General features: G+C 36.8%; 4 protein-coding genes and 2 non-coding genes across 6 annotated transcripts in view; 1 reads left to right on the top strand and 5 right to left on the bottom strand.

Moving 5' to 3' along the window:
- c11h8orf37 (chromosome 11 C8orf37 homolog) overlaps positions 1-2,569 on the bottom strand; it is a 5,150-nt gene extending 2,581 nt beyond the window's left edge. Inside the window, exons 1-2 of the mRNA XM_037783713.1 lie at positions 2,305-2,569; positions 431-533 (exon numbers count right to left, since the gene is read on the bottom strand). Of these exons, the coding sequence (XP_037639641.1) occupies positions 431-533; positions 2,305-2,453 (252 nt within the window). The 5' untranslated portion in view covers positions 2,454-2,569. The remainder of the gene's footprint in view (positions 1-430; positions 534-2,304) is intronic.
- Positions 2,570-4,371: 1,802 nt separating this feature from the next.
- Positions 4,372-4,453, bottom strand: trnas-aga. The gene has a single exon. It is a non-coding gene; the product is annotated as a tRNA-Ser (tRNA).
- A 2,289-nt stretch (positions 4,454-6,742) lies between these two features.
- cd83 (CD83 molecule) lies at positions 6,743-11,051 on the bottom strand. The gene is made up of 5 exons (XM_037783704.1): positions 10,911-11,051; positions 10,407-10,543; positions 9,219-9,447; positions 8,347-8,453; positions 6,743-7,469 (listed from the first exon to the last, which is right to left on the bottom strand). Exons 1-5 carry the CDS (start codon positions 10,954-10,956, stop codon positions 7,308-7,310), a joined length of 681 nt encoding a protein of 226 aa, XP_037639632.1. The 5' UTR covers positions 10,957-11,051; the 3' UTR covers positions 6,743-7,307.
- Positions 11,052-23,273: 12,222 nt separating this feature from the next.
- zgc:113232 (uncharacterized protein LOC541546 homolog) lies at positions 23,274-52,604 on the bottom strand. The gene is made up of 26 exons (XM_037783568.1): positions 51,783-52,604; positions 48,624-48,708; positions 47,383-47,448; positions 46,963-47,135; positions 46,044-46,187; positions 45,183-45,236; positions 45,003-45,056; positions 43,937-43,990; positions 43,638-43,691; positions 43,388-43,441; positions 42,054-42,107; positions 41,445-41,498; positions 40,294-40,347; positions 39,497-39,541; positions 33,309-33,362; positions 33,158-33,211; positions 31,450-31,503; positions 28,184-28,255; positions 28,008-28,043; positions 27,267-27,311; positions 27,108-27,140; positions 26,431-26,577; positions 25,872-26,048; positions 25,058-25,148; positions 24,308-24,385; positions 23,274-23,583 (listed from the first exon to the last, which is right to left on the bottom strand). The coding sequence occupies exons 1-26, from the start codon at positions 51,801-51,803 to the stop codon at positions 23,378-23,380; spliced, it is 2,013 nt and encodes a 670-aa protein (XP_037639496.1). The 5' UTR covers positions 51,804-52,604; the 3' UTR covers positions 23,274-23,377.
- Positions 47,531-47,602, top strand: trnap-cgg. Its single transcript has one exon. It is a non-coding gene; the product is annotated as a tRNA-Pro (tRNA).
- Positions 52,605-53,960: 1,356 nt separating the features above from the next.
- snrnp48 (small nuclear ribonucleoprotein 48 (U11/U12)) lies at positions 53,961-59,393 on the bottom strand. The gene is made up of 9 exons (XM_037783645.1): positions 59,132-59,393; positions 58,089-58,202; positions 57,914-57,974; positions 56,810-56,890; positions 55,620-55,802; positions 55,240-55,361; positions 54,744-54,847; positions 54,491-54,613; positions 53,961-54,198 (listed from the first exon to the last, which is right to left on the bottom strand). Exons 1-9 carry the CDS (start codon positions 59,276-59,278, stop codon positions 54,114-54,116), a joined length of 1,020 nt encoding a protein of 339 aa, XP_037639573.1. The 5' UTR covers positions 59,279-59,393; the 3' UTR covers positions 53,961-54,113.
- Between the last annotated feature and the right edge of the window lie 972 nt (positions 59,394-60,365).

Genomic DNA, 60,365 nt, shown 5'->3' with positions numbered 1-60,365 from the left:
ATGTAAACCTAAATAGATGTATTACCACCTGTGTTGATGCTGCATGATGATAATGCTTGGTAGTAATTTGCTTGTGTGCTGCGCAAAAGTACAACTTAACACTGAATGTAAACATGTCATACCATATTCAGCATTAAAATACTTAGTACAGGTCAGGGTTTCTTTTATATCTAAAGACAAATGTTTTAATTATTATACGTGCAAGCTTTGTACCAAGTGTTTCCCTTATTTTTTGAATACTTTAACTTCACTAAAAAAGTTTTTGCTTTAAAGTACAGCTTTCTTTTAATTAACTATTTTCTTCCCAGCACTCAGGGAACGTATACTGTATGTCACAGGGACACTTAAATACACAGGTACTGTTTAACTGAGAAAGACCATTTTTGTGGTTGAAAACTTGTCCGTCTTTTTGTATAAAGTACATGTTGACCTTTAGTTGAGGGGAATCTGTGTCGTCTTCCTCGAATAATTCTTCCAGAAGGTCGTCGATATCGTCAGAGACGCTGCTTATCGGCTGTTCAGGTTTAGTGGCACTAAAGAGGAAACAAAATGATGAATTAGTATCAAACATCAAATAAACCTCTACGATTCATCTATTTAAACCTTACTGGGTATTTTACAGGTTGATTCCAGTATTATTTTCTTTTAGTTTAATACATGAATTAAGGAGTCAGTGTTTCTCCAGTATTTTAGTCCTGGTAGATTGGAGAACGCAACATTTAGAGCAGCATGTAGGGAATTAAATATAAAAAATCTGAATAAAAAGAAAACATCTATCGACAACTTTTTTTGCTGTTTAGTAAAATTGGATTTACATTTTGACATTTTAATTAGACAATGCATTTAACAAAAAAAAAAGATAATTAAACATAACCAGACGTGACAATAATAATAATAATAATAATAATAATAATAATAATAATAATAAGACATAAAAACCAGGAGAAATGGATCATTCATTCATAAATTCTAGAAAATAATTAATGTCAGTGATAGCATTAAATATATAAAGTTATAAAACATAATTATAGAGGTGTTATTATTATGGACATGTACAACTGATCCTATAATAAGAAGACATAAGAAGGTATTTGAACAAGTGCAAAGATGATGTGGGTCGAATATCTTGGTAGACTAAATATTCGATCCATATCATATTTACAATTACACTAAATGAGGCTCCTACAGGTAGATTGTTCCAGTCAGAGGGAGCTTTAAACAGAAAAGCTTTCTTAGTTATTGACTTAGATTCTGCAGCAACAGAACAAATGCTGTATAGAGTCTCAAAAACTGTTTCAAAGGTTATTGAAATGTATTAAAAACAAACTGCAGCCAATGTCGCTGCATTCTTATGATGGGAGAGGGCACATTAAGTAGTATTATGGTGTGAGATTATGAGTTATGAAAGGACAGCCGAGAAAAAAATCTGTTATTATATATATCTGTTATGATGATGCAACAGAACTTTTAAATATTTTAGGTGTTTAATTTGGGTGTGAAATATAAAGTCTTCTTATGGACTTCACCTCTTTGGTTAGATTCTTCCTAATGTATAGGAGCTTTTCCAGTAAATGGATCCACATTTTAGGACAACAATCCGTCTTGGTGTTAATGTAAAATTTTTCCAAACACAATTTTATCATGACCTTTTCTATAATCTTTTTTTTGGGAATCCATTCCAGGCCATAACATTTCAAATTAGGCAATTTTCTTGATTTAAATGATTAGTACTACAATTTTTCGGCTCAATACACAATATTTATGAGCCATGCGATTCTGTATTTCAGAGGTATAAGCTGGTGAAATGGTTATTGTCCTGTATTTCTGAATATGTGTTTGTTTGTTTTTTTAACTATAATTATGATTGAAGCTCAGGACCAGGAAGTGAATAGTGTCAAATGAATCACATGTGATCCTGATGTTGTGGTCAGGGTCAACATAGAATCATTGAATCCTTTCTTTCAAGAGATGCACAGTAGATATTACAGTAGTCTCTTATATTTGCAAGATCTGGCCCAAGTTGTGATCCCATATACTCCTATATTGAGAGGAAGACGATTCGTGTTGGATCCTGATAAACAAAATCAGCAAATGACAGGTGTGATTCTCATGAGCTATTCTGAACACAAGCTAACTCTACTGACTTTATTCTGCATCTTTACTGAGCTTGAAGCGTGATTAGCTCAAGTTTAAACCCGTTACAGCTCGTTAACCTTATCAACACAGAGAAACGAGCAGCCACACAGCACACCTCCCTCTGTTAGCTTCTAGCTGACACTAGCTAGCCATGTTAGCATCGTTCACCTGTGTTGTCTCCGTCCTTCGTTGTCTTTCCCGCGTTTTCCAGCCTCGCTCGGGTCCTCGCGAGCCGAAGATGCGACAGAAACGTTGCGACAGAACTTTTGTTCCACTTCATCCAGCAGCTCGTCCAGGTCCAGGTCGTCCTCATCCATGTCTAGAGCTAACCGAGCTAGCTAACCGAGCTAACCCCAGCTAGCCTAGCAACACAAGCCAGCTGGCTCAGAGCGTCCGCTGTTGCTAAGAAACAGGAGCACAGAGCGGAAATAGAGCCACACCGCCCTTCAAAATAAGTGTCACAAGATGAGTGTACAGTAGTTTCCTCCGACTTTGTCATACATTTGACTTCAACTGTTACAAAATGAAACTGTTTCGTTGGTTTAAACTTTAGGATAAGGTTTTATTAATTACCAGGGGAATACATTCAGATGTTAAAGCAGCACAATGTAAGATAAGATAAGATCAGATATTCCTTTATTAGTTCCGCAGTGGGTAAATGTGCAGTGTACAGCAGCAAAGGGGATAATGCAAAAAACAAGATGCATCAGATAACACAGTAAAAAAAAGAGCTAAACAAAGTGTCACAAAATATGAACCATTTAAATAGAAGGAAGTATAAAAATAGGAGCAGTATATACAGTATTGACAATAAACAGACTATTAACAAAATTGCACAAGTGGAAAATGATATTGCACAGTGAGAATGACATGAATGAATGAATGAAATTCCACCTGAAAATATCAGGTTATTGTCAGTTTTTGGTGTGTAAGTGTAAGTGGTACTGGGAGCAGTGCTGGCTACTGGGAGCAGTGCTGGCTACTGGGAGCAGGGCTGGTTGTGGAGTCTGACAGCTGCAGGAAGTAAGGACCTGCGATAGCGCTCCTTCACACACTTTGGGTGGAGCAGCCTGTCGCTGAAGGAGCTCTCCAGTGCTGAGATGGTGTCCTGCATGGGATGGGAGTCATTCTCCATCATGGATGACAGCTTAGCCATCATCCTCCTCTCTCCCACCACCTCCACGGTGTCGAGGGGGCATCCCAGGACAGAGCTGGCCTTCCTGTACAGCCTAGAGGTAGGGAAACATAATTACATAAAAAAACATAAACATAAATTAAATTAAATAATACATTTACAATCAGAATCAAGTTTATTTCGCCAAGTATATACATACATACAAAGAATTAGACTCCAGTTTGTATGCAGCTCTCTCAGTGTACTTACACAGAATCGCAATAACAGAATAAAAGAATGCAATAATCAAAATAAAATAAAAATAAAATGTCAAGTGTTAGTGAGATGTTAACAATACAAATAGTGCAAAGAAATAAATACTGGATGTATATACGTGGACTAGATGGTTATGTACAGCATGTACATGTAGAAATTTCTATATACTATATGTACACTGAGTAGGATTTATATTTACATTGACAGGTGTGTACATATTACAATATGTAAATAAAGTGACAGATGATATGTAGATATTATAGAAAGATGCGCATTAAGGACTGTAAATCAAAATTTAAAAATGCATTAAAAACTGTAAAATATAATCTAAATTGTGCATTAAAGACTGTAAAATATAACCAAAGAATGTACAAAAATATGCATTAAAGACTGTAAATTATATTCTAAAAATGTGCAGAGACTGTAAGAATTATGGTCTATAAGAGCAGAAGTGGATATTTGATGTTAGAGGGTTATTGACAGTGATGACTGATTAGGTGTTCATCAGAGTGATGGCCTGTGGAAAGAAACTGCTATATCACAATAACTTACTGCATTTAATGTAGTGAACTGTGCAAATATTACTGTTAAATGTTATTAATAATGACCATTAATTCTGGCTTCTCTGCTGTTTATATTTTATATCTTTGGCATATAAATTATGACATTTTATTTTGAAAATGTGAAAGGAAGTGCTGTTATTTCTTAATGCCGTTGGGATTCGGGTTAGCCACAACGCCGCTGTTAGGCCAAATGTTAGCATAATGAATGTGTAATGTGTTTAGTTGGATAACGGTGAAAGTGAACTAAAGTATTTTTGATATGAGAACAGAAAACAAAGATCACGTTGTCGGCAGGATTCGAACCTGCGCGGGGAGACCCCAATGGATTTCTAGTCCATCGCCTTAACCACTCGGCCACGACAACAGATGATGCAATGTACGTCATGAAAGACCAACTTATTAGCGAGAGATGTATATCTGAAGTGGATTTTATAATTTTTTCAAAAGGTATATATGAGTATTAAAGTCTTAAAGGAAACCTATGCATTACATTTACATACATACATACATACATATTAATGAACACACAATATTACAAATTCAATTTTAAATAAATTAAATGAACTCCCATTACATGTTTATTGAGTTTTCAACATTTTATAAATAGATAAACATTACGTAGCCTTGTAGCCTATGTATACTTACAAATATCCAGTATTTTAATAATAAAAACATTTACAGTACATGATATATACATAGATACAGATATATTAATGAACAAACAATATTCAAAATTGAAATTAAATTTAAGATTAATTAAATTAACTCCCATTACATAAATGCTGGGGGGGGGGGGGGGAGGGTTTCAACAGTATATTTATTGAGTTTTCAACATTTTATGAATATATAAATCAAAATTAAATTAAAACCAAATAAATAAAAAACTCCTATTACATATCTGTTGAAATAATAATAATATGAATAATATGAATATGAATGATAATATGAATATCCTGTCCCTTTTGACAAAAGCAGAGTTCTTTTTGTCACACAAATTTCCCCACTTGTGCATTTCCTCACCTTTAATTTTTGCAGAACAGAAACTCATAGCAACACTTCAGACGGAGTTCCCCTATATTAAAACAATCCTAGAAATCATGCATACATGATTTCTTTTCATAAGAACCAGAAACCAAAAAAACCCCACACTGATTAAAATAATGTTTTAACCATCATAACTTTATCATGAACTTAATCCAAATCCAATGTGAGTTACATAAATGCTAGTAAGCATTTGTCACAGGTCTGAAGAGGGAACCAGAACTTTTCCACCTCTAAAAAACCCTCAAAAACATATGTTATATATGTTTATTAAAGGGAAACAAACTTGAAATTATGATAGAGGGCTGCCAAGCTCTGCAGCATTGTTGGAAAAGATAGTATTTTATCTAACGTCTGCAAGCGTTAACAAACTAAACACCAGGACCCAAAAGCTTTCCTTATGACGGACAAATTAATCATTTTTCAAATGTGAAACAGGCAGCCCTGTAAACAAAACAAACGACAAAAACAAAACTTACATACGAGCCTCATAGACACAAGTTCAATATCAGTATCTTTCATTCAATTTCCCGATTCAAACGTAATCTCAGAATCATGAGAGAGATTCTTTCATTGGCTCTAAACTAAAAACACTAAAACAAGAACCAATTACAAATTTTCATGCTTCATACTAAATTTTCAGTCGTTCTATTTGGAGGTGAAAAGCAAACTCTGTCCTCCTCCGTTCGTTCATTCTTTAATTTCAAATTATTCATATTTTTTATTGCTAAAATAGAGTCTCAATCTGAACCAAACACTGGAAGGCCAACAGTATTTGACAATGCAGATATAAAACATACATCTCTGTATTATTCTCTGTATTTTTATCTCAAAGGAGAAGTGCTACATTATTTTTTTTTTAAAGCCCAGACAGTGACGGCGTCGCTGTTTGTCTCTCGGGTTTTCCCCACAGTGTCATCGTGAAAGTTCCACTCAGATAAAATGTAAATAGCTCAGAGCAGAGGTGTAATTCTTCTCAGTTCCTGTTTTTTAAAGGGCACTAAGGCTTCTCACTGCTGCTAAATTTGGAAAAGAGTTTTCCACCGTCACATGACGAAGAAGATATATGCCTTTATTACACGGTGTTGTTGAATACTCGATTGTGATCACGGCGTTCTGCGGTCGGTTATTTCTTTATAACAGACCGTTGCTATGTATAGCAGACCGTTGCTATGGGATGAAAAAGAAAAAAGTAATGTGTCAGGAGAGGTCAAGAAGCTACAGGCTTATACAAATGACCCCCCCCCCCCCCACCTCAGGAGAAGAAAAAGGAAGAAAGAACTAAACTAAGATCATTTAAAAAAATACTTATATTTATGTCCCATATTTTAACTGCACTATTTTATGCCTTAGATTATGATTTTGCTTTTACATGTACTTGTGTGATCTCCCCTTTCATATATTTACATATTTTATAAGCATTGTTGAAGGAACAGGAGACCAAAGATTAATTTGCATTGCCAATGACGGCTTCACTGGAACTGCCAAATGACAAATAAAGAACCTTGAACCTATTTTTTTTCTTTGGTAAGTACAGTACACAACTCAATAAAATATATAACAAAGCTCTAGTCATTTTAGAAATTTTAATGTCAAAAATATTTCTTTTTTTTACAATTTCACATGTATCACATGATATCAGTGAACTACCATGGTCGCCTGACCATTGGGAGCAATTTGGGGTTCAGTGTCTTGCTCAGGGACACTTCCACACGTGGACAGGAGGAGCCGGGTATCGAACCACCATCCTGTCGGTACCCGTTCTAGCTCCTGAGCCACAGCAGCCCCGACGACCACCAGTTTCCGTCTCGGTGGGAGATCCCGCTCTGTGTCCACATTTTTTTTAGCTTCTGAAGAGTTTTCTAGAGTTGGTCCTCAGCTGGAGTCGGGGGGCATCAAGTCTGTTAGTGTTTAAACTCGCTCATTATTAGGATTTTCAGTGTTCCAGTGACGAGGCTGCAGCTGATTTTATAGATTAAGTTGATGGTGACGGTCATGCTGCTCATGCTGTCCACTGGATTTTTTCTTATTTCATTCGAATAGATCAATTGAGGACAAGTAATGGAGATATTAACGTGAGGACATGTGGATCCTCACATTAAAAAGAAGCTGTTTTGTGGAGTCTCCCCGGCCGGCGGGTCGTCTTTCTCTTTCAGTATCCAACACCGTCTTTGTCTTTAAACACAGACATGCTTCATCGTGGGTGTTTTAGACACTTTAGGACCCAACGTATAGATCAACTGTAAGTCCTTTTTTTCAAGCGGTCTGAGCGGTGCGTCCAATAAAGTTTCTTTTCTTGTTATCTGGTTTCTGTCTTTGAGGATGCTCTTCAAACTGCCCTGTGGTGGAGAGACAAAATACGTTTAGATGAGGAATGAAAAAGAGCAGAGTAGCTTTGTGTTGTGTCTCAATTGTAAAGCTGTGTTCACACCAAGAGCGAAGTTGGACCAACAACTTTTCTTTCCTCCATCAACCATGGAAGAAATAACCACAGTTGCTGCTTTGTACATGTTGTGAAAGTCCCAGACATGTGAGAAAACGAAACGCTGCCGTGTCTGGGTTCATAACATCACCCGGCGGCGAGCTGTATTCACATACAGTACCATTACACTGACTGTATCCAGCAGCCACACGTCACTACTGCGGTATGAACCCAAAATAAACAGATTGTGCTGTGATTTAATATCAATAAACAGATCAAAATGATGCTGAAATAACTACATAGTGGTGCTGATTTGTAAAAAGTCTGAATTCATGCTCTGTCAGGTCTGTTACCAGGACGACAAGCAAACATCTTTTAAAAGGCTTGTTTTCTGAATGGAGTTTGGATGGATCAGTGCCAGCCTTGCAGCTGCTCCATCAACACTCAACATAAAGTCATCTAAGCATAAATACGGCAGCGACGTTGTTGTTTCTACCATAGACAGTCTGTGGTTTCTACACAGAGTTTGGTCCGGTCTCTACAGATATGATGTACTATCATAGCTCTGGGTGACCACAGACACATACAAGATTTATTAAATCTTAATATTCCAACTCCCGTGAATACATGAATGACGCCTCTTTGCATTGACTTTGTATGTAATCGCACCGTGCGAAAAGTCCACTTTGCTCTTGGTGTGAACGCTCCGTAAAAATCTGAGAAGTGAAACTGTGTTACATTAAACCATTTAAATTCTGTTTTAGTGTGTTTGTGTGTATTAGCAGATGACTTACGTAGCTTATGAAGAAAATTCCAAGTCCGAGCATCAGCACTATTGCAGCCACAATAAGCACGTAAGTGTCTGTCATCGGATCTTCGGAGGGACCGTCTGTGGGACAATCTGAAAATCAAAACAGAAATTAAAGTTACTCGAGTTGGAACCTGCATGAACTGCATCGCTCACTGAGCTGCACAGAATAACATCAGATAAGAGAAGAACTTAACTGATCCCACACCGGGGAAATTCACAAAAACACAAAAATACATAAACACTAAACTATATACTATATACACCTCTCCCTTTAAAGATACGTCCATGTTTTTATTGTTACTGTTTTAATTTGCTTCTTTATGCATGAGATTGGTTTTCTGACATATCTGGGACTTCCACAACATGTACAAAGCAGCGACAGAGGTTATTTCTTCCATGGTTGATGGAGGAAAGAAAAGTTGTTGGCATCTATGGAGCTCCTCCTCCTTTCCAGCGCATCTAGCTCTTGGCCTGAACACACCGTACGACCTTTAACCTTGTGATTATTAGCATGATAACATTAGCATTTAGCTCTCAGAGCTGCTGGCTGCAGACTTTTTTCTTACAAGAGGCTCAAAACTTAATTCTACTTCTAAAGTGGGCTTTGGTGCGAATTTTAAAAAATCAATGATCCATTTAGAGGTTCTTAATGTTTTAAATAGCAGGTGCTTCACCCGGTCACACCCAGGCTCCATCCCTGGAGCCACACATCCATGTTTGTCTACAGTAGATGTAAATGTGATGGTCGAGTCTGGAAAGATTCAAATTTAAAAGATGCCTCAGGTGTTCAAATGTTTTTTTCCGATCAGAGAACTGGGAAAGTTTGTAATCTGAATGCGAACATGTGACGTTTACCTGTCAGAGTGAGGAGCACCAGGCCCTCCCGGTTCTGCTCCCCCACTGGCGCCGCCAGGTGACACTGGTACAAGCCGCCGTCGTCACACGTCACGTTGGGCAGCAGGACGTTGCGGGAGTCGCGAAGCAGCTCCACCTCTCGCTCCAGGCCGGTGTACCTGCGCATAGGGCCGTCGGGGAGGTCTCTGGTCAAAAGGCCCGAGAGACGAGGCAACGGAGGCTCTCCGACCTGTGACATCATCAGTTACATTAAATACAAATATGAGGTACTTGTACTTTACGTGAGTATTTTCATTTTATGTTTCTTTATACTTCTACTCCACTACATTTCAGAGGGAAATATTGTACTTTGGACTTCACTACATATATTATACTTACTTTTTACATAAAAAGCACATGATACTTAGTATACTTATATAATATGATGCAGTACTATACAGTACTACTAATCTACCCAGTAGTATACAAAGTATCTTTAAATGTAGTGGAGTAGAAGTATAAACTATCATAAAATGGAAATACTCAAGTATGTTAAAACAGTACTATGTACATTCACAGGGTTCATTTCTCTACTTTAACTTTCAATATTTTAAGTACATTTTCCTGATAATACTTTAGTACTCTGACTTAAGAAACATTTCAAATGTAGGACTTGTACTTGAAACAGAGTAAAGTATAAAAAGTGAAAGTACTCATTCATGAGTACTTTCACTTTTCATACTTTAAGTACATTTTGCTGATATGTACTTTTACAACATTTTGAATTCTTACCTGTAATGGAGTATTTTTAGATTATAGTATTTCTACTTTACTTACTAAAGTAATACCTCTGTACTGCGACTGCTTTTACTTGAACAAGTACTACAAAGAGTGAAACTATTTTTATATATTATATTATATCATATTACATTATATTATATTATATTACATTATATTATATCATATCATACTACATTTTATTATATTATACTATATTATATTATATTATATTATATTACATTATATTATATTATACAGTGTATGACTGTACTTTTGGAGGGAGAGTGAAACAGAAAGTAATTTGAATAATTTGAATGCAGGCCAACCAATGAGATGTGGACATGTATCCTTCCTGTTGCTTTGTATACTTTTACAAGTAAAATATACAAAACGATGAAGTATTTTAGCATGAAATAAGCGCAGTATTACCTTGTACCACCTCACTGCTATGTACTGGACACCAGGTTTGGGTTCTGCGGTGCATTCAAGAGTTGAATCCTCACCGAAAACTGCTTCAACTTCCAGCAGGTTTCCTGTGATGGCCAAGCCTGCAGCGAGGCACGACCCTGAGGAACACAATAATACATAAATCACCTTTATTATGTGTGTAAAACCTTCAATATGCGCATTACTGAGTAGATCCAACTGTCTTGCATGCTCTTTATAGCTGGTCAATCCTTATTTAAATGTTTGAACACAGAATCCCTGTGCAGCCTCTTTATACCAGAATATACATCATTATTTAATTGGCAATAAATCACATCTGCTCTTGTTTTTAAGAATGTAATTATCATGCAATAGATGGAATGCAATAAGTTTGAGGAAAAGTGCATAATGGTTCAATACGGATGTTTTAAAATAAATAAATAAATAAATAAATAAATAAATAAATAAATAAATAAATAAATAAATAAATAAATAATAAATACTTACACAGTGACAGCAGCAGAGCAACCCTCATAATATCTGTAGACATCATGATGATGATGTGTGGCAGGAGAGGACAGTGGACTGACTTTTAAGAGCGGGGCTTTTATAAAGAGTTTCCTCCCGCAATTCCAGGAAACGAAACTGTTCAGGTTTAACCCTTAACCGAAATGAGGAAGGCTTTGTCAGTGATGTAAAACCCCCTCAGCACAGTGTCATCATTGTGCGCCTCAGTCACAATCAGATTAACTATTGTTCTGCAACATTAGAAGGATGATGACACCACATCTGTCCCACTCACCACTCATCATTTTAGGTGAGTATGCATGCTATTAATCAGTGATTTATTATTATTATTATTATTATTATTATTATTATTATTATTATTATTATTATTATTATTATGTTGTAAATTAACTAGTAGGCTATACAGTAACTTGTTACAGACGCACACCAAACTGCATTAACAAAATTGCCAATTTAAATATCCACGTGCTTTTAATTGCATACACTTAGCTCAAAGAGCAGACATGCATGTGTGTTAACATCTGATGTTTAGTGGTTAACCAGCATGACTTAGCTAGCCCCATGCTTTAACCCTACTCACATTACACAAGCAGCAATGATACACCTCCCTATTACTTACACCAGATATCAGTGTTAATAACAACAATTGCAACATGGAAGTCAGTTTAATGTGCGCCGAATTGAAGGTGGGATCATGTAGATTTAGATAATATGTTAAAGTCTTGTGTTACCTGCTTAAAAACATGGACTACACGTTAGAATATATTAAATGTAATGCTTTTTGAATGAAGTTTGGCGTTACTATGTGGGAGAGAGCGGATTAACATGTTAGAGAGTTAATTAGAGAATAAATAGTAGATTGTCGCTCTTGAAAGATGTTTTATTGTTATTTAGTTATGTATATATATATCATTTGTGACCACTAAAGCTAATGTTAGCATTGAAACTGCTGCATCATCATGGCGTCCCGCCGGCTGCAGAAGCTGCACCAACATTTCACTAACTATTTAAAACCTTACTGCTACAGTAACATTTACTATTTGCTACGTTTCAAGTTAATTTTTACTATTCAACCATGTAATAACATGTTATTCGGGTATCATAGTGTGTTCCGTTAACATACTTGTTAACGGTGAAAGAGAAAGCAGCCTGTGGGTTTTCCCCGTGCTTTCTCTGCACGCTGCTGGTAGTTTCCATGAAATATCTCAAAGGAAATTCCCGCTGTTGGTGATGCAATTGGTATGTTTAAGTGCTTAATTAGTTTGCTATTAATGAACACACACTACGTAATGCTTGCCAGACCTCAGGAGAAAAATAATAAAACCAAAACAAGACAAGTTCTGAAAGTCTCAATTAAGTTTTGCTTATTTTATGTGCACTGGATGGATTTGAGGTACAAATCATGTCAAATTAAAAGTAGATTTTGAACCACAGGGATTTAAGTTTGATATTTTGAGAGGAAAAAAGCAAGGTAGAAAATGATGGTTTAACATGAACAATAACTTATTTCTTCCTTGTATTGACAGTATGCCTATCAGCTGCTGTGGTGTCTGTGAGAGGCGACTCAGCTGTGATGGAGATCAAGACTTCTTTTTCCTGCTGTAACCAGACTATTACATTTGAGCCAAACTGTGAGAACATTTGGAACATCAACAACAAGGTAAAGTCAGCCTGCATGCATCATGACAATGCAGCAGGTGTATTAGGTGAGGGTTGGGTGGGAGGGGGCTTTGGGGGAAAAATACCAAAATATGGAGGCTGAATCATTTACATTTGTGCTCTATTTGTATGTTTTGTACACCTGATGTTACTTCCAGTAAATTATTATGGGGGAAAAAACAAAACAAAACAAAAAAATCCAACCTGCTGTACCTTTAAAGGGGACCTATTATGCTTTTCCCCTTTACTTTAGTGTGTTATATAGTTTTTTGTGCATATTAAAGGTCTGCAAAGTTACAAAGCCCTAAGTCCTCGGGAGCTGCTCTCTCCTACAGAAACTCTGCTCCTGAACTGCCTTGATAGAAGCCCCGCCTTTTCTTCTGTAACGTGATGATGTCACTAAGTAACACACTTTGCCTAAAGCATGTAAACATGTTCTAGTAAAAACCCCAAATACAAGTATGAACCTGAAAATAATCATTATAGCCCTCTTTTCTGTTAGTAACCATGATGAGGTTAAATGGCTGGTGGCCAACAGCAGGGACCCACTCATAGAAAAAACAGCTCCATAGCGCTACTAGAGGTCTCCAACTCCACAGGGAACCTTTAAATCAGCTGCTATTTGGATCAGTGCAACCAAAATTAATCCATTAAAATTCAAAAATACTTCTAGACTTATTTTTTTGTTAATTATTTGCTGTTCATGAAGTGATTTATGTTCGTGGTGTTTTGTTCTTGCAGCCCTTTGCCTACACCAACGGTGCCTCTAACGGTTCATCCAACTGGTGCATCTCTCCGTGCTTGAAGATTGAAGATGGACGAATGACGCTGGATCGATGCGCCGAAGTAAACGCTACCGTGGTGTGCTCAGATGTAGGTGACACCAACTTTTTAATACTTAAATGAAATTCTTAATTTTTTAACCTTAGTTACTGTTGCTACGCCTGTCAATCATTCCGCTCTAACACGGCAAATTATGCAGTTGTTTACAAAGATCTTTGAAACAATATATTCTTCATTTCAGACCGAGGTAGACAAAAATAGGCTTCTTATTTCACATTTCAGATGCAGATGTTATAGTTGGCTAATCGAGCTAACATTAGCTAACTAAAAAACATCACAAACTCATCATGCCAACTTCAGAATAATCACATTTTATATTATTGTATTATAATTATTGATGCATTCATTAATCTGAATCTGTAGAGTAACTAAAGCTGTCAGATAAATGTAGTGGAGTAAAAAGTACAATATTTCCCTCTGAGATGTAGCTAGCGGAGTAGAAGTATAAAGTAGCAGAAAATGGAAATACTCAAGTAGAAGTACCTCAAAATTGTATTCAAACAGGGCTTTTTTAAAACCTGCAACCCAAAAAACTAAAGTTACTACAAGGAACTTCACCTCGCTGCTCATGGAAACCACACCACAAAATGAAAGTTCCTTTCAGTAGCTTAATCATATTAGCTGGACATGCGAACGGTTGCAGCTTAGCCAATAACACACTGTTTAATCCATTTATTGAACTCATGTTGTGTTTTTGGTGTTTATTACTTTGACATTAACTACTTAACATGAAATATTGATTATTATCATTATGTTTTTAGCAATAGCTGTCCTAAAAACATTGTTTGATTGACAGCAGTGTGATGTGATTGAAACAGGAGGATTTACCAACATTTTTTTATTGATATTTAATTGTATGTTTTAATTACTGAATGGTTAGAGTTAAGGAAATGTGGTTAGTGTCGGCTGAACCTTCAAAAACAAAAGTATATTTCAATTTAATTTAACACAACTTTCACTCATGTATTTACAGGAGACGAATATGGCTGCGGAGAAAAGGGTTTGTTACTACGGACAACCGTGCTCTGGTTCTGTTTCAAAAGCTGGAAATCAGGGTGAGTCTCATTTTATAAATAAATGGGTATAAATAACAGGTTTCAGAGCGCAGTGGTGGCGTTGTGTCTGAAAGGACCTTCAGCGAGTGAGAGATAGAGAGGGAAACGGAGTGACTGATACAAACTGATGAATATTAGTTTATACCAGATATTCACACAAATTCACACCAGAGGGACCAATTATTCAGTTTGAGAATTACATTTTTTTTTTGTTATTTTCATTCTTTAAAAGTCACCAGAATGCAGGAAACAACCTCATACAACTGCACTTAAAAACACCAGAGCTATCCCTCTAACATGTTAATGTGTGGTATTTCATGTTTAGAGTGTTAGCATTCAAATATGGACTCAGTTTAGATGGTAACATACCAACATTTGTCAAGCGTAACATGTACAGACGTAGGCAAAGTTGTTGGTAACGTTCCGTTAAAGAAAGAAAAACCCACAATGGTCACTGAAATAACTTGAAACTGACAAAAGTAATAATAAATAAAAATTCACTGAAAATTAACTAATGAAAATCAGATATTGTTTTTGAATTATGGTTCAGCAGAATCATTTAAAAAAACAAACTAATGAAACTGGCCTAGACAAAAATGATGGTAACATTAACTTAATATTTTGTTGCACAACCTTTTGAGGCAATCACTGCAATCAAGTGATTTCTGTAACTCTCAATGAGACTTCTGCACCTGTCGACAGGTATGTTGGCCCACTCCTCGTGAGCAAACTGCTCCAGCTGTCTCAGGTTTGAAGGGTGCCTTCTCCAGACTGCATGTTTCAGCTCCTTCCACAGATGTTCAATAGGATTTAGATCAGGGCTCATAGAAGGCCACTTCAGAATAGTCCAATGTTTTGTTCTTAGCCATTCTTGGGTGTTTTTAGCTGTGTTTTGGGTCATTATCCTGTTTGAGGACCCATGACCTGCAACTGAGACCAAGCTTTCTGACACTGGGCAGCACATTTCGCTCCAGAATGCCTTGATAGTCTTGAGATTTCATTGCACCCTGCACAGATTCAAGACACCCTGTGCCAGATGCAGCAAAGCAGCCCCATAACATAACCGAGCCTCCTCCATGTTTCACATTAGGTACAGTGTTCTTTTCTTTGGATGCTTCATCTCTTCGTCTGTGAACATAGAGCTGATGTGACTTGCCAAAAAGCTCCAGTTTTGTCTCATCTGTCCAAAGGACATTCTCCCAGAAGCTTTGTGGCTTGTCAATATGCATTTTGGAAAATTCCAGTCTCGCTTTTTTATGATTTGGTGTCCTCCTCGGTTGTCTTCCATTAAGTCCACTTTGGCTCAAACAGTGACGGATGGTGCGATCTGACACTGATGTACCTTGACCTTGGAGTTCACCTCTAATCTCTTTGGAAGTTGTTCTGGGCTCTTTGGTAACCATTCGTATTATCCGTCTCTTCAATATGTCATCAATTTTCCTCTTGCGGCCACGTCCAGGGAGGTTGGCTACAGTCCCATGGACCTTAAACTTCTGAATAATATGTGCAGCTGTAGTCACAGGAACGTCAAGCTGCTTGGAGATGGTCTTATAGCCTTTACCTTTAACATGAAGGTCTATAATGTTCTTTCTGATCTCCTGAGACAACTCTCTCCTTAGCTTTCTGTGGTCCATGTTCAGTGTGGTACACACCATGATACCAAACAGCACAGTGACTACTTTTCACCCTTTAGATAGGCAGACTGACTGATTACAAGTTTGAAGACACCTGTGATGCTAATTACAGGACACACCTTAGTTTAATATGTCCCTATGGTCACATTATTTTACATCTTTTCTAGGGGTACCATCATTTTTGTCTAGGCCAGTTTCATCAGTTTGTTTTTTAAAATGATTCTGTTGAACCACAATTCAAAAACAATATCTGATTTTCATTAGTTAATTTTCAGTAAATTTTTATTTATTATTACTTTTGTCAGTTTCAAGTTATTTCAGTGACCATTGTGGGTTTTTCTCTCTTTAACGGAACGTTACCAACAACTTTGCCTACGTCTGTACTTTGAGATTAATGCTATGTTAGCATTAGGGCTGTCAAAATTCGTTTTACCGCCACTAGTTTCTTTAAGGCATTAGCGCAACATGCAATTTTCAGGTTGTAGCGGTTCAATTTTAAAGCTAGAGTGAAGATACTGGTATCATATGAAACTAGAAAACCTAATGAATCCATTAGTACCAACCATGTCATATCGTAAGTAATATTCCGAGAAAAAACTCAGAACTTCCGAGATTAAAGTGTTTAATTTAAAAAGAATCTTACATTTATGAGGAAAAACTTGGATATTCTTTCAGATCATAAAGTCATAAATTCGCGTGAAGAAAAATCTGAAATTCGAAGAGATTAAAAGCACATATTGACGATATTTTTTGGTCAAGGAACCACATCGCATCCCTTTGCAAGGTTAGATCAATATGTGAGTTTTTGTCTCGTAAATTTACAACTTTTACCTTTTCTCTGGATATTACCTCCCTCCCCTCGCTCAGTATTTTATTTAATTTGTTACCTACAATGGCCCTAGTATTTAATTTATGAGAAAAAAATCTCACATTTACGAGAAAAAAAACTTTTATTCTTTGAGATTATAAAATCATAAATTTGCGTGAAAAAAATGTCGTCACTTTGCAAGGTTAGATCAATTTGTGAATTTTTTCCTGTAAATATACAAGTTTAACCTTTTCTCGGAATATTCCCCCACTTCCCCCAGCTCCCATGTCATACTAGCTTGTCGCGAAAAAGGCTAAATAACGCTCCAAATTTACGATAAAGTTAACTTTCTTATTTTTTCTTTTGGCTGCAGGGTTGGTTGGTGTGTTGCTGCTGGCGGTGATCATCACTGGATCGATTGTGACCGGCTAAGTCATCAAAGTTCGTACGATCAAAAAATCAGAAACGAACTGGTGTCTTAATCTAATGCTGCTATTCATTTCAGGTGTTCTTTCAGAGTATATTTATGTGCTTTCGCTTGCTATCATCTGCACTTTATTAGTAGGTAGCTATTTTTAGAAGTAGTAGTAATATATTTTCAAATAGATATAAAAGAACCATGAAGTGACCTTCACTGCCTCGCCATGCAATGCCTTGCAGACAGTGTTAATAATCATGAAATGTTTTTGTACTTTTATATTTATTTTATAAGAAGTGTGAAGAGAATATATTTATCCAATGTTTTCCACTGCAAAAGCTTGAATCGTGCACATCAGTTTTAGTCTCTTGTTGTTAACCCTTTTCATGCAATGCTTACTGAAAGGCTTCTTTATGGTATTTAGGGAGACATATCATGCAAATGATATATTAACATAATTTCACTGGTGCATCTCTCAGGGCTGTATTTACTAAGAAACTGTAGCATATTCCAGTTTAGCAACATCTTTATTAAGATTTCTTCTGCAATCTTGATTGTCATGATTGTTCAAGTATAATTAAGTAAAAGTAGTAAAAAGTAAATACACTTACAAGTTAGACTAGACACTAAAGTTTACCCCAGTACTGTAGCATCCAAACTCTTAGTAAATACAGCCCCGATACCACATTCGCCTTACATCAACCCACCAAAGATTAAGTTATAGCTGACCAGCCAAGAAACTTTACCTACAAGAAGAAGAAGGGATTTTAGTGTCATAGGACAGAAGGTAGCAATAAGAAAAAGGGATATTTAATAGGACCCTAAGTGTTGATATGCAGCTGATCGACACCTAAAACTTTGCATTATGATGTTAGGTATCCAGGTATTATGGTTAGCTGGCTAACCAACATGGCCTCATGGGAAGGTGTATAAATAGCACGCCACTTTTAAGGACATTTCGCATGTCATTTCACGCATTTTAAGCTTTTTGTGTGTCATTTAACACCCCGTTCTTATTACCAACTCGTCACATACGGACGCACAGTAGCAGATTTAAACACGTGGTACATTTCTCAACCCATTTCAATGAGTCGTTATTTTATTCAAGGGTTTATGATCTACGAGGAGTAGAAGAAGAAAGTTTTGTCTCCAGTTACTTAAAATTACTTAATTTAATATACTTAAAGTTACTTAAAAAAGTTAGCTTAGCTTAACGTTACATGAACTGAATTACTTACGTGGTGGAAATTAATTCATTTTGCTGAAAGTTGACGTTACCGTTTTACTACGTCAGCATATCATATTACTGCGCCGTTAAATGACACGCAAAAAGCAAAAAATGCGTAGTGAAAACATGCAAAACTATTTAAGAAACTGTCGCGTTATTCATACGCCATTTGGTGAGACCAGACTAATAAAGTGAATGTAAAGCCGAATTAGTTAATTAATTTCTTCCAGTCAGTAAAAGCTCTAGAATGTCCGCACACATTCCACTCTGTTGAGACGCCAACTCAAACAAACGGTTTACAGATTCAGTCTCATCTCTCCATATTTCATTGTGATGTCACTATTGTTTAATTTAAATGATGGTTATCAACAAATTAATATCCAGTATCGGTCCAGTTGTCGTCTAAATGAACCTGAAGGAAAGTCATAGCAGGAAAGAGCATCTGATGACTACTAACCAGACTAAGCACAAATGAATGCAGCTTTAAGGCCAGTAAAAGCGTGTAATGAGGGACTGGCAGTTTCTGACAATCCTGAAACAAATCACTCAAAAGCCAGACGGAGAAACTCTAGCAGAGACCAAGTGTTATAAGTATGGCTGTCAAAGTTAACGTGATAATAGAGCGTTAACGCAAATTCGTTTTAACGCCACTAATTTCTTTAACGCATTAACGCAGCTTGTGATATTTAATTAACCTCTTAAAAATCCAATGGGCCGCCGATCTTTCGGAGGTTGTAGCAGCTCAGTTTTAAAGCTAGAGTGAAGATACTGGCATCAAATAAAACTAAAAAACCTAAAGAATCCATTGGTACCAACCATGTCATGCAGGAGGTTAAATAACGCTCCAAACTTGCGCTAAAGTTTATTGAGGAAAAACTGGCATGGCCATTTTCAAAGGGGGCCTTGACCTCTGACCTCCAGATATGTGAATGAAAATGGGTTCCAATTATAGATATATACATACATTTGGATAAAGCAGCATATTTGCCCACTCCCATGTTGATAAGAGTATTAAATACTTGACAAATCTCCCTTTAAGGGACATTTTGAACAGATAAAAAAATGTGCGATTAATTGCAATTAACTATTTGAATCGATTGACAGCCCTACTTATAAGATTATAATCAACATTGCTTCTGCACTGTTGGTTAAGTTTCTAACTAACTTCCATTTATCTTTATCTCAGCTGGAAACACAAGTAGTAGTAGTACAAACTTTACCTGAACTGCTAAGAGAAGAAGAAACAACTTATTATTATGTATATTATATATATAAAAAACACTGTTTATGCACTTTCAGGAAGCCCAAAATGCGAATAAGCTATTCCCCTCTTCCCCCGCTAAAGCTTTACCTGCACTTTCACAACACTATATTTTCTACTTTCAACGACGTTATTACGATCTCCATCTCCATCTTTGTTTCTGGTCAGCATCTCTTTGTCATCACTTTAAAATAGTTATATACGTAGAAAGAAACACATTGATTTAATCATTTGAATTAATTTGATGTTGTTTGTATCTCAAAACAAGCGACGTCCACATTTTTACACTTCTAATTGAACTCCTTCATATACTGTATAGCCGCACAATAACCAACATTATGAATCACGTTCTGACCTAAATTTACTCATATCGTGTCTAAATCCCGTCTAATTGAGTAGATTAATGAAAACAGAAGTTCAGACAAATGTGTCAGAAGTGAGAAAAGACAAAAAGTAGATTAAAATGTTATTGTTACATGAATATTTTGTGTCCTTTTTGAGCCCTCTGAGTGACAAATCAAATGAAAATTATACATTTTAGTCACTGATAATGTAAAATATCTGTCATTTTTTAATGGGTTTCATTTAGTTTTAGTCCCTGTATTAAATCTGTCATTCAAATCAGTTAATTTGGATCATAGACGTGGGCTTTTAATTTAATTATTTAATTTGAGCTGTAAATCCAAGCTGTAATGATGCTCTTTCCTGTTCCGCGACGACTTCACCTTTTAAAACCGATCAAATCACTAAAATGGGGCATTAAGCATCCTGCGACCTTTATTGATTGGTACTCCTCTGGTGTCATTAAGGCATTACAAATTATTGATTATTTCACTCCAATAAAAATCATTTAAAGACACAGTGACTACGTTCACATGCACAAAATATTTAGTTTTTTTGCCCTTATTCTGAAAAAACAATCCTACTAAACTGTTTACTTGGCAAATGAAAATAAATATTCCACTCGCTCCTAAAACCTGAATAATATCAACATATCACACAGGTCTTTATGTCAAACTGCTCCATTATTCAGAATATCCAAACAGAATATGTTTACAAGACGCGTATCAAATTCACTATATTGTCATAATAATAGTGGAATATTACTGTGCATGTAAACGTCATCAATGACTGAATCACTAAAGGGACATTTTGGTAACACTTTATAATAACCATCATTTATAAATGGTAAATTAATAGTTAATTAAACTTAGGTAATAGTTATTTTACTGTTAACAAACAATGAAATGATAATTAATAATGTTTACTAATTATTAGCAATGCTATAATTTCTGTAATTTTATCATTCATTTGTGTAATATGAAATAATAATTAGTTTATAAATTCTATTTCATTTACACTAGTACAGTATTTATTAACAGTTTATTGTTGCACATATAACATTTTATAGTATTTGTTAATGATTACCAAATGATCTGTAAACCTTTAAGAAATTGTTTGTAAAACATCTATTAACATTACATAGATAGATGGACCAGAAACCAATTATTAACCATTGACAAACTATCTATCTAAATAATGTTTATAGATGCTTTACAAAGTATATATTAACCATTTAACAAGGTATTATAATAATCAGTTGTAACTTAAACAGTTAACAGTAAAATAACTATTAACAACGTTTAATTAACTATTAATTTACCATTATTAATGATGGTTATTGTAAAGGGTTACCGTGTTTCTTAAAAAGAGCCAAGAACACAGATCCACAGCGTTATTATGCAAATAGTTGAATAATAATAATAATGATAATAATAATGGTGCTTTTGTTGTTGTTTTTCTTTTATGGGATTGAGAAAAAAAAAATTTTAATCACTGAAATTATTATATTTTCATGTTAAAATTGATTTGTTTTTTAACCTGAAGCCAAAAAAGTTCTCCATCTGCTGCTGGCTGAATGTCTGTTTACATTTATATATTTTGGCCATTTTGTATAAATGAAAATGTGAAACCAGCACTGAATTTCATCACTGTACTGTATGTCCTAATATCTATGTATTTGTAATCATGACACTTTTTTCAACCATATCAACTGATGCTGTGACGTGTCATTTTATACAGTAAGGACCAAAACTTTTGTGCAATTCTTCCTGTTGTGTTGCTGCTCTCAAGTCTTTTGTTAAGAAAATGCAATAAAATGTTGCCTAGAAATCTTCTTCACAATCTGTCTCATTATTTATTCAAATAACTGATTTGCAATTTGAATTTGACAGAAAACAGTTTGTATGTTTTGTGAAAACGCAGCATGTGATCTAAAGGATCTAAAGTAATTTCAACAAATATTCAAATGTTTGTTATTTGTGTCAGTTGAAGGCATTTAAATGACACGTAGCAGTCATCGTCATTTTACTAAAGAACAATTTTACATAATGAAAACGTTTGTAAACTCATTGAAGTTTTGCACAATTTATTGTGAGGAAAATTAGTTAAAAATGCGATATTTTGGGAAATTTCCACTCAAAAATATTTTTCTGTTACTATTGAGAAGTTTTTAATGAGTTCAAAAGTTAAAGAAAATAAATCCTTTGAGCTTAAATTGAGAAACATTTGTTCAATATATCATATCCTCTGCAGCTCAGATCTCATATTGAACATTTATTACAAAATTCACAATTGTATTTATAACAAATCTAACATATAAATCTCAGTGGGACATGAAGAATAATACAAAGAACGTATATTGATAAGAAGTGAAAGTCAATAGTTGGTTCCATTGCAACATCAGCGCCCAGCAGCAGAGCTACGCTTCCGCCATTTTGGACTGAAAGCGACTACCGGACGCCAGTAAAACGTCCGTCTACAAAGAGCCGTACAAAAGTAAAACTAAATAATTTCTATTCTATTGTCATATTTAATGTCTTTACTGAAATGTCCTGTGTTGAACAATAACAATATATAAATATGTATACTATTATAATTATTTACTTACTTTCTTATTTATTTATTTAACTCTTTGCCCGGCTGTTTCCCAGAGGAGCATAAAGTGACCTTTAAAATCAACATTTAAACATGTGGCGACTGACAAACTGAGGACTCGGATTAAAAAACATCAGTTTATCTGAAACATATTTCAGAGCACAGTACATTTATTCGAGATACTTTACAAAATATTTACATAGTTTTTTATTTTTATTTTTCATAGTGATTTTAGGTAAACAGAGGAAATTAAAACTAAACCGAAGGAGGGCTTCAGTGGGGAATTATTTAGTGTATTTCTTTTTAATCAAATTGAACAAACACATCAGACGTAATCGTCCCAGTTCCCATTCCTGCACAGTTTCCCATTTCTTACCTAAAGCGGAGCACCCCAGGGTACTACACTCGGTCCTCTGACATTTTCAAAGAAGGATAGAATCATTCGCAGCTTTTAAACAAACTATTGTCTTAAATCTAAAAAAATGTTGTCCCATTTTTCTAATGGCAGCTGGAATTCAAAGAGACGAACCTTGAAGTTGCCACCAGATGAATCTCAAACCTTTTTATAATCTGACGGCGGTGCTTGATGCTCTGCGCTTTTGTTCAGATTTTTGAACTGACCGGGCCTTTCACCAGACCTTGCTCTTTGCGCAACACCGGCGCATGAATGCTGCAGTCCCTCGCCTCGCAAATTCCTGGCACGCCGGCAACTCCGAGCATGCCGGACTGACCAACTGGACCGGGGAAACCACGAGGACCTCGGGGACCCTCCATGCCGTTTTTGGGTTCTGCTGGGTGACCTGGCACACCTGCAGAGAGGAAATTACAAAATGTATAAACCTGTAGAATAACTGGTAGGAAGTCTGGCCCCTTATTTACAAAGAAATATAAATCCAAGGTGTAAAACAGGCCCAGAATGAGAAGAACTATTATTTTTAAACTATAAGTAAGTATAGGGTAGCTTTTTACAAACAATATTATTATTGTATATTTTCTAAAAAGGGCAAAGTTCGATATGTGATGTTGAACAGAAGTGATGTAAAAATAGGCGAAAAAAAAACCTACCAGAAAAAATAAAAGACTTCTAATCATTCAAAAAAGACCTCACCAGTCTCTTCATCAATGTTCTACAGCGGCGTATCAGGGCCATTTTAGGTAAAAAAATAAATAATTACAGAGCCGGGGGAGGAGGGTAATATTCAGAGAAAAAACTCAGAGTTTAAAGTCACAAATTCACAAAAAGAAATATTAGGAAAATTGTGTTTTTTATGTCAAGGAACCACATCGCTTCACTTTGCAAGGTTGGATCAACCTCATCACACAAATTATACTTTGCAATCAGATTTAACAATAAGAAAATACGCGTTATTTTAGCCCAGAATCACCAGATTATCATCAGCATACAGACTTTGTAGAGACATTGATGCTGTGAATTGGGCCGATTCAGGAGAAAACAACATAGTTATGGTTATTCTCTAACCTTCAGGAGATGTTCAGTTATTAGTGATGATGTGGAGATGCACAGTTTCTCACCTCTGAGGCCTTGTGGTCCGTCGGGTCCTGCCAGTCCTTTACCTGAATCACCTGCACGTCCTTTAGGTCCCTTTGAACCTGTTAAGAGAAACACAAAGAGCTTCTGGGAAAAGCTACAAAACTACAGAACTCCATTCAGATTAAACAGGATTTTCTGTTGATTAGAGGTTGAAGATGTCAATTTATGTGTTTAAAATTCTTCTTTTGTTTAACAGCCAAAACACTTCAGTTTATTTAGGTATCTTAGATTAAAGCCAAACTGTTATAAGTCAGAACAATCCATAGTGAGAATGTCGAAAAGAAAATTTTTACTGGATATATGAAAATGAAAATAGTATAAAACTGTTATTGTATGGAGGACGTACCAAGCCAAAATAAAAAATAAATAAAAAAATATTTAAATGACTCGAAAAATAAATAAATATGTCATTAAATGCAGCAAAGATTATATTTAAAAATAAATGTAGCCATTAATTAATTGATAAAATTGACACAAATTTGTTTTAATTTGCTTTATTTATCTTTGTATTAATTCCATTATTTATTTACTCTTCTGTTTAAGTAATTAATTTATTTTTATTAATTTTTAAATTTAAATTTTGCATTTATTTTTCATTTATTCAGATTCATTAAATTATCAATTAATTAATGGCTACATTTATTTTTAATATTATTTTTGCTACTTTTAATAACATATTTATTTATTTATTTTAGATTTGGATCAGGTTTCTTCCTCCATAGATATGTTACCTCTGTCACCCGGAGCTCCGTCCTGTCCCTCCAGTCCTCGGTCACCCTGAGCACCTCTGGCTCCTTTAGCTCCGGCTTTTCCTGCTTTTCCCTGATAGGTGGAAACAGAAATTAGTCCAGTTAGTATTTAATTCAATAACTTATTTATTATCAGTTTAGTGTTGCACACATTATAACATTTTATATTCTATATTAAGTATTTGCTAATGATTACCAAATGATTTGTAAACTTTTAAGAAATCATTTGTAAAACATCTCTAAACATTACATAGATAGATGGACCAGAAACAAACTACTAACTCTCTATCTAAATAATGTTTAAAGATGCTTTACAAAGTATTTATTAACCATTTAACAAGATATTATAATCATCAGTTGTAACTTTATAATAGCCATCCAAAAAATGTTTATAGATGGTTTACAAAACAATTATTAACCATTAACAAAGTCTATCTATGTAATGTTTATAGATGTTTTACAAGCAGTTTCTTAAAGGATTACTTATAATTTGGTAATCATTAACAAATACGTATATATATATATATAGTATATAAAATGTTATAATGTGTGCAACTATAAACTGTTAAAATTACATAAATGATAGCATTACTGATAATTAGTAAACATTATTATTATTCCATTGCTTGTTAACAGTAAAATAACTATTAACTACGTTTAATTAACTATTAATTTACCATTTATTAATGATAGTTATTATAAAGTGTTACTGTGGTATGTAAATCCAGGTGATGAAGACTAATATTGACATATTTCCTCTGGAGGTCTGGTGAACTGAACCAGGAGCGGGACTCACCGGTTTGCCCGCTGATCCAGACAGTCCTTGTCCTCCCGGGGGTCCGATGAGGGTCCGGTTGTTGACGGGGCAGCCCTGGGAGCACTTGGCCCGGATGGAGGAGGCGTACTGGGAGATCTGGGCCGTGACCACGCCCCTGCAGAGCTGCAGGACCTGCTCATCAGTCAGACCAGGACCCTGAGGGACAGAAACCACTCAGGTTATCTTCTCTACATCACCGCGACAAAACAACAACTTTAACAAGTCGTTTAAACTTAAAATCAGGTTTAAAAATGTGGTAAAAATATGATATATATAAGTGAATGATGAGTTTTACCTGCTTTACCTACTTGTTCATTAATGTGAAACATCTTTCATTATGATCATTTTATTCCCAGCTCACATATGGACATTTCTGCAGCATTATTTTTATCATTTAAAAATGTTTATCCTTTATAAAATCATATTAACATGGATGCATTGCCTGGTCTAAAGCTAGATGACGGCTGAATACGGCTGGAGAAAGTCACGACCTTGAAAGTATAATACCGATGAGATATAAACACTAACTGTTACTCACAGAGGGACCTGGAACTCCTTTGGGTCCTGCTTGACCTTTAACACCGAGGTCACCGATCCCACCGCGCTCTCCTCTGGTACCCGGGACGCCGGGCGGTCCCAGGGGGCCGGGGACGCCGTTACGACCGACTGCACCTTTTGGTCCACGCTGTCGGAAAAACCAGAAATGAAAGAAAAGATTAAGAGTTTGACCACATTCAACTGTGATTATTGTCTCTTTTACATATTACACAGCTGCTTACTGTTGTGTACCGTATATTATACTGTATATTATACTGTTTATATCATGTTTTGTACTGTATACATACTGTTAATACTGTATATATACTGTTTATTAGGTTCTGTTTATACTATATATATCATAGTTACATACTGACATATCATAGCTGCTTTACATTTTGTATTTTATGATTATGATTATGATTTATTGTATTACTATTATTACTTTTTAATTGGTAGTAGTCTAAATCTAAATAAAATAAACATCTAGAATAATAAATCAAACAATACTACTTATTATTAGTAAAACAACAAATAAAAAGCTCCTACAATCATTTTAAAAACAGCAACAACCTTTTGTGTTCTGTATTATTCAGTAAAACCAGAGCCTGTGTTTCGGTGTGATGTGTGTGTATTTCTATGACGTCAGGCTAAAAATAAAGTAAACAGAGTAATCACCTGTCCTTTGTCTCCGTGGCCTCCCACACTGCCCTGAGAGGAGAGAAACAGGAGGAACAAACTAATCAGTGGGTAAAACCCAGCAGGCGTGGAAACAGGAAGTGAAATGGAGAGTCCACGATGTTTCATCATCATCAGACTGTAAACAGGTAAAATTACCTTTTGTGCTTTCACACCTTTAATGCCCTTCTTCCCTGTTGCACCCTGCAGGAAAAAAAACATCCAACCACAACGTGTGATGAAAGAGGAAGTAGTGATTGTTTCAGAACAACAACAACAGCAGCTTCTAATTCCTCGAGTTACAGGGTTGAATAAAGAAAACAACTAGCTTTTAAAACAGGAAAGACGAGGTATCAGCAGACGAAGGGAAACCCCAGACAGTCTGAACCTGTTCAGGATGAATCTAGTTTCTCAGTGTCACTCTCACATCTTAAATGGATAGTTCAGGTGTTTCTCAGTGGGGTTGTATAGTAGGAACTGAAGCTGTTATCTATGCTCTCTTCAAAGCCGTCAGAAAGGACTGTCTGACAGCGAGGTAAACAGGTGAAAATATTCTAAATATAGAGTACACTTAAACCGATATAGATTTTTTGTAGGTGTCTAAAAATCCATCCACAAGTAGAACATTACTTTGTTCCCGTGCTGGTACTCCTGTCTGTTTCTCCAAGCTCCATCTACTGTAGGTAATACACTGAGACACACAACCACACTGAGAAACACCTGAACTATCCCTTTAAGTACATTGTCTTGATTATACTTACATGCTTTTACTGAAGGAACATTTTCACTACATGTAACAGAGTATTTTTGCTCTGTGGTATTAGTACTTTTACTTAAGTAAAGGATCTGAATGCTTCCTCCCGTCCATGTTCAGACTCTGATGTGTGATTAAACACTCACCTGGTCACCATCAGGTCCCGTCTCACCTTTGGCCCCCTGGAACAAATTACAGTTTACTTAATTTCAGATCATATTAAAGTTGTGTAAAGAGAAGACTCTGATGATACTTAATAAAAGATTAATATCAGTCTCTATTTATTAATAACTGATGTGCAGGTTGGTTGTGTTGTACCCACAGTGTTGCCCTGCAGGCCCTTTGGTCCTGGTTTCCCCGGTACGCCGGCATCTCCTAGCTCTCCTTCAGCTCCCTGTTGAACAAACACACACAATAATACTCATATATATTAATTAATCAGTACATGATGAGTATATTAACTTCACAATGTGCATATTGTTTTGGTTTTGCTGTGTTGATTGTTCTCTTTCATAGACCTCTGAATTCTGAGGTATAAACCGTATAAAATTAAAATTGAAAAAATATTTATTATTATTATTATTATTCAGTGGGTTTTATTTCCCGTCTATGCTACACATTCTATGTATTCTAGATCATCATATTTTTTACTATTATCACCAAGTGTGTTTTATTTTCCATTAATTATGTAATTTTATCCCTGTTTTTATGTTCATTTTGTCTATTGTCTGTCTATATAAAACACCTTGGACTGCATTTCTTGTATGAAAGGTGCTATACAAATAAAGTGTATTATTATTATTATTATTATATTAGATGGAAATAAATTGCCCACATAATGTACATATACAGTATATAAAAAACAAAACACAGGGAAGGAAAAAGTGTTGGTTTTGCAAGTATTATTATTATTATTATTATTGTTATTATTATTATTATTATTATTATTAATATTATTACATTTATTTAATTAATAAATGTGCTCCATATCTTCATACTGTTTATTTTATATATGCTGAAAAATAATATTGATCTTGTATTGATGAGCTGATTTGTGAACAAAACCACAATGAAAATGCAATAAAATATATAATAACATAAAAAAAGGAAATTAAGACAAAAGAGATTAAGTACACTTAGATACAAGTTGGTAAAGTTCAAGAAAAGTTAACAAGAGGAAGTAAAAGACATTAACTGTTTAAAACCCTCTAATGTTTAGGAAGAAAGAACAATAGCTTTCTTTATGATCAGACAGTCTGGAGTTTTTCTGTTTTAACTGTTCAGAGTTTATGCGAAGTCAAAGCACCAGAAGTAGAGTTACAGTAACTTACTGTACTGTGAGTTATATGACTTGGAAAAGTAAAACTCCGTCATAAATCTGTTCATAATATGAATCTTCTTTCAGTGGTTAAACAGTTTGACTGTTAAAAACAATTCAACCAATCAGAAATCTCACTTTGACATTTCAAAATGAAAAACGAGCCTCTTTGTTTCAGCTCTTTTGTAAAAGATACAACACCTCTTCTCCAGATGTGACATGTGGTTATCTCTTTGTTTGTTGTGAACCAACGGTGTGTTCTTTGTTTTTGTTTTCTTTCTCTCAGGGACTTTCCCCTTCTTGTTCCTCATGATAATGTCACTGTGGCTCGTCTGACCACATCAATGAAAAACAAAAACAGCAAACCTCCTGAGAACTGAAATCCCGGAAATTTCTCAAGATATTTGCTAGAACTGCAGATCATAATTACATGATGTGATGCTTTGAGGTGATCAGAAATTACTTTTAATTTTAGATTTACAACCACAACGTATTCAGGAAGAAATCTGTGTCATGTAAAAATCAACAAAAATGTTGTTGTAAAAGAGGAACTGGATTAAAGGGATAGTTCGTACTAAAGCTGTTATCTATGCTCTCTTCAAAGTCACCAGACTCCTTTGACAAAAACAGTAATTTCACCTCACAGAGCACAAGAGTTACTGGTCTACCGCTGCCTCTATTGGTTAATTATTGACTTTGGTTAGTTTGGATTAACCAAAGTCACACAATAACTCAAACAAACTAACCCATTGATGCAGCGGTAGACCAACAACTCCCCTGTTCTGAGAGGTAAAATTACTGTTACAGCCTGACATCAGGGTTTCTTTCAGGACAAAGCTCTTTAATAAAACAATAGGACTAAACATTCTCTGTAGTACGTCATGAAATCACAGGAGGAACCTCCAGACTCACTGACTTTCCCTCCTTCAGGTTCATTTTCACTTCCCTTTGTTTTCAGGCTAAATCCAAATGTCACAACCTCCCTGATCTTAAAAGGGCACACCACAGATTCTGTCTTCCACTTTCATAAATAAAGTTGTGGGATTTGCCAGAGACAGATTAAAAAGGGAAAGACCAGAACTGAAGCGGCCGAGATATCCAGGCTTTTAGTCCCTAGTATGGGTCATAAATGTTTGTAACACAGGCTTTCTGTAAAAATGTGTATCCTCCGGGCCGAGAAGCTCCGTTAGAGCCACAGAAAAACATTATACGTCTGCTCTTCATGAGTAGCAAACTGACAAACTGACTTTTACATGTAAGGACCTGTTCAGACCTGGTATTAACATGCGTCCTGGGTGATCCGATCACAAGTACAGGTGTGAACGCACTCAAGAACGCATTGAGATCCGATCGCATATGGCCACATTCTTTTAGCAGTGTGTACGTGAATGTGTCCTGGGTCACATTAAGCATCGCCTAGGCAACTGACATCCTGCTTGGATCCGCGGCGTCTCATGGTACATGTCCACAGGGGCGTTTTTTATGGCGAAGGATTTCCTCTCTTCCCAGCATTGGACGCCTGATGGGCTACCACTAGACACAAGGCTCCTGACTGGACAAAAGCTTTCAAACAGGAACCAACATGGCGGCTCGTTTGGAAACTTTCTTCTATATATCACGAAAATAGTTCACCAAAATGTGTTTCTGAAAACATTTTAAGCGAGAAATAATCCATGTTGTTGAATCTGCCTTTATTTTAGATCGTCAACGGTTTGTTTAAAAGTTTTTCGGGGGTTTCCAGAAGCGGCGAGTCACGTCGGACGCCCCTGATTTGCATAAAGTAGCCCAGACCTCAACTTTATGCAAATGAGGAGCGGCCAACATGACGCCCCGTCTCTCAAATCGCACCGCCACTCTACCAGAATGCATTGCACGGCTGCTTACATAGACAATGAATGGGAAGCGTGGAAAGGACGGAGGCTGTGGACACGTGTACCATAAGCCGCTGTTATTTTGATGTTAATAAAATGTACCCGAATTCACAAATATGTTGGATATTACTACTGACACTATAAGAGTTATATTACGTCACAACATCTGCTGTATTAGCCGTGTGTTTACTACGTGTTTATTTGAGTGGGGAAGTGAGATCGGATCACAAGTGGTCACTCATATGGAGACGCATTCTAATGCCAGGTGTGAACAGACGTACTTAGAGCTGTCCACTTGTGATCGGATCACCCAAGACATGTTAATGCCAAGTATGAACAGGGCCTAAAATCTCTAATCCTCACAAAGGAATCAAACCTGTGACATTAAAGTTAACTCACCCCGGCGCCCACTCTGCCTCGAGGTCCTTTCACACCACCATCCCCCTTACTGCCCTGCAGGAGGAGAACACACATTATGACACGGAGAAGAAGTTCAGCAGTTTGTTTTATCCAACAGGTTTATTTTACAGCAGAGAAGCAAAATCGAATTTTATTATTTATTATTTACGTCTGTGCTTATTATCTAAAAGTTTTCTGAATCTGCTCTTTTAGGGCAAACATTTCCAGAAGAATTAAATGTTCAGACGAAGGCTGTGATATGTGTGGAAATAATAAAATAATCATTTAACTAGTAATAACAATGGTCCAAAATGATGTACGATTGCAGTCAAAAACCTTCAAATGTTCTTTGAGGAGGACCCCCAAAGCAAATATCTCTTAGTATCTTTTATTCAGTGTTTAAATTGAGAATGTGTCTCCGTATATGTAGGAGCATCCTGACTGGGACACTGCTCATAAAACCTGAATGATACCCGGCTATAGGCTACTAATAACACAGGAAAGCACTTAAACACACCACCTTAACCCTATAATGTTCCAGTGTAACTATTATTGGAGTGTTATAGGCAAACTATAGATGATGCATAGCCCAAGTATAATAATATAACAATAGTATCACAGCTGGTTATGACTGACGCAGTTTAACATGCTTAAAGAAATAATGAATAAATAGGAATAAGTCAACAGAGATCGCTGATTCATACGCCAACCTGTGAATAAGAGGAGTACTGGCACTTATTTATTTATATTTCAAGCACTGACTGTAAATACTGTAATAATAATAATACAGCATAACAGTGAGGTGGGTCTGCAGTCATCTTCTGCCAAACACAACACTGGATGACTCACATGAAATTCAAACAAGGAAGACGCTGAGCTGATAAAAATCCAATAAGTAAGAACTGTGACACAGGGGGGGAAATACCTCCGCAAGCAGACTTTGCTGCATGACTCAAAGCCACCAGACTCCATTAGAAAAAAACAGTATTTTTACCTCTCAGAACACGTGAGTTGCTGGTCTACCGCTACCTCAAGTTTGTTTGTGTTATTGTGTGACTTTGGTGTTTTAAAGGGTTAGTTCGGAATCACACAATAACACAAACAAACTAACTGATCGAGGCAGCGGTAGACCAGCAACTCCTGTGTTCTGTGAGGTCAAATTATTGGTTTTGTCTATGAAGTCTGGTGGCTTTGAAGAGAGCATAGATAACGGCTTCAGTTCCCCGTAGGTCAAACTGAACAAAACATTAATAAAAGTATAAATAGAATTTCCCATTTGGATTAATAAAGTGCTCTATATATCTATCAATGCTGTGTTGAGCCCAGGGTCTGAAATTAACCTTTTTCCTCACCTGCCACTGTGGCAGGTCACTGAACATTTCTACAGGCAATTCAATTTCTTTTGTTTGCCACTTCTGAAATCTAGATAGAACGCTTAAAAATTGTAAACACTGAGTCAGTGATACCAGACCGTAGAATTTCGGAATATATCATGTAATCTTATATTATATAAGTAGTACAAATTAATATTTAATTTAGGCTTTAGAATTGCTTTTTAAAAATATTTTTTCTTAATATAAGGAAAACCTGTCTGCCATGGTAGCAGGTGACCTGAAATGTTTACCTGCCACAGCCAACATTTACCCTGTTATTTGGCAGGTGGCAGGTGCTAATTTCATTCCCTGGTTGAGCCTATTATGTTCGTTACCTTGGATCCAAACAGTCCAGGCTCTCCAATCACACCCGGGACTCCTATAGGACCCTGAGGAGGACAAACAGCAGGGATGAACACAGGTTTGTAGCAGGAGGGGAAGTAAAGATGGCAGACATTTTGTTAAGTCTACGTCTAAGCAACTCACATCTTCTCCGGGGTCACCGTCACTGCCCGGCAGGCCGCCGTGACCTTCGGTGCCCTGAGGGAGAAAAGGAGTGAAAAGAACCTTAGAAGAGAGGAAACACTGCAGAATATACTAATATCTGTGTTACATCACCGAGTCCTGTGTAAACAACTGAACCTAATCAGACCAATGACGCAGCTTGATTTGACAGGAAATTCCTGTTTTTTTCTCTACTAGAAGTCTTTTCATCTAATATGTTGACAGAGTGTTTTCATTAAAGGAACTTTTCTAGTTTGTCTCAAAACAAAACCAATCTCTGAACCCATCAGCTATCGGTCTGACGACAGATAAACCTCTGGGGTTAAGGGTCAATATTTCTGCCGTTCTGGTGTAGTGAGCAGATGTCAGGGCCAAAACTTCCTCTTCCGTGCGCTGCTGATTGTTTACAGTCCGATTAGCAGCTTGAGACTGGAGTTGGAGTTGAGAGACGACGAATACGAGCGGATTGTTTCACAAGTAGCCAGACTACGAGCTGATTTTAAATCAATTAAAAGCTAAAACACCGTCAGCCTCTTTACCTGCATTCAACCAAAGTCTGCTCCAACAAGATTAGTCAACACTACTGGAACTAAAAACATTGAGTTGAGTCTCGCAACAGACGCTTGTTTGAGGGGAGAAGGGGGGTTGTCACAGGTTGATTGCAGACAAAAGTGGCAATGGAAAAGCCCCATTAGTTCCAGACGAAAAAGTTGGACTTGGACAAGTAGAACATTTGACCTGTTGGTGGCGCTAAATAAAATGTCAGGGATCTTCTTCTTCTTTCTTAAGCCCTTTTGCTTCTCTAGGGAGCATAGGCCATTGACAAATGTCCTCCACCTCACTCGGTTGTTGGCAGTTCTTTCGAGATCTCCCCTTTAAGCCCACTCCCAGACATTTCAAAGCATCTCAACATAACTTCTGTTATGATTTGACGCTATATAAAAATAAATGTAATTGAATTTCTGCCTGCACACTTCTCCAGCTGTTCCTGGGGAGACCTCTTTTCCTTCTTTGGGGGTTTTCTTTCAGGGCTTGTCGGTCGATGTATGTGACATGTATTTGCAGGTGTGTTTGTAAGTCAATGGGTTCATGGCTTGTTCTTTTCCACAGGTCCACATTGCTTACTTTGTCTCTCCACTAGATGTTTAGTATTCCCTGAGACAAGTGTTAATGAACGTTTGCAGCCTGTTTGTTGTTTTCTATGTCTCTGATCCATGCAGCATCACCTGCTTCACACTGGAGTTAAAGATGCATATTTTGGTGTTGATTAAGATGTGTTTTGAGCTCCAGATCTTCCTGAGTATATTAAACACCACCCTAGACGTATTGATTCTGCTTTTTAATGTCAGGGATCACAGAAGTTTATTAGTTTTCATACAGTAGCTTTATATGTCCAGGTGGTCCAACAGGTATAAAGTCTTTAAAGAGGACAGGTGTTCGTCCTGCTGGTACAACTTTCCCCTGAGAACATTAAATGTCAGTACCACATTTCCTCAGTAAATCAGAAGGTGAGTGCATCTCAATAGAGCATTACATGTGTTTATTTTAGATCTGTGCCAGTGTACTGGGTGTAAATCAGTTAAACAACAGTGTGACCTGTAAAAACCTCTCCTGGATTTACTTTTACTTTTGCTTACATTGACATGTTGTTTACTTTTGCTTTATAACTTTCAGGCCACTGTTTTGGTTTCAATTTGGAGTTTGAACTTAACCTCAAGATGTTTGTAGTCATTTTAATATGTTTTGGTATTGATGAGGGAAAAATGCAACAAGCTGAAAAAGTCAGTCAACTGTCTTGATTCCCATAAAGCTCAAAGCAACAGGGAATACTCTGAAACTGTGTGTGTCATTGGTGCTGTCCCGATGGATTCTTTTGTATCGACTCACTTCCACTTTACTCTGATTACATCATCTGAACTGAAGTCATACAAAAAGTAAAACTATAAAGATGCTTACAGCAACTTTGGTATTTTTCTGACGTGAAGTGAAACTTTCTGGGGCAGCTCTGTATTGTGTGAGATAATGAGACTCTTTTAAATCTTCTAGAAAACTAATTAAAAAAATTCACACCCTCCAAAAATGAAAGAACAGAAATTTTCATCTTCCCCCTGGGAAAGCTTATATTTTTCATACTCATACTACAGCATCTACCTACCTAACTACCTAAAACTCTTGTTAGAGTTGTCAAATTCAGAGTCAGATGATACAGAAAATCAGATGAGTTGTAGGTTAAGATAATAATAATAATAATAATAATCATAATCATAATCATAATCATAATCATAATCATAATAATAATAAACTTTATTTATATAGCACCTTTCATCCATAAAATACAGCTCAAAGTGCCTTACAAGAAAAATAAAATAAATAATATAAAAACAGTAATAATAATAAGAGGATTTCTTTAACGGTATATAAGAGTTACTTGATTGCATGTGTGTCTGAGTATATACTGTTTATATATGTAAATATACACCTGTTTGTTTGTGTATGCATGTGTATATTTATACACATTTATGTATATATATATATATATTTGTTTTTATCACCTTGTTCTACCATTTTACAACTTTATTATTGTTCATATGTTCTGTTTTAACAGTTACCATATGTTTTACTTTATTTATCTGCTTTTATTGTCTTGTGAAGCACTTTGTAACATCTGTTTTGAAAAGTGCTATATAAATATATTTATTATTTATTATTATTATTATTATTATTATTATTATTATCGCTGCCGTGATTGATTAGTTTGTTTGGTTAGTTCGGATTCACTAAAGTCACACAATAACACAAAGTCAATAACTAAGCGATCGAGGCAGCGGTAGACCATCAACTCCTGTGTTCTGAGCAGTAAAATTACTGTTTTTTTCAATGGAGTCTGGTGGCTTTGAAGAGAGCATAGATAACGGCTTCAGTTCCCCGTTGGTAAGGGCTGTCGGACAGCGAGGTAAAGCAGTGAAAATATTCTATATAGAGCATACTTAAACAAATATTGATTATTTTAGGTGTCTAAAATTCGTACACAGCAGAACATTAGTTTGCTCCAAACTCCATCTACTGTGGTAATACACTGACTATGGAGAAGTACCTCATACAACTACACTGAGAAACACCTGAACTATCCCTCAGACTTTCCCAGCAGCATGTGAACACCCACACACTTATTTCAAAACTCACATCTGCATGAGTTCAGTCTGGTTTTGGTTTCAAATTTATTTTATGAACTATACTCAAGTTTATTTCATAACATAAATTTGAAGTATACTTCTTTATTGTAAGGGTACTAAAACCAGCAGAACCAAAACCACACTGAACTCATCTGTTGAATATCAGTTACTGTCAGAGGGACTTTAGACGATGCAGATGTGAGTTTTGAAATAAGTGTGTGTGTGTTCACATGCTGCTGGGAAAGTCTGACGCCTGAGGGATAGCATAGGTGTTTCTCAGTGGTTCTGCTGGTTTAAGTACCCTCACAATAAAGAAATATATTTTCGTCAGTCGGTTTCCCATGCGTGCTCGCATATGTGCGCTCGCGTGTGGCTACGCTGTTCAGACTCAGACTCAAACACAAACTACACGGAAGCACCAAAACCGCAAAGTAATATCTAGTAAAGCCCGTCTGTTAAACAGTGTTGGCGGTGGTCAGAGGACGCGGGGGAGACCGTAGCTTTGGTCTCCAGGGCCGTAGTCTCTGCTGTACTCTGCTCCTCTGCTCCTCTGCCTGCCTGCCTTCACTCAGCTCGCGCCACCTCACGTGCATGTGCGCACACTACACAGTGCAGAAGAGTTAGTTTAGCTCTGAGAATATCTAGTGAATGTACAGTGGACGTTTGTGCAGAAATAACTGCTGCAGCTCCTCCAGACCAACAGAGGTTTCCTGTGTCTTGTGAAGTGACGGGGCTCCGCAGAGAGAAACGTTATCGTCTCCGACCGGGTGCCGGTGTCTCCCCTGTTCCCTCCGGCCGCGGTCGGGAAGCTGAAGCAGGAAAAACTGATACTAGGATCAGCAGTGATTCATGGAGAGACCTTCGTCTGGTCAGCTAACATTACTGCCAAGCAGGTGAAATATAGAGTGATATTGTGGTTTTAGCTGACGTGTGTCGCCTCACTGTTTTCAGCGATGCTCGTTCATGTCTATTTAGAGCGAGCACAGGCACGCGCCCGACGCTGACTTTTGTTGACTTAACGGCCACAGGTGTCGCTGTTAACAAGCATTTCTGATTCTTACAGACAGTCCCTTTAAGTATAGTTCAAGTATTATCCCAGGTATACTTTATGTAATAAGTATAATAATATTAATGTACTAGTAGTATACATGTAAGTGTACTACTTCAATACTTCTTGGGACTAAATTGGCCAACTTTTTGGTTTATAAAATTATACTTTTAAATATACTTTAAATGTAAGAGTAGTAAACTTTGAATACACCACCAAGTTGTATTTTGTACTGCAATTACTGTATAATATGAACTATACTACAAGTAAACTTATATGTATCATTTTAGTTTACTAGTTATATACTTGTTGGCCACTTTTTAGTTTATGAAAGAACACTTTAAAGTGTAGTCTCAGTAAACTACTAGTTTAACAGTTTTTGGTATACTTGTAAGTTTTCTTTAAGTGAACTTATAGTATTTACAAATATACTTTCCTGTATACTTGTCAGTATAAGCCAAGTATACTTAAGTATAATTTTAGTCGTAAAAAAGTACATAAAAAGTAAACTGAAAGTATACTCTCTTATTTTAACTTTAAAAGAAGTATACTAATAGCACACTTGGATAAACTTCTTTTTGGTAAGGGTATCAGGTCTGTAGTTGACAGTCACAGTGAGTGAGCAGCAGTGTGGTTCAGTGTTTACTCAAAAGCACTTCAGCAAAGGTCAAACCTTTGGTTGTGACCTTTTAGCTGCTGACTGTCTTGCTCAACGCTGGTTATTCACGTCTTTATGAAACCATGATTTCTCACATTGTGTTTCACGTATTGTCACATGATTTTTATCTTTTTTTTTAACCTCACAATTGCACGAGACTCACTTCCTTTTTATTTCTTAAATAAGTTATTCTAGGGCAGTGTTCAGCTAAGGGAGGTGAATGTTTCTAGTAATACTGAGTTGATTTCTTTTAATTTGACTATGAAGACCCACTAGCGCCATCTGGAGGCTGCAGTGTTGGTTAGATGGTGGTTCCCAGCCGATTTGTCTTGTGATCCCTTTAAACAAACCAACAATCATCACAGGCTGTGAGTCTGTGAGTATTGACCATGTCAACAATATAGCAAATACATGTTTCACAACTGTGTACAACTGGAACATTTTGATTTGATGGTGGTGCTAGAAGAAAGCTCAAGAGGTCACCTAGTGAGATTCATCACCTCAGGACCCTGAATATTATTCATTCATTCATCCATCCATTATCTGTAACCGCTTATCCTGTTCAGGGTCGCGGGGGGTTGGAGCTGATCCCAGCTGACATTGGGCGAAGGCGGGGTACACCCTGGACAGGTCTCCAGACTATCACAGGTCTGACACATAGAGACAGACAACCATTCACACTCACATTCACACCTACGGGACAGTTAGAGTCAACATTAATCTAACCTGCATGTCTTTGGACTGTGGGAGGAAACCGGAGTACCCGGAGAAAACCCACGCTAACACGGGGAGAACATGCAAACTCCACACAGAAGCCCACCCTGAATATTAATTATTAAGAATTTATCTGGCAGTGTTTGAGACACGTTGGACAGACTCACTGACAGCACATACGTTCAGTGTTTCCTCTCTGGAATTACAGATTGAAAGTCGTCATTGTGAAACGAAAACTTACCACAGAAAGGGAAACAGATAAGCTCTTTGTCACACATAAACCCCCCCCCCCCCCCACCCCCACACACCCACACACCCCCACACCCACGCACACCCACACACACCCCCACACACACCCCCCCCACACACACACCCCCCACACACACACACACACACACACACACACACGCGCACACACCCACACACATATAGTCACACAGTGCGGTATGTACACTGGGAACAAATTTGTGTGAGTAATATTTAATAATAAACTCTAGTAATATAGTAATATTTAATAATAATCTACAGTCATATTTAACAATTAACTCTAGTAATAAATTAAAATGTGTGTTTGTACCTTTGGTCCATTGGGTCCGATGGATCCCGGCTGTCCAGTATAACCCTGAGGACGACAAACATTAACAATCATTTTATCACATATACATCTCTGCATGATGAGGAGCATTTAATTCAGGATTGATCCCTCAGAGTAAAACTCATAAAGCAGCTCATTAAAAGAGGCCTCCCAACAATTTGATTAAACTGAACGTAAATAGTTATTTTATTTGTGATGAATCCAATTGTTTAGTATCTTACTGTTTTGTTTTTTAATTATTTTTTACCTTATCTTATTTTACTATTTCATTTAATATCTTTTAACAATTCCTATGTTATAATGTCATTATGCAAAACTGTAATATGTCTTTACTGAGAATAAAAATAAAGGAAAAAAACATTAAATACTTGACAAATCTCCCTTTAAGGTACATTTTGAACAGATAAAAATGTGGGATTCATTTCAATTAACTATGGACAATCATGCGATTAATCACGATTAAATATTTGTAATCGATTGACAGCCCTAATTATTATATATCATTAAAAGGGTTCACCTCCAAAGATCTGTTTTTTTTCCAATTAGCAGAGTGCAATCCTTTAGGTAAAAGTCATACAAATGAATTACATTTGTAGAAAGTTTCACCATGGCGAGTCATGCTAATTATCCATTAGATCCATAGATCTAAATAGGAACGACTTATGGGAAAGAAGTGAGCAGAAATCCAAACCAAATGTCATAATCATCAATCATCCAACTCAGAGTCAAAAATCTGATTATCTCATTGAGCACAGATGATTATTGAGGATCTTTCTTACAGTGTATCCGCTGTCGCCGACGTCACCTGGAAACCCGGGAGCTCCAATCTGACCCTGAGGGAGAAGACGGGACAGTTAAAGAGACTCAATGTTAGCTGTGACCTCTGGTGACCTATGCTGGTAAGCAGGAGGAAATGCAATAAGGCTCTGATATGTACAATGGAGTCTCCAAATATTAAACAGTCACTATTCAAAGCAGCATAGGTCTAGTGACAAGGTCACACATCACTGAGGTAAGGAATGGATTAAAAAACAATAGTTTGGCATTACCTAATAGGCGAAAAGTTGCCCCCATGACAAACTTTGAATGACAGCACCCTCATTTGCATAATGAGGAAGAAATGCATAAAGAAAATAATACAGAAATAAATAAGTTTGGGGAAATAAATAGGGAGGAAACGCAAAGAGAAAATAAATAACTAAATTTAAAAGTATCGAAATAAATTTTTAAATAATATAAAATAAATGCAAAAATAAATAAATAAATTTAAGGGAAAATACATAGGAAAGTAAATAAATGAGGGTACGGGGGGGTGGATGTAAAGGGAAAATAAATAAATAAATACATTTAGAAATAATTTAAAATAAATGCAAACATAAATCCAAAAATAAATATATAAATTTAATTGAAAATTACGTACGACAGTAAATAAATAGGGGGGGAATGTAAAGGGAAAATAAATAAATGAATACATTTAGAAATAATTTAAAATAAATGCAAACATAAATCCCAAAATAAATAAATAAATGTAAAGGGAAATGACATAGGAAAATAAATAAATAGGGGGGAATGCAAAGGAAAAATAAATTAATTCATTAAAAAATTAATAAATAAATTTAGGAATAATTTAAAATAAATAAAATTGATATAAATAAATAGAAGGGAAAATTATATAAATAGGGAAACTGACACAAAAGGTAAATAAATAAAGAAGCAAATTAAAACAGATGTCTAAATTTATGTCAAATTTTATCAATTGATTAATGCCTGCATTTATGTTTTATATTATTTTTGGTACATTTAATGGCATATTAATTGATTTATCAAGTCATTTGTCTATTTTATTTTATTTTGGCAGCTTCCGTCCTCCATAGAGGGGACGTACTTCAGATTTTCCTCTCAAAGCCTTTCAGTATGTTTTGTTTCGTACCTTCAGTCCGTCTCGTCCCTCAGGACCCTCTTTGCCTTCGTCACCACGAGACCCCTGAACAGGAAACACAGAGACGACAGAAATGAGGGAAAGTTTCAAAACAAATAATAAAAAGAAACAAAAAACAGAAATCTAAAACCTGAATTGAAATCAGCTGTTTTATGAACAGCAGAAATGTATGAGGATTCTTAAAATCAATAAAACAAGTAGATATTTATATTAGAAACAGGATTAAAAATCAAACCCCACTGAGAGATAAAAGATAATTGAATTCAGCACCACAAAGTGATTGTTTCTGCTTATTTGCCTTTAATTTACTTGTAAGTTATTATGCCATATTTGTGGTATAAATGTTTAGAGAAGAAACATTTTCAAACTAAAATATTTCATATAAAGAACAGGTGACAGTAATGCATTTAGTCTTCTGTGTTTCAAACCTAAGAATTCTTCAAAATATTATTAAATATATTTCAATCTCAACTTATAAATGTTGAAATTGAAAAAACACTTTTAAGAACAATAAAATCCTAACTAACCACAGGTTTATTACCTTTGTACAAATAGTTTAACAAATAAAAATACATATATAAAGCATAAATGTGTCTTTACCTTGATACCGCTACCTCCCTTTGGTCCTGGAGGTCCATCGTCACCATGAGGGCCCTGAAACAAAACAAATAAATTATGAAAAATAATATAATAAACTCTGGCTGTGTGTTTGTCGGTGCAACACAGACTTTATCATTTATAATTAAACTAACAAGAACAATAATGAATATATATTAAAGCTGACTGGCATGAAATAAAAAGGATATTGAAGCATAAAAACATTAGAAATGTAGTGTTGTGTTTATGATGTTGCAGACTGCTGCCTATTAAAATTTGAGTTCATCTGTTTTGAAATAAAGTACGCAAACATTTACGAACTGAGCTGCAGAAACAGAAGCTTTTGTTGATTTTTAATCTTTAAGAGAAATAAATTGTGGGTGTGAAGAGTTAATAGAATTGAAAAATGTCATTCATTTCACATATTGTTTACATAACAGCGGGGGACAGCAGCAACTGGTAAACCCCCAAATTCACCACCAGCATCATTCACTGCTCCACCTGACGAACTGAAGGAACCACCGTGACGGCTGGTCGTGGTCACAAACAGGCAGGTGGAGGAGCCAAAACTCTGGGTGATTTCCAACAAATGCTGGATCAACAGCTAGAGACCACCTGGATCTTTACACAGATAAAGATCTGCCTCTCTTTATCTACGTCTACATATATATTAAGTGCCATATGAATAAATATATTATTATTATTATTTAATGTAAATTATCAATGTAAATTATCAAATCTGCTCCCTCCATGTTTTTACTTTTACTTTTCTTTCCTTGTTTGGATTTAACATCCTTTTTTAGTGTCTCTGCAGCTTTAGTTTCATTTTCACTGTCCTTCAGTTTGTTCCTCCATTTTCACTTTTACTTTCAGTTTGAGTTTACTAAAACAATGTCACTACAGACTCAGTAGAGGTGTTATTATCAATACAAGTAATCAAGCACTAGTGTTGCAATAACACAATTGAAATATTAACTCTTAAAACTCATATATATATATATGTATATATACATATATATACATATATATATATAGAGAGATATTTGTCTCCCGATTTACGGTTTCCATTTTATCTTTAATTTAAAGAGACTCTCAGTTTGAATGTAATTGAATTAGCTGTAATGTAACATAAAGAGAGCAGCGCAGTAACAAGAGGTCCCATCATCAGCCATCAGGAGCCTTTCTCACTTTCCTCCATGTACCTTAAATGATGTGAACCTCACAGCATAAATATTGTGTGAATAAATAAAATAGGAGGAAATGACACTAATATTTAGTTTACAGTTGAGATATGATAAATGTTTTCCACCACAGAGAGGTTGAGGTTGTTTCCTTACAGTCTCACCAGGACCTCCAACTCCTCCGCGGGGTCCCTCCATACCGACGTCACCCTGACGACAGGAAGAGAAGTCACATTGTAATTAACGACGCTGGTAAACAATATGGTGATATACAACGTAATATAGCATATGTAATATAATATTTTATATGACAACGATTTGTTTACAATTCTGATGTATCGGATAATTTGGAAGCGGTTCTCAACGGACCGGATCTTGATTCCCATCCCTGTGTGTGTTTGTTTACCTTCAGTCCCAGCTCTCCGAGCTCGCCTAGGTCTCCTATAAGTCCAGGTTCTCCCTGTTGATGACAAAACATTCATTTACTTAATAAGTTTAAAACTAATTCACTAAGAACTTGTTTATTTATTATCTTGTATTATAAGTCCTGACAGGTTAATTTAATCTAGAAGAATCTACATTTTTTTAATAATCTTGCTTACATGTCCTGTTTTAATTGTCAAATGATAAAACTATATAAATTATAAAAGTGTTGTTTTCTTATATTCAGAGTAATCAGCAGACCTGCACTGATTTTAAACTCACCATGGCTCCAGAGAAACCAGAACCTCCGTCATCTCCTTCAGGTCCGACGTTGCCCTGCAAGAGGAAAGGTCAAAGGTCAAACCTAAACAAATGAGCAAAATGGAACAATAAAATATGAATTTCTGAGTTCATCACTCAGAGACACACAGCGAGTAACGTACACAAGGTTATATAATGTTTTTAAACAGTTAAGTCAAATCGTTTTGAATTCGACTTTCAGTATATACTGTATATACATACATCACAAGTGGACACTATTGTTTTACTTTCCCTTTTTTTATTTTCTTTAAATAAAGTAGAAAAGGGAAAAAAAGAGAAAAAAGCTTGATCCTCCTTCATTTATACAAATTAACTTCATTAGTGTACGGAAAAATATTGACTGTCTCTCAGACTAATTACAAAGAAAGGAAAGGAAAATGGAAGGTGTAAATATAGTTAAATTTTGTCCCTTAAAAATAAATTTTAATTTATTTTTGAAAGCTTATTGTTGTCATTTTTCACCAACTTTCAACAAAACATTCTCAACAAAAATACACTACATGGCCTTATATGCCTATATGCCTATATATATATATATATATATATATATATATCAAAACATTTTCAATACAAAGTTAACTCATTTAAAGTCTGGAGCAAATCAAATTATTCCAAATATTCAGTTGAAATCTGCATAAAATTCAAGACAACTAAAAACTCTTCTGATGTATTTTTATTTCTGGTTTCACAAGTTGACACTATTGTTCTACTGTTTTTTATTTTCTTTAAATAAAATAATTGTTGTGGCCTCTTACTGAGTATAAAAAGAATAAACTGTGCTTTTCTTTTTAATCTGCTGCTTCTCTGTTTTTACTTTTACTTTTGCTTCCTTGTTTGGCTTTAAGTCTTTTTTAAATGTCTCTGCAGCTTTAGTTTCATTTTCACTGTCCTTCAGTTTGTTCCTCCATTTTCACTTTTACTTTCAGTTTGTGTTTACTAAAACAAAGCTGTCACTACAGAGTCAAAAGAGATGTTATTATCTATATAAGTCATCAGCATCAGTGTTGCTGTAACATGATTTACTGACCACTGGTCCGGCGTCTCCTCCTCTCCCCCGAACCCCTTTGGTTCCTTTATAACCCTAAAAATAAACATATAAACACAAATAAAACTCACAGTGACACCAGGACATGCAGCTGTAATTTGATTCTTATGTTATTTCGGATTTCATTAAATAACATGTAGTAATAATGTTCTAGTCTCTCACCTCTCTGCCTTGAGTTCCTGGTTCACCAGTTTTACCCTGCAGACCTCTGGATCCCTGACAGGAAGAGACAAGAATCAATCATAAAACAAACGTATGCATTTATTGATGGATTCCTTGTGTGTGCATGCAGATAATCTGTTACCAAAGAACGTATATTGATAAGAAGTGAAAGTCAATTGTTCATTCCATTGCAACGTCAGCGCCCAGCAGCAGAGCTACGCTTCTGCCATTTTGGACTGAAAGCGACTACCGGACGCCAGTAAACATCCGCCTACAAAGACCCGTACAAAAGTAAAACTAAATTATTTATATTCTATTGTCATATTTAATGTCTCTACTGAAATGGCCTGTGTTGAACAATACAAATATAATAAATATGCATACTATTATAACTATTTACTCATTTATTTATTAAACTTTTTGCCCGGCTTCTTCCCAGAGGAACATAAAGTGAATGGAAGTTATACAAATCCAGCACACAGATTTTGAGAGAAATTTCAAACTTCAAGGATCCAAAATAGAGTCCAATAGACCACAGACTATGGATGTAGAAGTAGTAGAGTCCTGTGCTTTTACCCTGCGTGTTAGTAAATAGCCTACAACTCCATTAAATTCTGTTGATGTCATGCTACTAGCACTACTGGCTACTGGCCGATAGCCGGTTGTTTGGGAACAGAGACATTAATACATCCACCACGGTACAGGCTTACAGCACACAGCCCATGGGTGTATTAGAAGATAATAAAAGTGATGAATTATAGCCAATAGATCCATTATTACAGCCGCATACAGCTAGCAGGAAGCAATCAGCAGTGTTTGCAGAGAATAAAGTGACAACGATGTGATGAAATGAGTCGGTACCTTTGGTCCGGCGAAGCCAGCGAATCCCGGCTGTCCGGGTTCACAGTCGCACTCTGTCGGCCCCTCCTCGCCGAGAGCAGCGTCGCCCCCAGACTCCTCCGAGGAGCTGGTGTCTGGTCCCTCTGGAGGATACTCGTACGGGACCTGAAACACAACAGTATTATACATCACAGGGAGCGTGAAACTACACACTGTGGACTGTGAGATGCTGGGATACTGGTTGAAGTTGAAACCCAGCCAACATGGTTATGTGGGCCCCACATGGGTTATTGTGGGGGTACCTGGGTACCAAGTGGGTATGGGCCCAAAATGGTCATCTTATCTGGGGCCCACTTGGATCAACTAAGTTGGTCCCACATGGGCTCCCCATGTGGGCTACCTGTGTTGGTCCTAGTTGGGTCACTACTGGGAAATAAGTGCATGGGGCCAACATGGAAACTGTGGACCAACCCACTTACAACCCTTATTTCAGCCCATGGAGTCCCCATGTAGTTCCCACATAGATCTTAAAGCTGGGACCAATATGGGTCTTGGGTATGTTGCCCAGTTGGGGCCCACATAACACCCAATGTAATCCTGCATGGAATCCATGTGGGCAATTGACATTGGGTCATTTTGGAACCCGCAGACAATCCCATATAGGGCCCATTTTTCAGCCCATTTACTGCCCACATGGGCCCCACATACAAATGTTTGCTGGGAATATGCATCTTTTTTTCATTAAAAAATAGAGATAAAATGAGGCCGACACAGGCTTTTTTTAACTGAGTCCAAAAATTTAAATTCATTTTTAAATCCTTGTCAAATAGGCAAACTCTGTCTGCTAATGAAGGTCATGTGGTACGATCGAGAGCTCCAGGACAGCTGCTAAATGGACCTTGTGGTGTAATACCAGCTGCTCTGATGTCAGCGGTCATACCTGCATGGTCTCTGTGTCCTCCTTGGCGTAGTGGGACTCGGTGGTGGTGGCGTAGGGGAAGGCGTCCTCGGTGATCATGGTGACCTCGGTGGGTTCAGAGCCGTAGGGGTCGTAGTCTTCCTCCTCTGGCCTCTGGTCCTCGTCGTAGCTGTGAGTCGGCTCAGGTGGATACTCTGATGTCACAGAGGGGACGATGAGACAACATTATGCTGACTGTGTTCACACCAAGAGCCAAGTGAAGTTTTGCTTTACTCGCGTGAGTTGGACCGCCAGTATCGTTTGTGTTCATTCGTGCTAGAGGAGCTTTGTTTATAGTTTGTCATGTGTGCTTTAAGTTTGGACAAGAACACGCTGCTGGTCACATATAATCAGGTAAGAATAAACAGTAAGAATAAACAGTAAGGGTCACGCTGTGCTCACCTGGTTGAGGAGAGGCTAAGCTGTCGTAGCGGTCGACCACGGAGCCTTCATGGGTGTGTTCCTCACCTGGACAGACACACACACACACACATATATGTTAACTACAGCACATGACACCTCATTCTATGGGGCAGATTGTCATGTGGATGGCTCGTTGGTCTAGGGGTATGATTCTCGCTTCGGGTGCGAGAGGTCCCGGGTTCAAATCCCGGACGAGCCCTTGTTACTTCTGAGATTATAATATGGAAATTAAAAACTTTACCAGGAGAAGGTCTACTAAAAGTAAAACAATGCAACATCAAACTGAATGTCAATCTTCATAAATGATTCCCGTATTAAACTGAATACACAATGCAAGAAATCTTAAGAAAAATTAGTATATTGTGATATTTTTCATTATTTTTTAAACATATTTTTTAGACCAAAGAATTCATTAAATGTTCATCCCCAACTCAAACATAATTTAATCATCTGTCTTTAATACATCTGTTTCCTATAAATATAAAACAGCGAACCCTGTGGGCGTTAAGTCAACGAAAGTCAGCGTCCTGTTGCTCGCACTCGTGTTCGCTCTACATAGACATGAACGAGGATCGCTCAAAACAGTGAGGCAACACACGTCAGCTAAAACACAATATCACTCTATATTTCACCTGCTTGGCAGTAATGTAATTAGCTGACCAGATGAAGGTCTCTCCATGAATCAATGCTGATCCTAGTGTTGGCTTTTCCTGCTTCAGCCTCGCAACCGCGTTCAGAAGGAACGGGGGAGACACCGTTGCCCCGGTCGGAGACGATAACGTTACTCCCTCCGGAGCCCCTTCTGCAGTGTGTAGAGTGCGCGCATGCACTTGAGAGGTGGAGCGCGAGAGCGAGTGAGAACGAGTGCGGTGTTTGAGTGAAGGCAAGCAGGCAGGCAGCGTAGCAGAGTACAGCAACGACTCCGGCCCTGGAGACCAAAGCTACGGTCTCCCCTGTGTCTTCTGACCACGGTCGGGAGGCTGAAGCAGGATTAGTTGACACTGTTTTGCAAGACGGGCTTACTAGATAGAAATTTGCGGTTTTGGTGCTTCCGTGTAGTTTTTGTTGGAACAGTGTAGCCACACGCAAGCGCGCATGGGACACCGACACGCAATGATTTATACGTGTAAGAAGTTACAAACAGTCCCTTTAATGAATAATAATAATAATAATAATAATAATAATGTTCCATGATGACAGCATCGTGTGGCGGCTCTGACCTGAGTGGTATCCAGAATATTCCTCCTGGCAGAGAGACGAGACGACACACAGCATGAACACAAGCAGCCCTGAGAGGAGAGACGCCTGCAGGGAAAAACACACACATTCATTTTATACCATCTTAAACACTTAATACGGTCTGTATGAAAACCAGAACAGACCACATCAGTCTTAACAAACATCATATGTGTGATTCATGGCGCAAATTCAAACGGGATCAAAAAATCGTTGACTACCGTTCATATTTTTTCCGAAATAAGGTCCCATGGGGTCCACCGGAAGGGGCGGGACTTTGCCTCTCTATAACATTAGTTTAGGAGCAACGGAGGTCAGGCGGCGGCTGGCGGTACCACGGTTTTGCACTCTGCAGCTCACGTTGTTTCACAAGCATGTCGGAGAACTACGGAGGCCTTCAGGTAACGTAAAAACGTGAAAGGCTCTCACTGGAGCCAGTGTTTGGTTTGTCCATTCTGGGCTACTGTAGAAACATGGAGGAGCAACATGGTGGACTCCATGAAGAGGACCCGCTCCCTATGTAGATATGAAGGGCTCATTCTAAGCTAACAAAAACACAATGATTCTTAGTTGCAGGTGATTAATGACACAGTTATGAATATTATATTACATTTCTGCTAATAGGTCTCCCGGAATGCTACACAATGTTCCTTTAAGGTCTCATAAAACAAAAGTGCAAATGTCAAAAAGCTTGCAATGCATTGATAATACTTTCAATTATTTGAAGGCAACAACATTTTAATGAATCAGTACTAAACATGTGGACATTTCTCATAAACTGACACAAAAAAAACAGCAACATGTGGGATAAAGTACCTTCACTGCTGATTGCTGTGTCAGGAAAGATCAGAAAAAGGGTTTAAATTGAAGTGTCATTCATAAAGGGTGGCCCTGAGCTGTGAGATGAGACTCTGCTGGTGTTTGGGTGAGAATGAAACCGAATGAGAGGTTTCTTTGTCAGGAAGAAAACCGCGAGTTGTTCTCAGACTCATTTGACATTCCTTCAGCTTCACTGTGAGCCTGAACACCAACCGAGGAGAAACCTCAACACTCGACCGCCCTGCAGAAGCTGCACAGAGGACTTTGATTTATTGAAGAAGTCAATAAACTGAAGGAGATAAAACTTAACACAACCACAATTTCCTTGTAAGATTTCTGAAATCTCAGTTTGAGAAATTTAATTCTGGAAAACTAATGGAGTAAAATTCTGAAAGCTGAAATATCTAAACTCTCAAAGCTTCAAATTAACTGTTCATGATTCTGTCTCTTTGCTTTTCACCAGGGCTGTCTAAGTTATTATTATTTATCTAATACATTAATGCAACTTGTGATTTTTAGGTTGTAGTGGGCTCAGTTTTTAAAGCTAGAGTGAAGATACTGGTATCATATAAAATTAGAAAACCTAATGAATCCATTGGTACCAACCATGTCATACTACCTTGTCATGAAGGAGGTTAAATAACGCTCCAAACTTACGCCAAAGTTTGGCGAGGAAAAACTGTCATGTCCATTTTCAAAGGGGTCCCTTGGCCTCTGACCTCCAGATATGTGAATGAAAATTGGTTCTATGGGTACCCACAAGTCTCCCCTTTACAGACATGCCCACTTTATGATAATCAATTTTTTTCATGCAGTATAAATGTGCTATTTTCTCCTATTCTAAAATGGTGTATCTGAATATTTCTGCATACTGGGGTCCCTAAACAGTCTTGAATTACATAAATTGGGTATCACTGTAAAGCTGAGACTCTTGTGGATCCAATGAGCCCAACTGTATTCATGTGTGATGATGTTAGTCCCCATAGGAGCCATTTCATTGTAGTGAGACCATTTTTTCTAAACGTGACCTCGCTGTATAAAATGACCTGTGGTGACCTCTAGGATAATCACAGCCTCATGAAACTTTACAGCCACAAACTAGAGACCTAGAGCATTCAGAAGATGGATGGCTTTCCTAGCTAGATTGACAATAAGGGGGTTTCTGAGCAGTTTACACAACAGAAGTGCTTGCCATCCAATCGCCAAAAAATACAATTCTTGCAGAAATCTCCAAATGTCAAAAGTTTTTGATCCCAAATCACAGCATGGCTTTTTCTATGGTGTTCCTCAAGGTCTTGGTGTCTCAATTTGGTATTTTGGGGGGATTATTGATCATTTTTATCAATTCTCCAGTGGTAAAACATTTAGCACCAAATCTGTGGAACGAATAGTATCAACCCAAAAATCGCTGCAACAACTTATGATGTACAATAGAGCATGAGGATAACCATCATATACTTCTATCATAATGTTCTAAACCATTATACACTTTCACTATTCATTTTGATTAATTCATTTGTGTTTATTTCTGATTAACAACTTGACACACAGTGCTGAGCAGCATCTCAAATTAATCTTCAGGTTTCCAGCTTTCAGATGATGTACACCACTTCTATGTGACATCTACTATTGACCTGCTATCTCCCCCTAAAAACCCCCTGAAATCCCCTAAAAAAGACTAAAACGTGTCTATTTTGGGACTCAGAGGGTTAATGAGTTGTTCGGTCTATAAAACTTCTGAGCTTGATGCCAAAGAAACCAACTAAATTCATTCAAACTAAACTCATATATTTATTTTATTTTAAAAATAATATTTAACGCTGGTATTTTGACACTTGTAATAGCCTGTTGACGCCCTGGGAATCACTTTCACCCTTTAATTTCATATTCATATGTGCAATAATGTGAACCCAACCACTCATTCAGTCTATTTTTATATCTACTGTTTACGTACTTACTATATCTTTATTGTGTATTTGCTTATTTATTAGATCTTTTGTTTTTAGTCCCCCTTTGCTGCCTACAAATGTCCCCGCTGTGGGACTAATAAAGGATTATCTTATTTTATCTTAAAGTCCATCTACTGTTTGATCCATTAAAACAGCTAAACCTGGACAGTTCCTTTGATCTACAAGATGTCACATTAATATTAACTGTCCAATAACTGTAACCAACCCATGCTGCAACTCTCTCCAAAAGTCAACAGTTGTTGACAACTGATATTTTTACACATCTTTCTCTCCATCACCTTCACAAAAAATAATTTAAATTGAATGCACATCAGGAGACCAGACCTGCAGAGACCTTGTCCAATCCCCTCTTACCTTGTCACTGGAGGCTCCCATGGTGCTGCAGAGTCCCGTCAGACCAGACCAGATCCTGCACAGGACGCTTTCAGGATTCAGACGAGAATAAAAACGACCTGATTTAGCTTTCCCTGAGCAGCTCTCCTCACAGCATTATCACCCCGGTGGTTCTCCCTGTCCTCCCTCTGTCTGTCTCCTCTCTGCCTGTCCAGGATCCCTCAGGTTCCCAGGCACCGACGGGATCCTCGTCCTTCGTCTCTGCGTCTCAACAGGGTGAGAAATACCTGAACCAGAGTCCAGCATCAGCAGAAAAGACACAGAGAAAGAGAGATGGATGGATTTGTGCAGAAATGTCATGCAAGCAAAGTCTTAACTTTAAGCAGACGTTATTCATTTCACATGTAGATCATTTTAATATCTGAAATCTCCACCACAAGCACAACTTTCCACCAAATTTCACTGAAAGCCATTAAAAGGTTTATGACATATTCTACTTCCAACAAAACATAAAACATAAACTCCATGCCAAAAAAACAACTTGCAATGTGACAATACTTTCCACTTTACAAGAGGCTGCAAATACTTAATTTATAAGCAGCTCCAATCCTACAAATTAGTTCCTGCAGCTCGGGTCAATTACCATACTGAACAATATCTTGTCACATTAACCTTCAATATATCAAAACAACAAATCTTTGGCAACATCGTGATACAAAAAGTTTTTTTTAAGAAAAATGTAGGGCTGTCAATCGATTAAAACATTTCATCGCACATTTTTTTATCTGTTCGAAATGTACCTTAAAGGGAGATTTGTCAAGTATTTAATACTCTTATCAACATGGGAGTGGGCAAATATGGTGCTTTATGCAAATGTATGTATATGTGCCCCAAACTGCATGTGATTATCATAAAGTGGACATGTCTGTAAAGGGGAGACTCGTGGGTACCCATAGCACCCATTGACATTCACATATCTGGAGGTCAGAGATCAAGGGACCCCTTTGAAAATGGCCATGACAGTTTTTCCTCGCCAAAATTTAGCGTAAGTTTGGAGCGTTATTTAGCCTCCTTCAACTTTAAAACTGAGCCGCCACAACCTCCGAAAGATTGATGCGTTAATGCTTTAAAGAAAATAGTGGCGTTAAAACAAATTTGCGTTAACATGTTATTATCGCGTTAACTTTGACAGCACTAGAAAAATCTAAAACATTTTAAACAGCACTTTGAAAATAGACTGAATAAGTTAATCTGAAAAATAGAAAGCACAAAAAATGTATTATGAGAATCAATTTTAATTATTTAGACTGACCTACACACTGATGGGAACTAGAGCTGCAACGAATAGTTGATCAACAGAAAATTAATCAGGAGCTTTTTTAATAACACATAAGTCATTTTTCAAAGCAAAAATGCTAAAACATATGATGGCTTCGACTCCTTAAATGTGAAAATCGGCAGATTTAACATGTCTTAATATTTTTATAAAAAGAATATATTTCAGTTTTGGATTCCCGATCGGACAAAACAACACATATAATGATGTCATCTTCAGCTCTATTTCATTTTCTTTTGATGTTTTTTTTATACCAAACAACTAATCGGGAAAATAAACAATCGATTATGAAAATAATCGTGAGTTGCAGCACTAATCTGAACTGAGAGGAATGTTGGTTTGAGTTTATTCTGACGCATCAACTGAACAAACTGAGTTTATAAACTGTAGACCCGAGAATAAATTAAACCTTCAGCATACCGTCAAGGATAGTATCAAGTTTCCAGTTGTAGTTTTAAAATGACGACCTGCACATTTTAAGCCACTTGTTTTTCTCAACTGGATTTTAGAATCAAACATTTTGTGTAATTTTCTGGAAAACTTCAAATTAAAAGACTTCCCAGGACAGTAGAAACATTGTGTAAACACTTCAAGACACATATCCAAACTAAGCCAGAAACAAGAGTGACCTTTGACCCCGTGGTGAAACAGTGCCAGCTATGACACTCCGGTCCAACATTCCTCAAGGTCTGTAGTTGAAAACCACTCCCAGCCAATCAGACTGTGTCTGTGTCTGTCTGCCAATCAGTTCAAGATTGACAGATATGTAATTACACTGAAATTTAGCATTAAACAAAATATTATATGAATGAAATATTTTATATCTTAAAGTGTCGTTTGTGGAGCACAAAAATCTCAACAGGTTGTTGGTTCCCAAAACTTTATTCCCATTTATTTCTTTCCCTCGTTTATGAACTTAAAATGTTAAAGACACCCGACATCTTTTAACCTGTAGAGGTCACAATGACCTTTGACCTCATGTGATCTGACTCCTGTTGCTGCTGATCCCGCACTCATCACTTCTCCTTCTCCCTTTCCTCTTTCTTCTTCTTTTTCTTCTTCTTTCGTTCGTGGTGGTGGTCATCCGGGGAGCGGGAATCCCTGCGAATATCCATAGAGCAAACAAAAGACCGTTTAACCAATAAAGTTTCGACCAATGACAGTCAACGTCGGATTTTTTCAACAGCTGCTTTGTAAGAAGACAAACAAATTAGTTCACTTATGCCAAGCATCCAGTAATATGGCTGCAGGATTATGGGCAAAATGCTAATCAAGATTATTGTGATCAATATTGAGATCATCGTGATCATGATTAATAAATAGATTCATTGTGCAGCCATATCCAGTAATGAAGCAAAAATAACTATATGTTATTATATTTGTCCTTTCTCACCGCTCTCTCTTCTTCTTCTTCTTCTTGCTTTCTCTGTCTTGGCTTCGTTCCCAACTGCGATGGCGTCTGTTGTGGGAGTGGCGAGACTCGGATGACGCCGACCGTCTTTCATCCGGCCGACGCCTGACAGACAAATCAGTCGTTAGCTCTTCGGCTTCTCTTTCAGGATTTCTTCACATTAAAAAACATTAGTTTCCTTAATAAACAACATTACAGGAAACTGATCATGAGGAGGTGACAGCGTTCGTCGTACCTGTGGGAGGAGAGTTCAGATCTCGTCGACTCCGCCTCGTCCTCTTCCTCTCTCCACTCTCTGGTGAGCTCCTCTGAGTGGACGTTGATCACCTCTCTGATCACCTGCAGGGCGATCACAGTCATAATCGATTAGTTTCTGAACCTTTATTTAAACAGACTGAGGACCAACGCTCTGGGGTCAGCTCTCTCTTGTCTGTCAATAGGTAATATACTGATTCATAAAAAGTTTTGTATAAATAAATAAATTGTGTTAGATAGATAATAAATGGTTGACTCTCTATAATAGGCCTACATGCACAGTATAGAATAATGTTTTCTCTATGTATGAATATACAATGGAACTTTCCATTAAAGAAAAGTTTGAAAAATGTTTGTATGTGGTCAATTATCGTTCTCTAGAAAGAAAGAGTATCGGCCAAGAATATTGCAATCACTATACAGAAGGGATTATGGGTAAAGAAGCAGCCAAACTTTCCCCTGTTGCTCGCTCGTACCTCGGTGTAGGACTTCTTGGTGATGTGAACGTTCTTGGCTCGGTAAGACTGACGCCGTCTCTTGTAGTCCCTCATCTCAGCCATCAGCTCAAGGTGAGTCTTTGGTTCGTTCTGTTCTTCATCTGCACACAAAAAACACTTGTTACACCGGAGGATCACGCTCAGGGAGAAAACAAACTTCCCTTTCTTTATTTACCAACATAAAAGCAAAACGCATCTTTGAAAAACCTATTTCAATAGAAATATTAGTGCTAATAACAGTTAACGGCAGATTTTATTAACTAAATTGCTCCTCTGTTTTCCATGTACAGGTGATCTGACCCAGTATTTTATCATTGTGATGTTCGGGAGGCTCTGGGAGGTGTTACTGTGAGTCTTACTCTTCTGGAGTTTGGACACCAGATCTACGTAGAGATCGTCGTTGCTGGAGGAAGCGGCGTCCTTCTGTTGGCCGAAGACGTTGATCACATGATCGTACACAGCCAACCGGTCGGCCACAGTGAGGTCACACACCGCACGCTTGTGGTTCTGAGGCACGTCCACGGGCTGACCGGAGTACTGACCTGATGGAGGACCGGAGAGGTTTTACACACTAAATCACACCGACACACTGTTCATTCACAAACACTAATTACACATCTTGATGGGCTCGACAGAACTTCAGGTCCAGCTGTTACGGATTGTTTTTAATTTAAGAGGGAATTTGTACTCCTTACACTGCAAAGCAGCTCTCAAATTTACACAGAATTGTATTCTGACATATTTTGAAAAAATAAATAAATAAATAAAAAACCTCTACTTACTCTGACCTAACCATAACCTTCTTTTTAGTTGCTGTAATATGCACTAAATATTAAGAGTTTCTGAGATCATTTTCTAACTGCTGAGCTTTTTATCTCTTGTATATCTCCACCGTTGTGATCAATATGGATCCAATGAGTGAAATCAGTTTTAACTGGAATTATTTCAGCAGTGGACTTCACAGAAAGAGGAAGGGACGTTAATATTTTGTACATTCAGTGCAAATATTTGTTTAAAAAACAGAAATAAAGTTTTCTTTTGTCCACATTAATGTTAACTAACATGATGTCTGAATGTATGAAGAAGACTTTCCCCAACACGTAAAGGGAAAAGAGTGTGTTGAAGTATGTCTAGTGTGTGCGTATATATGTGTGTGTGTGTGTGTGTGTGTGTGTGTGTGTCTGTCCCAGCCCAGCCCTGTGGTTTGAAAGGATATCATCTTAAAGGATACCACAGCTCCTCTCTAATACTCACCCTGTCACTGCAAACAGAACACACAACACACAGATTACACACACGTTGGAAGAAAAATCACGTTGGCAGAAATATGAGAAGCTTCTTATTTACTGGGATTAATATTTGGGAAGGATGGTGATGAGTTAATGAGGTTAGCAGATAATCCTCCAGTGACATCTAGTGGTTTGTCATTGCACCCTGAGTGTAAGACTAAATGTTCCTGGATTGGGAAATCTAACTGAAGCCGTCTCGTCTCTGGTCAGGATGTTAGACATTCAGAGGAAACAGTTTTGCAGTGAAATGTTGCTCCCACCTTGCCAGAAGACTCCCTCCATCCTCATCAGCGGTGCAGCAGATCTCGCCTGCAGGATCACCTGGTGCTGGGTGGATTTGTCTGCATGAAGAAAATGACGTGACGTCAACTAAAATATGTACGAAAGTGTGTTTTGTAATGTAAAATTATGATGTCTCTTTATGCAACAGTGGAAAGTTACTGTCTGTGTGCTCTTCGTCTCATGTAGTGGGAAAGTACTGAGTATTGACTTTTACTGGGACATTGTCTGAGTAAAACAACTCCTTATCTGTGCAAAACAATTCCTTTTCTCACAGTCCCTGTTGTAGATTTCTATATAGTCACATTGTAATAATCTCCTGCGGTGCACTCTTCTGCAGACTTTGCGTGACTCTGTATAACCAGTGCCTCTTCTTGCAAGAATAAAATACAACAAAGACATTTCATCTGTTCGAGATCCTTATTTCAACGTTCATTAGGACTCATCTCGGAATATTAATTGAATTTCCATTACAGTTTTCTGGCCAGTGTTGGTCAAACCAGAAACTTCTATCTTTAAATACACATGATTTCACATCACTTTTCCTCTTATCAGTAAAAGATTCATCCTGTAGTAAAGATCGAAAACTTTACCAAAGAGAAATGTCTGCCAGGACACAGGAGCACAGTTGAGGTATGTAGGTAGGTAGGTGTTGATATTTTTCAAATTAAAAAAATAAAAAAATCTTTATAAATCAAAATAGCATTTAATACTGCCTTACAGTGCTTTAAGATTTTTCTTCCCTGTTCTTGAACCGAATCTTTAGAAAATGTAATTGCAAAACCATTTAACAAGGACAAGAAAAAAGTATATTTGTTTTTGAAGTTTTCTTATCTTCCTCTTTAAAACATGTTCATCAACAGCAAGAAAAAAACCAAAAAGATGATTATCTTCCAGATCATCTTGACTTTGATTAGCTGATCCTGATTATATTGAGCAACAATATTTCATGACAGTGGTTGTATCTCAAGGAACAAAAGCATCATACTACTTTTATTTCCTTCCAGGCATATTCTTCAAATCTCTAAAAGGAAAAAAAGGACATTTTATTTAACACTTTACCCCAATCATCAATAATGACTCACCCATTATAAAGCTTTTGACACTGCTGTTCTCATAACACACAGAAGGGTCCAACATCTCCGCCTGCAAAAGATTGATGCAACTTTTTATTGCTCTCTTAATGATTAGGAGCATTACAGTGGCAGTGAATTTTACTATAAATTTCTGACGTGCTTTACTCCGCCATGTGTAGGTTACCTCCTCCTCAGCAGTGTAGCCCATCTTCCGGCGGCTGCAGGAGGCTTTGTGTTTCTCCATGCTCCTCACCGGGACTCTGTGGTTGGAGTCGTAGGGACACTGCTCCATCGCTTCCTGAGAAGACACCACAAACATCAGAGGACCATTAGCTGTGAATTGCAGATATTTAATGACGTGATCTTTTTTTTTTTTATTTACTTTTGGATGACACACACATGCACATTCTCACTCAGTGTTTCTGCACACACAATATATATATATATGTTTGACCAGACAAGCATTGCCTGTATGTTGAGAATGTATGTGTGGTAGTCAACCTGTACAGGGTTTCATATTAACACACAGCTCCTGCAGACTTTTAAATCAATTAGGACTTTAAACTTCCATTTATTTTTTCACTGGACAGGAAGGAACTAAAGCTGTCAGACAAATGTAGTGGAGTAAAAAGTACAACATTTCCCTCTGAGATGTAGTGGAGTAGAAATAAAGATACTCAAGTAAAGTACAAGTACCTCACATTTGTACTTAAGTACTATAGACTACTTGAGTAAATGCACTTAGTTACATTCCACCACTGTGGGCAGCCTATGCATGGTGAAAAACAGAAGTACTCAGATCATTTACTTCAGTAAAGTAATACCCCTCTGCAAAAATACTCTGTCACAAGTAAAAGTCCTGCATTTAAAAATTCACTTATCAACAAAATGTACTTAAAGTAAAGTCACACACAGCAGCAGAGAGTGATATATCATCATATTTATATTATTGGAATATTATTACTGATGCATTAGGCAGTATTGTGATATCACAGCTGGGTGAGGTTGTGCTAATGTTAACTCTAATCTGCAAAGTAACGCTGTCAGATAAATGTAGTGCAGTAAAAAGTACAATATTTACCTCTGAGATGTAGCTAGTGGAATAGAAGTAGAAAGTAGCATGAAATGGGAATACTCAAGTGAAGCACAAGCACTTTGAATGTGTGCTGAAGCACAGTAGTTAACTAACGTTAAACCAGCGTGAGATAGTTAACGCTGTTACTGTACCTGGTTGGAGTCCATGTGGTCCAGCGACCAGCCCAGCGTCTCACATATATCGTTCAGCTGCTTTTTGCAGTTTTCTGTGAACTCTGTGAGCTCCTTCAGACGGTCCAGTCGGTCCTGAAGAGTCTCTGTTCCTAACGAGTCCGACATTTTGAGCTTTTAAGTCCAAATCAGATGAGAATTTGTCCTGAAATCATCAGGAAATCATCATTGGTGTTTTGTTTACGCTGCGCTTGCTGCAGCCATATTCTGCGCGACGTGATGACGTGTCCGGGGCGTTGGCGAGAGAACAGAAGCGATGCATGCTGGTAGTTGAAGTCCACAATTATATTATATTATATTATATTATATTATATTATATTATATTATATTATATTATATTATATTATGTTATATTATGTTATATTATATTATATTATATTATATTATATTATATTATATTATTTTATTCTATATTATATTATATTATATTATATTATGTTATTTTATATTATGTTATGTTATGTCACGTCATGTTATGTTATGTTATGTTATGTGTATATTGTGTCGTGTCGTGTCGTGTCGTATCGTATCGTATCGTATCGTATCGTATCGTATCATATCATATCATATCATATGATATTGTGTTGTGTTGTGTCGTGTCGTGTCGTGTCGTATCGTATCGTATCATATCATATTATTATGTCGTGTCGTGTCGTGTCGTGTCGTATCGTATCGTATTGTATTGTATTGTATTATATTATATTATAACGTTTTCTGAATTTCAGAAAATCAAAGACACACAGCAAAAGTAATAGGCTAAATATATAAAATACTAAAAAATTTGACAAATATTAAATATCAAACTATACTATTTTATTATATTTTAATTTTTTAAAATAAAACAGCCATAAGAACAAGTATCTTTTAATTGTTTTGTTTTCTGTGGTAACTCATTCATTATTATTAATGACAGTTGACAATGGCTTTTATTTAAAAAAAAAAAAGATAAACAGAATGTCAAAAGTGATAGGCTAAATATATAAAATACAAACAAATTTGACAAATATTAAATATTATATTATATTATATTATATTAATTAAAAAAAAATAAAAACAGCCATAAGTAGTTTTCTAATTGTTTTGTTTTCTGGTGTAATTATTATCAATGACAAAAAACAAAACAAAAAATGCATGACAAAGACACACCTGCAGAACAATAGTGAAAGGTTAAATATATAGAATAGATATAGCTTTG

Source organism: Sebastes umbrosus, chromosome 11, assembly GCF_015220745.1.
Source record: "Sebastes umbrosus isolate fSebUmb1 chromosome 11, fSebUmb1.pri, whole genome shotgun sequence".
NCBI classification, from domain to species: domain Eukaryota; kingdom Metazoa; phylum Chordata; class Actinopteri; order Perciformes; family Sebastidae; genus Sebastes; species Sebastes umbrosus.
The sequence above is the reverse complement of the archived record's forward strand: the minus strand, read 5'-3'. Positions and strand labels throughout refer to the sequence as shown.

Bases quoted from the DNA above. Each gene is read 5' to 3' on its own strand.
- snrnp48 (XM_037783645.1), bottom strand. From the start codon at position 59,278: ATGTCGGACTCGTTAGGAACAGAGACTCTTCAGGACCGACTGGACCGT. The intron at 57,975-58,088 runs GTAACCTACACA...AATCTTTTGCAG, and splicing joins GCTACACTGCTGAGGAGGAG to GCGGAGATGTTGGACCCTTC. The intron at 55,362-55,619 runs GTAAGACTCACA...TTTTGTGTGCAG, and splicing joins GGTGTCCAAACTCCAGAAGA to ATGAAGAACAGAACGAACCA.
- cd83 (XM_037783704.1), bottom strand. From the start codon at position 10,956: ATGATGTCTACAGATATTATGAGGGTTGCTCTGCTGCTGTCACTGT. The intron at 10,544-10,910 runs GTAAGTATTTAT...TGTGTTCCTCAG, and splicing joins TGCTCTGCTGCTGTCACTGT to GGTCGTGCCTCGCTGCAGGC. The intron at 7,470-8,346 runs GTAAGTCATCTG...TCTCCACCACAG, and splicing joins GAATTTTCTTCATAAGCTAC to GGCAGTTTGAAGAGCATCCT.
- zgc:113232 (XM_037783568.1), bottom strand. From the start codon at position 51,803: ATGGGAGCCTCCAGTGACAAG. The intron at 41,499-42,053 runs GTAAAGACACAT...TTTCCTGTTCAG, and splicing joins AGGGAGGTAGCGGTATCAAG to GGGTCTCGTGGTGACGAAGG. The intron at 23,584-24,307 runs GTGAGAAACTGT...TCCTCTCTGCAG, and splicing joins CGGACCACAAGGCCTCAGAG to GTGTGCCAGGTCACCCAGCA.